General features: G+C 39.3%; 1 protein-coding gene and 1 non-coding gene across 2 annotated transcripts; both read left to right on the top strand.

The window, feature by feature from the left end:
* The first annotated feature begins 13,098 nt into the window (after positions 1-13,098).
* TRNAG-UCC lies at positions 13,099-13,170 on the top strand. The gene has a single exon. It is a non-coding gene; the product is annotated as a tRNA-Gly (tRNA).
* Positions 13,171-23,766: 10,596 nt separating this feature from the next.
* On the top strand, positions 23,767-24,309 carry LOC110902149 (F-box/kelch-repeat protein At3g06240-like). The gene has a single exon (XM_022148876.1). It carries the CDS (start codon positions 23,767-23,769, stop codon positions 24,307-24,309), a length of 543 nt encoding a protein of 180 aa, XP_022004568.1.
* The last annotated feature ends 36,639 nt before the right edge of the window (positions 24,310-60,948 follow it).

Here is a 60,948-nt window from a genome sequence, read left to right as displayed (position 1 = left end):
ATCCTTCGAACAAGTGTTGATCTTTCGAACACTGTTGATCCTTCGAACAAGTGTTAATCCTTCAATCTTAATCTGTTTAGGTTTAACAAGTTTGTGTTTTTCTTGTCTTTCGATAAGGGATCCTTTGGCTGACTGTCATCTTTCGGGATATTCATATAGAATTCATTTTTCTTATCAAACATGAATCCGAGTTGGTGGGGAACTCTGGCTCCAGATAGTGGAAAATACACAAGTACAGGTTCCACTCCCTCATGGTGGGGTACACCGGCTCCAGATAGTGGAAAGTACACAAATACAAGTCTATCTCCTTCATGGGCCGAGTCTCCGGTGTTGACATCTTCGCAAGCAAATGCCATATCGTCAGGTCAATGGGCATTAGTATCAAGTCAAACTCCAAGCATTCAAAGTATTTTATTGAGCGAAAGCGAAACCGGAAGTTTGAATCGACCTCCAAAGTTGATGCACTTAAACGAGTATCCGGGCTGGGTTGATAGATTTCGTACATACGTTCTTGGTCAAAATACCGAAATGTGGATACGTTTCACTACAGATTTCGATCAAGCTATAGAGGTTGCTGCTTCAGATACTGCTACGTTTGCCGATCTTCCTGAAGATCAAAAGAAAACGTATGATCTGGAAAAGAAAGCATACGCCATTCTCACTCAGGCGTTAAGCAAAGATATCTATCACCAGTTTGTCAGTTTCAAGACAACGAAGAAGTTGTGGGACGGGTTGAAAACCAGAGGAGTAGGGAATGAAGCAACACGCCAATTGCGTCATGATCTTCTCAAGAAAGAATTTGACGGTTTAACGTGCATGGATAAGGAGTCTTTGGGAGACATGACAAGCCGGTTTTATCACTTGCTTACAGAGTTGAACAATTTTGGAGTAGCGACAACTACAACAGAGGTGGTGAAGAAGTTTGCTGATGCATTGCCTCCACAATGGAATAGTTTCTTGGAAATCTTGAAGTATAACGGAGTTTTGAGAACTACAAACATCAACGACTTCGTGCAGCTTTTGGAAAACAAGGATCAGGAGGAAACCTTAAAGGCAAAAAGAGTTCCAGTGCCACAAAATCCAGAAATGTATTATGGAACTTCCAATTCTTCGTCTGCAAGAACCGGTCCACATGCTCCACTTCAAACGGCATTTGTCACAAGCACGGATATGTATGGCAATCCAGTACAAGTTCCTGTTAAGCCAGCTCCCACCACAGACATGTATGGAAATCCAATACAACCACCTCCTCCTCCTCCTGCTCAACAACAAGCGTGTTATGGAGGGACATCATCTGCTGGTCAGCAATCAAAACCAAATACAGTACAGCTCGACACTTCAAGCTTCTCAAAGGTCAGTGTAGAAGTAGCAAGGGAACACATGGAGCTGCTTAACACTGTAGTGAGCACGTACTGTGCGTTAGTGGAAGGTCAGATTGGCAACATTAATCTGATACAAGAAGACTATTGGCAGATTGATAAGGAAGAGATGGACTTGATGGATATCAAGTGGTCCTTTGCTAGTGCTGTAAGAAGGGCAAAGGATTTCATGGAAAGTACTTGCAGAACCAGCTTGGAGAGTAAGAAAGACACCAAGTATGGGTTCGATAAACAGGCAGTAAAGTGCTTCAACTGTGGTGAACGGGGTCACTTTAAAAGGGAATGTACAAAGCCAACACAGCACGGGAACCAGAACCCCTTCAGAAACCAAGGCAACCAGCATAACCAGGACAGGAACAATGAGGGTACATTAATACCTGTCAACAACCAGAGTCAAGCTGGAACATCAAATGCCAACAGGGCACTTGTGGTTCAAGTGGATGAAGGTTGTGACTGGTCAATCCAGTTGAGTGGTGATGCTCCAGATGGAACAGCATGTTTTGCTGAAGTGGTTAAGGATTTAGTTCACACCAGTGGTGGAGAATCTTCCGCCAATGGTGGTGAATCTTCTGAGGATGAAGACTCTTCGGGATATAGCAGGAGTTCAGATGAAGAATCCTCAAGTTCAGGCGATGATCATGTGGGTGAGACATCAAATGCATCAATCGATGCAGATATTGATGAACTTTTGGAGGAAGCTGAAGCAGGAACCCGAAGAAGATCTATCTTGGTGGATCAAGCTGCTTATTCTTCGTCTTCTCTCCATTCAGCCTTTATGGCTAATGTCGACAGTTCATCAAGTCAGGTATGTGTCGATGAACCCACTGCTATTAATTGTGATAATTGTGATAGTTTGCATGATAAATGTGCTGATTTAGAGGCAAACATGTCTGAGTTGCAAGGCAAACATGATGCTTTACAAGCTAGTTTGTTTGACTTGCAAGACAAACATGTTTCTTTGAATGCCAAGTGGTGTGAATTGCAAAGCAAACACGAGGCTTTGCAAGAGAAGTATGATGTGACATTCATCCACAATCAAAAGTTGACCGTGGATCTTTCAAAATGCACTGAAGCCAATATGTTTTATGAAAACCATGAAAAGGAGTTTAAATCGGTAATTGAAAAGTTAAAGAAAGATAAAACCGAGCTAACTAAAATGGTTTCCAGAAAACAAACTGACATAAATTTGTATATATCTCGCCTTGAGACTATGCAAAAAGAGATGGCTTGTGTGAAAACCGAAAGTGAGGCGATCCAACTTAAGCTAGACAGTTATTTGAGCTCTAGCTATGTGTTGGATCACATCATTGACGTTCAGAAAGAGAAACGGGATGTCACATGCATAGGTTACAAGAAATGTCCACCACCAGTGAGACACAATTATGATGCAATGCCTGACGAGGAGGATAGAGTGTTCTTTGAACCATTTGTTCCTCTAGATGTAAAAGAGTTTGCTATAGGGCTCGGATACAAGAAAGAAGTATCATCAGATTCAGATGTATCAGCAGATACATGTGTGTCTTCTACTGAACTGAATCAGGATTCTCCAGTCATTACTGAGGATGCTGATTCTTCTGATGATGAATCTGATGATGCTGTCCCAGCAAAGTCTGATGCGGTAGTCAAAAATGAGGACATACCTCTCGAGAATCACATTTTATGTGAGCCTTCTGCTAAACCCGCTAAGACTGTTGCAATCGAGTCCTCGTCTACAAAAGAGTCGGAGAGTGTGAACTTGCTGTACACTCTTGTTGGTGATGATAAAATCTACTCTGACAAAGATTTTCCTATTAAGAATGTTAATCAATCTTTAATAAGTAAAGTCTTTGAAAATTCGACAAGTAAGTTTTTAGGAAAGACAGGACCACATGTTACAGTTACACAGTGTCCTCCTATTCCAAAGGCCGAAATTCGAAAACAATATGGCAATAAGAAACTACCAACAGTGCAAAAACAGCAAAATCACACCAAACCAAAAGGAAAACCAACGACTCAAGCTCAAAAGAAGCCGAATCAAAAGAAGAACAAAAATGTAAACTTTGTGAAATCGACGGGAACGGACAAAATCGAAACGTTTGAAAACAAATCTAACTTAGATTTTGTTAAGAAAGCAACTGTACAGAAAAGAAATGAACCAAGTAGTTCAAAACCTAGTACCTCGGGATCACAAAGTTCATCATCATCGGCAAGACGATCACATGATACTTCGGGGTTTGTTGAACGAAGATCATGTTTTGAGTGTGGAACAATTGGACATATAATTCGAAATTGTCCATATCTTCATAAACAAAAAGGAAAAGTTGATGTTCCCCGTGACCAAACTGACCGTAAGCAAACTGTTTCGGTAAAATAAGATCCCCGCCTTATAAAAGAAAGGGAAAAGAAACAAAAACGCCAACAGGTCAAGAAAATTGAAAAGGCGATTAAAACCGATGTGGTTAACAAAACAGCTGTTTCTGTAAAACCAGACAATTCAAAAACTTCAGACAACCATGAAGTTAAAATTCTAAAGAACAACACTGGTAAAACAAAACAGACCTGGAAACCAAAAACGGTTACTGAATCAGGGGGACCATCACAATTTACCAATCATCAAAGACAAGAAGTTATTGTTATTGATGAAAATGGAAGACCCAAGACCACAATGGCTTGGATCCCCATCTCCAACTAATTGATTGAGTTCATGTGCAGGGTGTTCCAGGAGGAACTATCAGTAGTCATTGGATTGTTGATAGTGGGGCATCCAGGCACATGACAGGCGACATGAAGCTTCTCTACGACGTCAAATCTATTAGAGGAGGTTATGTTGCATTTGCTGGAGATAAGGGTGGTTATATTACGGGTCAAGGAATGATATCCAAAGGGATTGTCAGCTTTGACAAGATCAACTTTGTGCAACAACTTGATCACAATCTTCTTAGTGTTTCTCAAATTTGTGACAAGCAATTCTCAGTACACTTTGATGCTAATGGATGTTATGTGCTGAAACCCGGCTTCAAAATTCCAAAAGAATGGATTCTCTTGTCAGCTCCAAGGATAAATGATTTGTACGTCCTTGATATGAGCCAAGCTATTACTACGTCTGCACAAGCAACTTGTTTCGTTTCCAAAGCCACAGAAAAAGACTCTATCTCTTGGCACAGACGTATGGGTCACATTCACTTACGCAAAATGAATCATTTGGTTTCAAATGAATTGGTGAATGGTGTTCCTCTTAAAAATTTCCATCTTCAAGACGTCTGTGTTTCGTGCCAGAAAGGAAAACAAACGAAGAAACGACATCCTTCTAAGAAGATCAACACGGTGGCAGTTCCTCTTGAACGTTTGCATATGGATTTGTTCGGTCCTGTCAAGCACAAGAGTATTCGGAATGATCAATACTGTCTCGTGATTACTGATGACTATTCAAGATTTTCTTGGGTGGCGTTCATGGCACACAAGAGTGAAACCTTTGGTATTATCAAAAACTTGATCATTCGGATTGAGAATTTGTATACGTTGAAGGTTAGGCGGATACGTAGCGACAATGGTACTGAATTTAAAAATCAAGCCATGGCGGAGTTTTGCACTTCAAAAGGTATTCTTCATGAGTTTAGTGCAGCTTATACTCCTCAACAAAATGGCGTCGTTGAACGTAAGAACCGCACATTGATCGAGACTGCTAGGACAATGTTGGTAGAGTCGCAGTTGCCCATTCCATTCTGGACTGAAGCTGTGGCCTCTGCATGTTACACATTGAACCGAGTCCTTACAGTCAAAAGGCACAACAAGACCTGCTTTGAGCTTCTTCAAAAACGGAAACCAGATTTGTCTTATCTTGAACCGTTTGGAGCTCCATGTACAATCATCGATCCTAATGGAAAGTTTGGGGCTAAAGCAATTGACGGATACTTTCTTGGGTATGCCACCCCTAACTTACGAGTCTGGAATCTATAGATTAAAAGGGTCGAGGAATGGTCTAAGGTCAGAGTACAAAGGCACACTTTGCCAGTCAAATGTCCTGGTCAGCCTTGGATGTTTGAGTACGATGACTTTTTCAATTCGATCAATGTTGAAGCCGTTGAAGAAAGTGCTGCGGCAAGGATGTTTTTCGAGAGTGACAATGCAACAGTTTCACCGGTGGTTCGTCCAATTCTTGTCAATCAAGAACCATCTTCGGTGAACAATAATACTCTCGACAATGAGGATTTTCATGATGCAACCGAATTGAACGAATCTTCAGAGGATGATGAATTTCTAGATGCAGATCAATAAGCTCCAACAACAGCAGTTCATGGTACTTCAGAGGGTACTCCTACAGTGGATGCCCCTAGAACAGCTGAAGCTACTGCATCATCCTCTTCGTCAATTCCGGGCATTGATTTAGTTGTTGATCTCAATTTCAACAATCTGGGTATAAATATTCCAGTTCCAGATAATCCAGAAACAAGGATTCATAATACCCATCCTCAACAAAACATCATCGGAAATGTGCAAAGTGGCATTCAAACAAGAAACATGTTGCGAAACAACAACAATGCAGGCCTGTATGCAGCTATTCGAGAATCCGGACAACAAAACGATTGGTCTTTCGCGTGTTATGTCTCACAGGAAGAGCCAAGAACTTGGAAAGAAGCCATGAAAGATAACTCTTGGGTTGAAGCAATGCAGGAAGAACTGCAACAATTCCAGAAGCTTGGTGTCTGGAAACTCGTAGAGAAACCTGCTGGATACAAGAAGATTGGTACCCGTTGGGTTTTCAAATGCAAAAAGGATGACCGCGGAGTTGTTATCCGGAACAAAGCACGTTTAGTCGTTCAAGGTTTTTGTCAGATAGAAGGAATCGACTACAACGAAGTCTATGCACCTGTTGCACGTCTGGAAGCAATTCGGATCTTTCTGGCTTATGCCTCATTCAAAGGATTCAAAGTTTACCAGATGGACGTCAAAAGTGCATTCTTACATGGTGTGGTTGAAGAAGAGGTGTACGTCGAACAGCCTCCAGGTTTTGAAGACCCTATTCATCCCGATCGGGTTTGGTTGCTCAACAAAGCTCTTTATGGTCTACATCAAGCACCACGAGCTTGGTATGCAACCTTATCTAACTATCTGCTGGAGAACGGTTTTCGAAGAGGTCTTATCGACTGTACTCTTTTCATCAAAGAACAAGATGGAGATCTTCTTCTGGTACAGGTATACGTTGATGATATTATTTTTGGTTCTACTAATGATGTCTTGTGTAGGAATTTCGAGCGCATTATGCAGGATAAATTCGAGATGAGTGCTATGGGGGAAATGACTTTCTTTTTGGGCTTACAAGTGCAACAAACTGAGTCTGGGATATTCATCCATCAGACTAAATATGTTGGTGACATCTTGAGCCGCTTCCAGATCTCTGATGCAACGCCCATTGGTACCCCACTGCCACAAAATCACGGAATTACTCCAGATTTGAAGGATGAAGCGGTTAGCCCCTCATACTATCGCGCAATGATCGGATCTCTTATGTACCTCACAGCATCAAGGCCAGACATAATGTACCCAACGTGCCTGCTTGCCAGATATCAAGTCAACCCGAAGGCCTCACATCTTGCAGCTGTAAAAAGGATTTTTCGTTATTTGAAGGGTTACCCTGACACCGGTCTATGGTACCCTAGGGATAATAACTTTGAACTGGTCGCTTTCAGTGATTCTGATTTTGGCGGATGCAAAATCGACGGCAAATCCACAACGGCTGGATGTCAGTTTTTAGGAAATCGCCTAGTCACATGGCAGTGCAAGAAGCAGACATGCGTCGCTGCATCAACATGCGAAGCTGAATACATTGCTGCCTCAAGTTGTTGCTCCCAAGTTCTTTGGATTTAGCAACAATTACGCGACTACGGTTTTGAATTCCTAACTACTCCTATTTACGTTGATAATTCTGCTGCTTTACAGATCACTAGAAATCCTGTGCAGCACTCAAAGACCAAACACATCGAAATCAAATATCACTTCATACGTGATTGCTTTGAGAAAAGGCTAATCGATGTTGTTAAGGTCCACATCGATGACCAACGTGCCGACCTTTTTACCAAAGCATTTGACAAATCAAGATTTGACTTTTTATTATTGGTAAACGGCATTAAGGTCAAGCAAGAGTAAACCAACATCGGAAAATCATTTTTGTAAATATCTTTGTGTTTTAAATTTATCTTAGTTTATTGATTTTAGGGGGAGTAAATCCAAAATCTGAAAATCCAAAAACATCAAAAAAAATTCAAAAACACAACAACAATAGAAAAACAAAAATGAGTTTCCTGGCGAGCAAAAGAGAAAATGATAGTACATCAGTGGTCTATCCAAACCTCTTTAAACCTTAAATGAAAAACGATAAGCAGCTCTATATAAGATGTATCGGTAGGCTCACAATCATTTTAAAGTGTGCAGGGTGATATAAACTTAAACCGACTGAAGACCAGGTGGGAACCATTCATTGGCATATGGTCTTAGTACCGAAATTTCGTTTGATAGATTGCCGAGGTTCTGAGATATTCGGTCTTTATGCTGCTTATCATCTGGGTATCATGGTTGTATCTTTTACCGAAAAATAACGGGGACGCAAGTCTAGATCTTCCATGATACTATACATACGTGTACATACTGCATACGACCTCAATAAGTGATAAATAATCACATGTCCATATCAAATAAGTGATAAAATATCACATTTATCCGGGAGTCAAGTTCGTCTCTCTGCTGTACGGAAGTACTGACCTGTTCACGGACTTGCTCCTGTGCCCTCATGCATATGAAAATCAAGTTCCTCATAAATAAGTGATTCTATCACATAGGGCTTGTTTTCAAATCAAAATAAGTGAGAATCTCACATCATATACGGTCAAACAGATGATAATCGGTATACTCACCGGTAAGATGAACCCTCGTGCATACCTTGATACGGGAATGCGTCGTGATGTGAATGAACACCGGTCGGTAAGTATAAATCATACCTTAACGTATCCCCTCGCCATGATTACATCTGATAAGTTTGAGCTTAAGTGGACAACAATACCGATAATTGTGCTAGGATGCTTATCTTAATGTTAACTAATTGAACAACAAGAGCGTTTTGGCATGACCGTACACTGATATGATTCTCTTACCCTCGAAACTCACAAAAAGAATGTCTGTATATATTTATTTACTGCTTTCAGTCTTTTCATTTCAAATGTTCAAAAATACCAAAAAGATTTTTAGGTGTGTTTTAATATAAACTTTATAAAAGCCAAAAAGATTTTATTTCTTCTTTATTTTCGATCGTACGATGTTGGATCTCAAGTCTTAGTTACCTGAAACCTGACTGAAAACCGAATTGACTAAATCGTCATAAACGGTCGAAATTTGCAAGTTTTGAAAGTTAGAAACTAAAACTGACAAATTTATTAAACTTTCAAACTGTCGGACGGTGTTTGATTGAAACATGGTCATACGTGTGTCATTTGTTTATGCTAAATGTATTCCAAGCAGTTGTTCTCATTACGCGTTTAGATTTCTTGCATGTGCAGATTCTAAAGGCAAGGAGAACATGGTCGACGACAAGCTTTGGAATGAAGACACGACGTGAAGGCACTCAAATGATGAAGATGATCGAGTTGCCACTGACCATCATCAACATCACAAGGATCTAAAGCATTGAAGATCAAGTCATTCACAAGCATAACTCAAGGGGGAGCTTATGTTAAGGGGGAGTTTGTCAACACACTTCCTACGTGAAGCGGGTAGTTTGTTGATACACTTTCTGCTTTCAAGACGTGAAGACTTTGAAGATCCTCCGACATTGAAGACTTGAAAGGACGTCAAAGACTTGAAGACACAAAGATCGAGACAAAGCTACAGCCAAGGGGGAGTTTATTGGTGCACTTGTGTCTGTACTTTGTCTGTATTTCGTCACGATATAGCGATGTCCTTCGTTAGTCTTGTAAGTTTGACCAAGTCAACCATCCTCCTGGTTTGACTTGGCCAAACAGTCAGAACATGATTGTAACATGTCTGTGTCGAAGGATGACTCATCGAAGGATAGTTTAGATCCTTCGATGAGCTCGAAAGATGAACCTTCGATTGATGTTGATGGACCTCGATAGATCATCCTTCGAGATATATGTAGATCCTTCGACAGATTTCAGATCGATAGATGATCCTTCGATCAATCTAATCTATCTGATCCTTCGACCAGACAATCTGTGACGGGTATATATACCCGTGTAGTGTGTTCACTTCATTTGAGAAGCAAGCAAGTAGAGAGAGCAGAGAACACACACACACTTAGAGAGTTTACAAAACAGATTTGTAGACATTGAGCTTGTAACCGAACCTTTCATACGCATTAATACAAGTGGTGTTAATCGGTGAATATTGTGTGTCTTGTGTTTGTGCTTGTTTCATCTCGGTTTGCACTCTAGCTTGGATTCCGCACTTGCTAGTGTGTTTCACATAACAAGGTTAAGGTTTGACCTCATCCTCCGAGGGACCTACAACTATCCTTTGGTATATCACTCATGAACCATCCTTTGGACTCTATACAAGGTACCATCAATTGGATCCTTCAAGACACAACATACCATCGTTTTATATTTATGTTCTGTTAGTATATATATGCTTGCAAGATCAAATACAAAGTGTGTGAGGATAGAGACGTTTTATATTTAGTATATATATCATACTATCACTTGGAAAATTTATGCTTGAAAGAGCAAATACGAAGTGTGTGAAGATAAAGTGTTAGAGAGCTTTTCTTGTATAAACTTATCGAAATCAATATACGTGCGTTAATTGTTAATATCTTGTGTTATTGATTCACATCCGTGCTCGGTTTGTGGTGTAACTTGGATTCCGCACTTGTTGCACCATTCGAAACAGAAAATCCTTGTGTTCAAGATCTGATTTCAGGACCTACAAGTGGTATAAGAGCTTTAGGCTCAATTTCTTGTTGAAAACCGAGTGATGTGTGAGGTTTTTGAGAGATTTTTGAAGGTTTCTTGGACAAAAACCCAAAACCAAGTTTCTTGGTTGAAAATATGGATTAAAACTCGAAAATATGATATTATTTGATGATTATTTGGGCTAAAACTTGTTAAAACAAGTGGAGATAATAAAAAAATATGAAAATATGTTAGTTTTAAGGTTAAAAATTCAAGTCACAACCAAGAAAAATGTTAAAACATGTGGGGATAATAAAGGCCTTTTTCTCAGCTATGCTTCATATGTTTGCGAAAGCTTGTTACTTTCCAAACAAGAAGAATCCTGGTGGGTTTTTTTCTACATGATCTGGTCATGTGTGGATAATGTAGCAAATACTCGTTAAGAAAATGTAAGAGACCGACAAAACCCTATATATATATATATATATATATATAGGGGATGGATCATGAGAAAACTAGTTTAAATGAGAAAACCAAAAAACTAACTAAAAAAACCTAAAAAAAGCCAAAAAAAATACCAAATTTTTTTTTTTTTTTTTTTACAATTTTTTAATAAAAAATCGCTACTTTATATGTATGGAAAAAAATTTTCAAAAAAAAAAAAAAAAAAAAAATTTTTGTTGTACTGCACATGTGCACTAATACGGAAAGCCTAAACCACTTAACCCACCACCCACCGACACCCCCCAAAAACCTAACCCCCCCCCACCCCCACCCCCCCAAAACCTAAATTCACCCTCCCACCAAAAGCCTAACCCCCCACCCCCCACCCTCACCCCCCAAAAACCTAAACCCCCCCCCCACCCCCCAAAAACCTAAAACTAAACCCTAAACATAAACCCGAAAAAAACCTAAACCCCCCACCCCCCCAAAAAAACCTAAACCCCCCTCCCCCACCCCCCAAAAACCTAAACCCCCCACCCCCACCCCCCAAAAACCTAAACCCCCCCACCCCCCACCCCCCAAAAACCTAAAACTAAACCCTAAACATAAACCCGAAAAAAAAAAACCTAAACCCCCCCCCCCACCCCCAAAAAAAAAACCTAAACCCCCCCTCCCCCCACACCCAAAAACCTAATCCTAAACCTCCAAAAAAACTAACCCTAAAAGCTAAACTAGACTCAAAAAGCTAATTTTAAGCATGTAATGCAATTGTAGTACATGTTACATTGCACATGTGCACTACTATAATAATAGTGGAGAAAACAAGACGACACCATAAATCTTTTTTTATGTCATAAAAAATATGCTCGAATATACTTGAATGAAAGATAAGAAAATTTGTGATCTTATGGTGCCATTTTTGTTTTAAAATGATAACGTATGGAGAAATGGGAAATGTTTGAAAATTTATATATTTTTTGTTCCAATTTTACCCCTCCTTCATTAAAAGTCCCCCCTCCTTCATTAAAAGTCTCCCTCCCTCTCCTTTTTAGTGGATTTTAGTTAGTTTTCTAGTTTTCTCATTTATATCTAGTTTTCTCATGATCCTCTCCCTATATATATATATATATATATATAATTTCTGCATATCCGTACAACCATGCATACCTGTTATGGCCCATTTGGTCGTTTAATTAGAAGGTAGTTTTAACTTACAATCCACCTCCCATTTGACCTGTTTAAATATACATATTACATGGGTCATGTTCGGGTCACAGTTTTATAAGTGTGTACATGGTTATATGGTTTGAGATATCTTTTCCAACATAGTATGTACAAAAGCAGGACATACAAAGTGGACAGGAGATGGAGAGCTTTAGTGCTACTTAACCCTTTAATGCATGATGAGGCCTTCTATCACTAAGTTTATCTAATTCTAATGATGCATATAGGGGTAGCAAGCGTGTTGGGTTGTGGGTTGAACGGCGAACCTAAAAACAACCTGTATATTTATTTGTGTTCAAGAACTCAAATTTACTTAAAATCATCTAACCCTAAATGTGTAACCTATGTATCTAAACTGGTGATATGGAGTTAAGTGGTTGTAAACGGGTTAACAAGTTGTAACTGAGTTCTAATCAAGTCAAGTTGTAAAACGGACTAGCGGGTTAACCACTATATTGTTCAATTTTGATTTTGAATGGGTTTAGGGGTTGATAACTGAACATGACCCATTTGATTAGACGAGTTAAATACCGATCCACCCGTACTTAAATGGGTTAGGAACCCAACATTTGGTTATGCTTGTGTCGTTTTAGGAATTGACCCCGTACCTGCATGCCGACCCAAAAAAAAACTTGATTTTTAACAATTATTCAAGTGTGGTTCGTCACTCATTTTGAACAATAATAATATACTTACCTTTGTATAACTATTTGTCAGAGTGCTTTTATTATGTTTACTTTGTACTATTTATACATACATTGTTTAAAACTCATTAAGTTCTATTACCTAGTTCATTTCCAAGCAATAACAAGTGTTACGACAATTGTTCCATATCAATGGAAAGTTAGAGTTACGAGGGATCCCTACAAATTGTAATGTGCTTCATCTCCAAGCAATTATAATCATCACGAGTACGGACCTGGACCCATTCAAATGGGTATTTCATGTTGCAGCTCTAGGTAAGGCTCGAAAAAAGGCTATACCTAGTCCATATAACTACAAGGCCCGTCCCCAACAATCTAGAAACTACAAACAAGGAGTTTACAAAAACTTGGTTTGATAATTACAGTTACACTACTTATCTATTACTGGTTTTGGTTTTGGAGTAGATTCAATTGCAGTATCACACTAGAAATCTATTTTTGAATCGTTAAAAATAAAATAATAAACGTGCGTTTGTAGTCCAACGGTTAGGATAATTGCCTTCCAAGCAATAGACCCGGGTTCGACTCCCGGCAAACGCATAGTGGTTATTTTTTTTCTCTTTTTATTTTTTACACAGACGTCGAGATTTTTATATTCCTTGGAATTTACATGCTTGATGTTATGTTCATCTAGTGGATCTCTACCCCTTTCATTCCATCCACTCAGGTAAGTTTTTTTTTTGTCTTGAATTGGGTTATATTGTGAGAAAGATTGCGAAAATAGGTAACCGAAACTTGAGTTCCTGCAGTTGAATCCTATTGGTATAGTGGCTGCTGTTGTGAGTGGTTGCTTTCTATTCCTGTTCCACTCTACCTTGTATTTCATGAAAGAAATATGAAAGGTTAAAGTTCATTACAGTTCCTGAAATTAATAGCAAGATTCATCACTATCCAGAGGATTAAAACTACTCTGTTACGCCTCAGTCTTCTAGATTACATTTTCTTTAAAGGTGTGAATTATTCGCGAATGTCGGGAGGTCTAGCATACGTTTTCTTTACCGGGTCCGTACTAGAGAGCCCCCTCGCACAATTAGGGATGAGCAAATCAGACCCGGTACCGGTACCTAACCCCTAAATGAGAAACCCCTATCACCCAGACTCGAACTTGAGACATGGAGGGGAAAACTCACCCAGGCCCACCATAGGTGGAACTTAACTACCCGTGCCACCACTAGAGCACTAGTGATGGTTAGTCTTCTAGTATACATGTCAAGTTAAAAAATAATGGTGTTGTAGCACTGTTAGCCTGTCCCCATGTCAAAGCCAGTACGGGTTCCAGTGCCGGAGATCAATGATGTGGAAGCTGTCAAGTTGTCGATATCATTTTTCCTTGATATATTAAGACTGCTTTCTATAAACCCATCCGTACCCTTGGTTTCCAGTGTTGTGTTTGAAAGTTTTTATTAAAGCTTGTTACATTGTTAGTGCATTATGTTGTGCTTCATGGTATTGGTTTTGGTTTTAATGTTGTGATTTTGTTGGATATTTTTCATCTATTCAGTTTCAACAAATGTTTAGTTCTTGGTGAACTTTGTTAGCCTTATCTATTGCAATTAATGTAACACCCCAACCCGGAAGGGCTGACGTGTCACAATAACGGTAACATAAACAAAAGTCATAATTCCATTTATTTATTTGATAAGGATACAGCCACACGACTATTAAAATTAAGATTAATATACAAGCGGAAACATTCATCTTAATTAATTAACATCTTCAGATTTATTCCTAGGCTTTATTCTTCTCTCTTTTCCCCTCCCAAAGTAACCTGTGGACCTGTATACACAAAAAGTTTACGGAATGAGCCGAATGCTCAGTACGGAATTTTAGGCTCAATTAACAAATAATGCTTCATATGAAATCTTATCCGGATGGAACCTTATGCGAAAATGATACGATGCAAGAACAAAATTTCATAATCATATCTTACGGATGTACCCATGAGCAAACTTAAAACGCGACAATACACAGGTAGCTACTCCTGCATAATTATCATATGAGACGGCGAATTGGCATACCCGTTATCCACCTCCTTATACTTAAATTCTAGGATCGATCCATACGCCTCCTAATAGCCTTATGTACCACACTTGTACTTAAGAGACGCCGTGAACTGATCTCTCCGTCACGGATGGAGCACATGATGTTGATGCCACAACAACATGCTCGTGGGACACTCCACGAGAAGCGATACTCAGGGTATCAGAGTACAAATGGTCGTATTCACATAACTTATAAAACTTATTTTCATAACAAAACGGAACATATATTGGAATATGCGATAATGAGTATAACAACATAATACTATCGCATGACATGAAAGTTAAATCAAATGATTAGGATAGGAATCGAACGGACTGTCAAATGAATCGATAATCAAAGACGTGAGGAGTTTTTAAAAGATATAGTAACTTAGTGGTTTATAACAATTTGAATATGAAGCAATAAAGAGTGGGGTAAGGATCCGTACCTTAATAATTCCAAAGTGAAGCTACCTTGTGCTAATATTTTAGATTTATACGGGCAGAGTTTAGACTACTGATTAATCTTTTAACCTAATTTAAATAACATGCACACAAACTAGGTTAGTAACTTAATACAGCATTTACGTCAATTCACTAGATCAAACACTCACAACTATTATCAAGTGCAATACTTAATAATTCAATCGGATTCACAACGAATAACAGAGCATAGTCCGAATTCGAACAGCACTCAAATATTCAAGTTGAAATCACGACGAATAATCAAAGTACAAGCTCAATTTGAGCAGCACACGAACAATCGTTGGATAGTTATAATCGATCGGACGTTGAATCGTAATAGCGATCGAGTTATTACCCTGATTGCGGCAGCACTTCGTGAATTGTGTGTGTTGTTGGATTGTTTCGACTATAACTCAGAGCATAATAGGAATTTGAGTGTCGAATTAAAGCAGAATGTCAAGTCCCAGACCCGACTATTTATAGCTGGAAAATGGACTCCTTCGCGCCACGCGAAAGAGACATGTGTACCCGTCGCGTGGCGCGACGGGTCTACTTTCTAGCCTAGGTTGCTTCGTGTCTAAGTAGCTTAGCTGAGTTGGTTTCGCAGGAAATTTTAATTCAGACAACGAATTATAAAGATAATCGTCAACTAGGTTTTACCCCCCCTGAGTTTTAGGGGCCCTGATCCTGATTCCGATTGTTTCGAAAATTTTAGGGTTAGTGCAGAATTACTTGGGTATCTTAATTAGGGTTTTCTTAGTGGTTAATGATTTTAAATTTATGGGCATTACAACTATTACCCCCTTAAAAGAAATTTCGTCCTCGAAATTTTCCAAATAAGAATATAACCTATTGCATAAGTAACAGATTCGAAACTTTCCTAGCAGAGTTACTAACTTATATAACCAGAATTTCCTAACCACACATGGGTATCTGAAATTCATAGCTAAGGTCATGACTATACTTGTCAATTACCTTATATATGTGCCCTAATGGTCCTTCTTAATAAGATATCTTATCGTATGAAAAGTTAATAGAGACTTACAGATACTTAGAGTGACTATTAGTACTGGCATTTCCTACATAGATATACTTAGTCATAGCTAAAATATCTTCACATAAGGTAAAGCATAAATGACCGTAAACAGAAACAATTGAACATATATCAAATAGTAAGATTTACCGTTACTCGACTAAAATTCTATTGCGAGAATAGATTAGGGTATAGAGAACGAATTGATTCTTCAGATTCCCATGCTGCTTCGTGTTCAGAGTGATTTTTCCAAAGGACTTTAACAAACGGAATTACTTTCCTACGCAAAACCCTTTCTTGTCGATCTAAGATGGCTTCTGGTTCCTCTTCGTAGGACAAATCTTCGTGAATCGTAAGTAATGGATAATTAATGACGTGGAGTGGATGATAATTATATCCTCTTAAAGAGGATACATGAAAAACGTTATGAACGTGAGAGAGTTGAGGCGGTAAAGCTAGTCGATATGACACTTCCCCAATTCTTTCAAGGATTTCAAACGGACCGATGAAACGGGGACTAAGTTTCCCTTTAATTCCAAATCTACGAACACCACGCCAAGGTGATACCTTTAAGAATACGTGGTCACCAATTTTAAATTCGAGGGGTCGTCTATCTTGATCTGCATAGCTCTTTTGTCTACTCTGAGCTTCTTTCAGTTTTTCTCGGGCCATAGTGACTTTTTCATTTGTAATCTGAACTAATTCTGGCCCTTCAATAATCTTTTCTCCGACTTCATCCCAGCATAATGGTGCGCGACATTTCCGACCGTACAAAAGCTCAAAAGGTGCCATGCCAATACTTGCTTGCCAACTATTGTTGTAAGCGAACTCAACAAGACATAAATATTCATCCCAGTTTCCAGACCATTCAAGTGCGCATGCTCGGAGCATGTCTTCCAAGGTCTGAATCGTACGTTCTGACTGCCCATCTGTTTGTGGATGGAAAGCCGTACTAAACTTTAGTCGTGTCCCCCAAGCTGCCTGAAAACCTTTCCAAAATCGTGAGGTGAAACGTGGGTCTCTATCGGAAACAATGGAAGATGGTGTGCCATGGAGTCGAATAATTTCTTGAAGAAATATTTCGGATAACTTATTAACCGAAAATCCTTGCTGAATTGGTAGAAAATGTGCTGACTTTGATAATCTATCGACAACAACCCATACAACATCATTCTTCTTGAATGTCTTAGGTAGACCAGTAACAAAATCCATTGTGATCTCATCCCACTTCCATATGGGAATATCTAATGGCTACAACAGACCGCTTGCTCGTTTGTGTTCAATTTTCACTTGTTGGCAAGTGAGACATTTACTTACGTATCGAGCAACGTCTTCCTTCATGCCATTCCACTAGATGTTCTGTCTTAAATCTCTATACATCTTGGTAGATCCTGGGTGAATCGAAAATGGTGAGCTGTGAGCTTCGGCTAACAATGACTCACGAAGGGTGGAGTCATCGGGTACACAAAGTCTTTTGCCGCACCAAATCACCCCCTGATGGTCTATACTAAATTCAGATTGCTTACCCACCTCGAGATTTTGCACAATTGCCCAAAGTTCTCCATCTTGCTTTTGTGCATCTTTGATTCGGGATATGAGGTTGGGTTCAATCTGCATTCTAGCTAGATATCCATCAGATTTACTAACCTGAAGCCAAATGTCCATCCTTTCGAGATCCTTCCTAATATGAGGTTGAATTTGTAGGCAAGATATAGTCCCGGAGTTCTTTCGGCTTAATGCGTCAGCTACAACATTGGCTTTGCCTGGATGGTATTGAATATTTGCGTCATAATCTTTTAAAAGTTCTAACCACCTTCTTTGCCTCATATTTAGCTCCTTCTGCGTAAATATATACTTGAGGCTCTTGTGGTCGGTAAAGATGTCACAACTTTCACCATACAGATAATGTCGCCAAATCTTAAGTGCAAAGACGACTGCGGCTAGTTCTAAATTATGTGTAGGATAGTTAACTTCATAAGGCTTCAACTGACGGGAGGCATAAGCGATAACCTTCCCATGTTGCATTAGCACACAACCTAATCCTTTCTTTGAGGCATCACTGTAGACTTGGTAACCTCCTGATCCAGAAGGGAGAGCGAGTATCGGAGAGGATACGAGTCGTTTCTTTAATTCTTCAAAACTTTTCTCTTGTTCCTCGTTCCATGAGTACTTCACCCCTTTCCTTAGGAGTTTTGTGAGTGGTAAAGCAATTACCGAGAATCTTTCAACAAATCTTCGGTAATAGCCAGCAAGACCCAAGAAACTTCGTATTTCGGTAACAGAAGTGGGTCTTGGCCATTTTGTAATAGCTTCAACCTTTGTTGGGTCTACCATAATTCCCTCTGCTGATATGACATGACCTAGAAATGACACTTGGCTAAGCCAAAAGTCACATTTGGAGAACTTCGCGTACAATTTCTCATGCCGCAAGGTTCCAAGTACTTCATGTAGATGTGCTTCATGCTCTTCGCGACTCTTAGAATACACCAGAATGTCATCGATAAAGACAATAACGAATTTGTCTAGGAATTTGTGAAATACGCGATTCATCAAATCCATAAAGACTGCGGGTGCATTAGTTAGCCCAAAGGGCATAACCAAAAATTCGTAATGACCATATTGAGTACGAAAAGCGGTCTTGGGAACATCATCATTCTTGACTTTTAGCTGATGGTACCCAGACCTCAGGTCGATTTTTGAGAAGAACTGAGCCCCCTGAAGTTGATCAAAGAGATCATCAATGCGAGGCAGAGGATACTGATTACGAATAGTAATCTTGTTCAGCTCTCGGTAGTCAATACATAAACGCATACTACCGTCTTTCTTCTTTACAAATAAGACCGGAGCACCCCAAGGTGAAACACTAGGTCTTATGAATCCTAAATCTAACAATTCTTGCAATTGTTCCTTCAACTCCTTCAATTCCATCGGGGCCATACGGTATGGAGCTTTAGAAATAGGTTCGGCACCAGGGATCAAATCGATGGTGAATTCCAACTGACGGTCGGGTGGTAATCCCGGGAGTTCATCCGGAAATACATCAGGATATTCACGAACAACGGAGTGGCTATCGATACTCTTAACACTAGCAAAAGTATCCTTAATCGATGCTAGGAATCTAGCACAGCCGTTTGATATGGATTTTCGAGCCTTAAGTGCAGAGATAATTTTAAGAGATTTATGGGCTTGAGTTCCCTGATATATAATATCAGGATGATGAAGATCACCGAAAATAACTCGGCGAGAATGACAATCTATAGTTACACGATGTCTAGACAACCAATCTATTCCTAGAATAACATCAAAGTCACACATATGTATTGGAAATAGGTCTGCCTTACACACAATAGATTCAATACGGATCGGACAATCTTTATATACGTAAGTGATTTCGGATGAAGTTCCTATGGGAGTGGAAATGGTGAAAGTGTGATCTAAGAGAGTTGGTCTTATCGGAAGATACTTAGTAAACGAGTGGGATACTAAAGAATGGGTCGCTCCTGTATCGAATAACACATAGATACTACGTTCACCAATCTGAAGGGTTCCAGATACAGTACCTGGAATATTAGCAGCGTCAGTAGCAGAAAGTGCGAAAATTCTTCCTCCAACATTGGGTTGATTATTCTTCTTAGTATCTTTCTTAGGACATTCCTTGATCATGTGTCCAGTTTGGCCACATCTAAAGCATGCTCTTGTACTTCGGTGACATACGCCCTGATGTCTCTTACCACAAGTATTACATAGAGGATATGTAATCCGATTCGGATTTACTTGTTGATTCAGTGGTTGAGCTCTAATAGGTTCTGCATACAACTGAATCTGGTTTTGAGCAGGCCTTGGGTTTTGAAGTCTAGGTTGCCATGGACGTGCTTGATATCCAGAGTTTTAATTTCCTTGCACTTTACGATCTTGATGCTATGGTGTAGTGGATGATTGGCCGATTTCTTGCTTAAATTGGCCTTCCCTATTTCTCTTCTTATTATCCCCAGTTCGAGATAGGAATTCTTTCCTTTCGAATTCAAAAGTTTTGATTGCATCAGCAACTTCGGTGATATCCTTAAATTTCATGTACATGATCGATTTCCGAATTCGATCATTAACTGCCCACTTGCATTTTTCTGCCTGGACTTCTGCTGATCCTGCAACATCTCCTACAATACTAGCCAACCTTGAAAATCGAGTAATGAACTCAGAGGCTGGTTCATCACTCCCCTGTCGAATTATTGCATACTCCCTGATATAAGCTTCTTTATCAGCGGTCGAAAAATACTTATCGTAAAAGATATTACGAAAGTCGACCCATGAAAGATTAGCGTCAAAATCATCCCCTCCTTTGACTTGCTTATATCCTTCCCACCAAGTTTGTGCGTCATCTTCCAATTTGTAGGTAGCTAGTCTAACTTTGTATTGCTCCGGAACTCCAAGAACTCCGAAGATCTTTTCAACATGAGCTATCCAGTTTCTTGCTTCGACTGGATTAGTAGCGTGACTAAAGGATTTCGGCTTTTCTTTTTGGAATTTACTAATCCATATGTCTATACTATAAGTAATATTGTTAGTGGTATTCTCACGAGTTTCACCACCAGAGGTTGGATTAGTGTTAGTGTGTTCTGGATGACGAGTTTGTTGAATAACGACCTCGGCTGTTTGGGCAACAAGGTTTGGAAGCAACCCAGCAACAGCCTGGTTGATAGCATTAATTATGTTTGGATCAACTGGAGTCTCATTCGAAGAAGTGTTGTTACGTTCATGGTTAGTACGAGTATTCCTACGTGGCGGACGATGAGGAGGCATCAATAAGAATAGACATAGGAGTTAAACCAAATAAGAGATCAAGTTGAATCCTATAGGTATCTACCCATTCCTCACAGGTCTTAATTACTATCTTCAAGTTTTCTACAGGAAAGAGCCTTTGCTCTGATACCATAGCTGTAACACCCCAACCCGGAAGGGCTGACGTGTCACAATAACGGTAACATAAACAAAAGTCATAATTCCATTTATTTATTTGATAAGGATACAGCCACACGACTATTAAAATTAAGATTAATATACAAGCGGAAACATTCATCTTAATTAATTAACATCTTCAGATTTATTCCTAGGCTTTATTCTTCTCTCTTTTCCCCTCCCAAAGTAACCTGTGGACCTGTATACACAAAAAGTTTACGGAATGAGCCGAATGCTCAGTACGGAATTTTAGGCTCAATTAACAAATAATGCTTCATATGAAATCTTATCCGGATGGAACCTTATGCGAAAATGATACGATGCAAGAACAAAATTTCATAATCATATCTTACGGATGTACCCATGAGCAAACTTAAAACGCGACAATACATAGGTAGCTACTCCTGCATAATTATCATATGAGATGGCGAATTGGCATACCCGTTATCCACCTCCTTATACTTAAATTCTAGGATCGATCCATACGCCTCCTAATAGCCTTATGTACCACACTTGTACTTAAGAGACGCCGTGAACTGATCTCTCCGTCACGGATGGAGCACATGATGTTGATGCCACAACAACATGCTCGTGGGACACTCCACGAGAAGCGATACTCAGGGTATCAGAGTACAAATGGTCTTATTCACATAACTTATAAAACTTATTTTCATAACAAAACGGAACATATATTGGAATATGCGATAATGAGTATAACAACATAATACTATCGCATGACATGAAAGTTAAATCAAATGATTAGGATAGGAATCGAACGGACTGTCAAATGAATCGATAATCAAAGACGTGAGGAGTTTTTAAAAGATATAGTAACTTAGTGGTTTATAACAATTTGAATATGAAGCAATAAAGAGTGGGGTAAGGATCCGTACCTTAATAATTCCAAAGTGAAGCTACCTTGTGCTAATATTTTAGATTTATACGGGCAGAGTTTAGACTACTGATTAATCTTTTAACCTAATTTAAATAACATGCACACAAACTAGGTTAGTAACTTAATACAACATTTACGTCAATTCACGAGATCAAACCCTCACAACTATTATCAAGTGCAATACTTAATAATTCAATCGGATTCACAACGAATAACAGAGCATAGTCCGAATTCGAACAACACTCAAATATTCAAGTTGAAATCACGACGAATAATCAAAGTACAAGCTCAATTTGAGCAGCACTCAAACAATCGTTGGATAGTTATAATCGATCGGACGTTGAATCGTAATAGCGATCGAGTTATTACCCTGATTGCGGCAGCACTTTGTGTGTGTTGTTGGATTGTTTCGACTATAACTCAGAGCATAATAGGAATTTGAGTGTCGAATTAAAGCAGAATGTCAAGTCCCAGACCCGACTATTTATAGCTGGAAAATGGACTCCTTCGCGCCACGCGAAAGAGACATGTGTACCCGTCGCGTGGCGCGACGGGTCTACTTTCTAGCCTAGGTTGCTTCGTGTCTAAGTAGCTTAGCTGAGTTGGTTTCGCAGGAAATTTTAATTCAGACAACGAATTATAAAGATAATCGTCAACTAGGTTTTACCCCCCCTGAGTTTTAGGGGCCCTGATCCTGATTCCGATTGTTTCGAAAATTTTAGGGTTAGTGCAGAATTACTTGGGTATCTTAATTAGGGTTTTCTTAGTGGTTAATGATTTTAAATTTATGGGCATTACAATTAACTACCATATAATGCACATTATCTATCGCACAGACGCTAACAGACTGACAAAACCCCTCTTTCTTAATGATTTCTCAATATGCTTACAACTATGCATACCTGGAATATTCGGTTAAGCTGAGTGGCTGTATAAAATTGTTTAGACTGCAAATAGCCCATTCAAACCTTGCTGATTACACTGTCTGGTTTGTAAGCAATTGTTCTCTTTCTTGCTGTTAAGAAATATTATACAATATATAGATGGTTATTTTAAAATCTCAAATTACTTGTTCAAAATATATATATATATATATATATATATATAGATGGTTATTTTATATTAATTTGGTTAATTAAAGATTTCACCATAATATCTATGCGTATAGATTGAATATGTAAATGCCCACTCTTGGTAAGTATTCAATGTTCGACGGAACCACTAAGCATATGTAGTAAGTTTAACAGTAAAAGATGTATCTCAATGCGTTACAAAACCGCCTCTTTTCTCTTTCAGACACCGGATACATTTTAGCTTTACAATAATCTTATGGAAGGTTGTGATTACTGTTTTTGGCTAACAGTTCAAAGCAAAATGATGATGAAGAAACAGAGTCACTGCAAATATCCTATTCAAACCTTGGTGCTGACACTGCGCGGTTTGTAAGTATTTTTTCATTCATATTGTTGATAAATAGTTGGATAGAAATGATTCATATGGTTTCGCTTATTTATAGATTACATTATTCTTATAGATTGATTTTGTAAATCACTCTTGGTAAGTTTCACGGTAAAATATATATATCTCAATCAGTAACATGACGGTAAAAACTTCATTAACCATGATTTATCTTTATGCTGGTGGCATTTATAATACTCCCTTATAAATCATTCGTCAAAACAAATCTCTCGTTTAACACACCCCCCCCCCCCACACACACACATCCTCTCTTTCCCTTTTTCGGACCCGTTGCCAAACCTAGGGTTTCAATGGCACATCCTTTGTATGAAGTCGAAGAGGAGATACTTATAAGACTAGATGTGGAAGATCTCCTCCGATGCAAGAGTGTCTGCAAGGCATGGTCGACTCTGTTGTCGAGTCCACGTTTCATTAAAGCCCATCTCCATCATCAATATGATAATGACCATGACGATGAAAGATTTAGACATCGAAGAATTACTATAACTAAAGAAGCCGAATACATTTCATCGTGGAACTATGCGATTGACGACAACTTCTTTGGCCTCAATGACCGGCATCTAATTGGTTCGTCAAATGGGTTGGTGTGTGTCTCCCCTTCGCCTGCTAAAATTCTAGTAGTTAATCCTTCGACTAGAGAGGTAAAGAAAGTAACCAAGCACCAAATTCCTGAAACCGATTCTCTGTGTTGGGGCTTCGGTTATGACTCATCAACAGATGATTATAAACTTGTCTTAGGGTTTAAGAAAGATGAAAATCATACATGTTTTCAAGTATTTAGTTTGAGATCCAATGCTTGGAAGGTTACCGGGGAGATTAATTATGTTTTTTAGTAGCAGAGTCGGTATCTTATGCAAAGGGGCCCTTCATTGGTTGGCATATGCATATGATACTTCATCCGAAAAGAAAAATGTAATTCTTTCATTTCATTTCTCCGAGGAGAAGTTTCTAGAAGTCCCTATGCCAGATGATGTGAGATACCACCAGCTATATAATGTTCAACACTCTTCAATGCGTTTGGGGACTATGAATGAGTGTTTATGTTTATACCCAAATGTATTTATGCGTAATGTTTGGGTAATGAATAAGGAGCGGTCTTGGGAAATGTTTGGGTGGGAACGTGCGATCAAGGATGACGCTGTGCACAACATGAAACTACTGAAAAATTACATTCCAAATAAGAGGCCCTTGTGCCATGAAATATGGTCTCATAATCATTGGTTGCGCAAAAGTCGGGTGTTCCTTGGAACACCAATATACGTGGAGAGTCTTGTGTCTCCCCATTTTCACAAGAAGTTGCGGAAAAAAAGACGGGCCACGAATACCCTCAAGGGTCCAAAGGTGAGGTTACAATTGTGATTACTGTTTTTATGACTAATGTACATATCATAAACAAATTTTCATGGTTGTTAAATTCATCTAGTGTCTGCATGTAAGGGTGTGCAAAAAATCGAAGAATTAACCGACAAAACCAGGACCAAATCAAAAGCAGGTGGGTCGGTTGATGGTTTTTTTGAAAACTAAAAGTAGCGGGTCGCTTATGGTTATCAATATTTCCATACTCACCATAACCGAACCGAACCAACATGTTAGTAAAATCTTTCTCGGATCTAGAACGTTTCACCATTTTCCTAATATTTGATGTTTTTGGTTGAACGTTGTTAGTATTTAGGGGTTATTTCATATCGTTTTGGTTGAATGTTTATTTGAATTTATATGAATATATCATATCACTTTTATTAAATATTCGGTAATAATATAGATTATATGTATTTTTAATACTATGTAATATACTAATGTATAGAAAACGTAATAACAATTTATTCTATGTGCAAAAAATTTGAGATGTTTTTAGTTAGGCCTAAATTCAGGATTATCCATCCATAACCGACCCGCTATAACTTACAAAACCGATTAACCAAACCGCCTTGATCAATCGGTTTATGTTATAGTTATCCATTAACTGACATCACGGTTATGGTTATGGTTTTGGTTTTGGGCCAAAACCGACCCATGCACACCCCTGTCTGCATGTTTAATTAATTTAAGTTGCACTTTTTAAATTTTTTTACATGGTTGTTACATGTAGTGGTCTAGAGTGCATGATCTTAGTAACGGCTCACTATTTGGTAGTGGGTAGTTATTTATCTTTGAGTATTTATAATGTTTGTAAGTCATCTGATGTTTTAGAAAAGATATACAAAATAGTCTCAATGTATCTCTCTAAAATTCTTTTTAGTCTCTCTATTTTCTTTGGCCATTCAATTACCGGTTGGAATCACGACACTGTACTCATGTTCAAAATGGACCTAAAGCTACAAATTACAATTAGCACTTAAGTATCTCTCTCTCTCATAAATGGGCTTCCATTCATTTCTTATATTCCTATATTTCACTGCTGTAAACACTATATTCTGTTTGTTTCTACTACCATATGTGGCATGCTCACCTGTTATAATTCTTCAGGTGAAGGCAAATAGGTATGCTGAAGCGTTGCATACCGTTCCCAAAGCTTGTGAGGATGCCAGTACCAGTTCCGGTGCTAGGATCTGACGATGTGGAAGTTGACCGAGCTTTGCCATGTCAGCTTTTGTTGCAGTTTTAAGTATGCCCCTAGAAACCCATACCCTTGGTTTTGGGTGTTTTCGTGTTTGAAAGTTTTCAAACTGTGTTCTGAAGATTGTTACTTTGTTGTAGTCTTTACCTATTGTGCTTGATTGTGTGTTAACCATGCTTTTAAAGATTGTGACTTTTGTTGGATGTTTACTGTTTTGTGCAATGGTATATTTCTTTTGAGTTTATAGTGTGTAATGATGCAAACCTCCAGGGGCGGACTTATGTAGAAAGTACGGGTTCCCGGGAACCCATTCGGTTTTTAATTTTTAGTGTAAATATATATAAGAAACTGAAAAGGAACCCATAAGTAAATTATAAAGGGAACCCATAAACAAAGAGCCCCCAACAAAGATATGATATAACTTATATCATATCTTATTGGTCGAGTGATGACGAAGAAAACCACCAACTTATGAACATAGAGCCCCCAACAAAAATTCAACTTCAACTTGAAAGGTTCGAAACTTTTACGTGAGTGTGAAGCTTACCAAGAGCTTTAAAACTATTAATTAATTATGTAATGTTTAATTTCTGAAATTTCAAATCTTAATGTTAAGTTTTTGTAACTTTTAAATTATGGAGTTTTTAACATATGTATATTTAAATCTGTTGGTGCACTTGTGTCTGTACTTTGTCTGTATTCGGTCATGATGTAAAACGATGTCCTTGATAGTCCTGTAAGTTTGACCAAGTCAACCATCCTCCTGGTTTGACTTGGACAAACAGTTAGATTATGGTTGTATAATGTTTTGTGTCGAAGGATAAGGCATTGAAGGATTGTGTATATCCTTCGATGAGCTCGAAAGATATCATTCGATGGAAACAGATGGACTTCGAAGGATATGCCATCCTTCGAAGTATATGTGGATCCTTCGATGGCTTTGTGATCGACAGATGATCTATCAATCGGTCAGTTTGATCCTTCGACCATACAACCTGTTTTGGGTATATATACCCATGCAGTGTGTTCACTTCAGTTAGACAGAGAACAAGACAGACAGAAAGATACGAGAGATAGAGAGAGTATTCTATCAAGAACACACACACACTTAGAGAGTTTGCAAAACTGATTTGTAAACATTGAGCTTGTAACCGAATCTTTCATACGTATTAATACAAGTGGTGTTAATCGGTGAATATTGTGTGTCTTGTGTTTGTGCTTGTTTCATCTCGGTTTGCACTCTAGCTTGGATTCCACACTTGCTAGTGTGTTTCACATAACAAGGTTAAGGTTTGACCTCATCCTCCGAGGGACCTACAAGTGGTATCAGAGCCGTGGCTCTTTTCCTTGTTAAAACCGGGTTTGTTCAAGACTTTGGAGTGTTTGGACACATGGTTTAGCACCCGTTTTTAGTGTTTTTCTCGCATTTCTTGACATAAAAACGTGTTCTAAACTAACCGGGTGTGTTAAAGAACGGGTTGGGTAACTTAAAACTTGTTTTTAAAAAATTTGGTGATTTCCGGCCAAAATTCCGGTGTGCTCCGGTGACCGGATTTTCTGGATAAGACTTTCCATTTTAGGCAATATTTTATTTGAAAAGTCTGAGTTGGTAGAAAGCATGGTCTGATCATACCCTTCTGCCGAAAGTTGACTACCAACCCATCACCTTTTTCACCAACCTGTCATTTTTCTGTCAGTTGTGTCAGTAGTGATCGAAGGATATCCTTCGAAATCGAAAGATCATCTTTCGATCAAGGGAGTTTCGATAGATAATCATCTTTCGAACAGTCCTTCGAAGTCTGAGACTTATCCTTTGATCCAGGGAATCTATTCGAAGGATATATATTCGAATGATAAGGATCTTTCAATTGTGAATCTTTCGAAATCATTGTTCGAAATTCAACAGTGATCTTTCGAACACTGTTGATCCTTCGAACAAGTGTTGATCCTTCGATTGTGGTCTGTTTAGATTTAACAAGTTTGTGTTTTTCAGATCTTTCGAGCTTGGATCATTCGGCTGGCTGTTATCTTTCGGGATATTCATATAGAATTCATTCTTCTTATCAAACATGAATCCGAGTTGGTGGGGAACTCCAGCTCTAGATAGTGGAAAATATACAAGTACAGGTTCCACTCCCTCATGGTGGGGTACACCGGCTCCAGACAGTGGAAAGTACACGAGTACAAGTTTATCTCCTTCATGGGCCGAGTCTCCAGTGTCGACATCTTCGCAGGCAAATGCCATATCGACAGGTCAATGGGCATTGGTATCAAATCAAACTCCGAGCATTCAAAGTATTTTATTGAGCGAAAGCGAAACCGGAAGTTTGAATCGACGTCCAAAGTTGATGCACTTGAACGAGTATTCGGGCTGGGTTGATAGATTTCGTACATACGTTCTTGGTCAAAATACCGAACTGTGGATACGTTTCACTACAGATTTCGATCAAGCTATAGAGGTTGCTGCTTCAGATACTGCTACGTTTGCCGATCTTCCTGAAGATCAAAAGAAAACGTATGATCTGGAAAAGAAAGCATACGCCATTCTCACTCAGGCGTTAAGCAAAGATATCTACCACCAGTTTGTCAGTTTCAAGACAACGAAGAAGTTGTGGGACGGGTTGAAAACCAGAGGAGTAGGGAATGAAGCAACACGTCAATTGCGTCATGATCTTCTCAAGAAAGAATTTGACTGTTTCACGTGCATGGATAAGGAGTCTTTGGGAGACATGACAAGCCGGTTTTATCACTTGCTTACAGAGTTGAACAAATTTGGAGTAGCGACAACTACAGCAGAGGTGGTGAAGAAGTTTGCTGATGCTTTGCCTCCCCAATGGAGTAGTTTCTTGGAAATCTTGAAGTATAACGGAGTCTTGAGAACTACAAATATCAACGACTTCGTGCAGCTTTTAGAAAACAAGGATCAGGAGGAAACATTAAAGGCAAAAAGAGTTTCATTGCCACAAAATCCAGAAATGTATTATGGAACTTCCAGTTCTTCGTCTGCAAGAACCGGTCCACATGCTCCACTTCAAACGGCGTTTGTCACAAGCACGGATATGTATGGCAATCCAGTGCAAGTTCCTGTTAAGCTAGCTCCCACCACAGATATGTATGGAAATCCAATACAACCACCTCCTCCTTCTCCTGCTCAACAACAACATGCGTGTTATGGAGGAACATCATCTGCTGGTCAGCAATCAAAGCCAAATACAGTACAGCTCGACACTTCAAGCCTCTCTAAGGTCAGTGTAGAAGTAGCAAGGGAACACATGGAGCTGCTTAACACTATAGTGAGCGCGTACTGTGGGTTAGTGGAAGGCCAGATTGGCAACATTAATCTGACACAAGAAGATTATCGGCAGATTGATAAGGAAGAGATGGACTTGATGGATATCAAGTGGGCCTTTGCTAGTGCTGTAAGAAGGGCAAAGGATTTCATGGAAAGTACTGGCAGAACCAGCTTGGAAAGCAAGAAAGACACCAAGTATGGGTTCGATAAACAGGCAGTAAGGTGCTTCAACTGTGGTGAACGGGGTCACTTTAAAAGGGAATGTACAAAGCCAGCACAGCACGGGAACCAGAACCCCTTCAGAAACCAAGGCAACCAGCACAACCAGAACAGGAACAATGAACGTACATTGATACCTGTCAACAACCAGAGTCAAGCTGGAACATCAAATGCAAACCGGGCACTTGTGGTTCAAGTGGATGAAGGTTGTGACTGGTCAATCCAGTTGAGTGGTGATGCTCAGGATGGTACAACTTGTTTTGCTAGAATTGTGAAGGAGGCAGTTCACACCAGTGGTGGAGAATCTTCCGCCAGTGGTGGTGAATCTTCTGAAGATGAAGACTCTTCTGGGTACAGCAGGAGTGTTGATGAAGAATCATCCAGTTCAGGTGATGATCATGTGGGTGAGACAGCAAATGTTTCGGTTGATGCTGACATTGATGAGCTTTTGGAGGAAGCTGCAGCACTAAGTGATAGAAGATCTATTCTGGTGGATCAAGCTGCTTATTCTTCGTCTTCTCTCCATTCAGCCTTTATGGCTAATGTCGACGGTTCATCAAGTCAGGTATGTGTCGATGAACCCACTGTTGTAAATTGTGATGAATGTGATAGGTTGCGCGCTAGATGTGCTGATGTAGAGAAAAGTATGTCTGAGTTGCAAGGCAAACATGATGCTTTACAAGCTAGTTTGTTTGACTTGCAAGACAAACATACTACAGTGAATGAGAATTTGTGTGACTTGCAAAGTAAGCATGAAGCTTTGCAAGAAAAGTATGATGTGACTTTTATTCACAATCAGAAATTGATTGTGGACCTTTCCAAATGTACAGAAGCCAATATGTTTTATGAAAATCATGAAAAGGAGTTTAAATCGGTAATCGAAAAGTTAAAGAAAGATAAAACCGAGTTAACTAAAATGGTTTCCAGAAAACAAACTGACATTAATTTGTATATATCTCGCCTTGAGACAATGCAAAAAGAGATGGCTTGTGTAAAAACGGAAAGTGAGGCAATCCAACTCAAGTTAGATAGTTATTTGAGTTCTAGCTATGTGTTGGATCACATCATTGATGTCCAAAAGGAGAAAAGGGACGTCACGTGCATAGGCTATAAGAATTGTCCACCACCAGTGAGACATAATTATGATGCCATGCCGGATGAGGAGGACAGAGTGGTCTTTGAACCATCTGTGCCTCTAGATGTGAAAGAATTTGCAGCAGGGCTCGGATATACAAAGGAAGTATCATCAGATTCGGATGTATCAGCAGATACATGTGTGTCTTCTGCTGAACTGAATCAGGATCCTCCAGTCATTACTGAGGATGCTGATTCTTCTGATGATGAATCTCATGATGCTGTCCCAGCAAAGTCTGATGCGGTAGTAAAAAATGAGGACATACCTCTCGAGAATCACATTCTATGTGATCCTCCTGCAAAACCCGCTAAGACTGTTGCAATTGAGTCCTCGTCTGCAAAAGAGTCGGAGAGTGTGAACTTGCTGTACACTCTTATTGGTGATGATAAAATCTATTCAGACAAAGACTTTCCCATTAAGAATGTGAATCAATCCTTAATCAGCAAAGTTTTTGAAAACTCGACAAGTAAGTTTTTGGGAAAGACAGGACCACGTGTTACAGTTACACAGTGTCCTCCTATTCCAAAGGCCGAAATACGAAAACAATTTGGCAACAAGAAATTACCAACAGTGCAGAAACAGCAAATCACACCAAGCCAAAAGCAAAATCACCGGCTCAAACTCAAAAGAAGCCGAATCGGAAGAAAAACAAGAATGTAAACTTTGTGAAATCGACGGGAACGGACAAAGTTGAAACGTTTGAAAATAAATCTAACTTAGATTTTGTCAAGAAAGCTACTGTTCTGAAAAGAAATGAACAAACCAGTTCAAAGCCTAGTACCTCGGGTTCACAAAGTTCAACATCATCGGCGAGACGATTACATGATACTTCGGGGTTTGTTGAACGAAGATCATGTTTTGAGTGTGGAACAATTGGACATATAATTCGAAATTGTCCATATCTTCATAAGCAAAAAGGAAAAGTTGATGTTCCCCGTGACCAAACTGAACGCAGGCAAACTGTTTCGGGAAAACAAGATCCCCGCCTTGTAAAAGAAAGGGAAAAGAAACAGAAACGCCAACAGGTCAAGAAAATTGAAAAGGCGATTAAGACCGATGTGGTTAACAAAACAGCTGTTTCTGTAAAACCAGACAATTCAAAAACTTCAGACAACCATGAAGTTAAACTTTTATAGAACAACACTGGTAAAACAAAACAGACCTGGAAACCAAAAACGGTTACTGAATCAGGGGGACCATCACAATTTACCAATCATCAAAGACAAGAAGTTATTGTTATTGATGAAAATGGAAGACCCAAGACCACAATGGCTTGGGTCCCCATCTCCAACTAATCAATTGAGTTCATGTGCAGGGTGTTCCAGGAGGAACTATCAGTAGTCATTGGATTGTTGATAGTGGGGCATCCAGGCACATGACAGGCGACATGAAGCTTCTCTACGACGTCAAATCTATTAGAGGAGGTTATGTTGCTTTTGCTGGAGATAAGGGTGGTTATATTACGGGTGAAGGAATGATATCCAACGGGATTGTCAGCTTTGACACGATCAACTTTGTGCAACAACTTGATCACAATCTTCTTAGTGTTTCTCAAATTTGTGACAAGCAATTCTCAGTACACTTTGATGCTAATGGATGTTATGTGCTGAAACCCGGCTTCAAAATTCCAAAAGAATGGATTCTCTTGTCAGCTCCAAGGATAAATGATTTGTACGTCCTTGATATGAGCCAAGCTATTACTACGTCTGCACAAGCAACTTGTTTCGTTTCCAAAGCCACAGAAAAAGACTCTATCTCTTGGCACAGACGAATGGGTCACATTCACTTACGCAAAATGAATCATTTGGTTTCAAATGAACTGGTGAATGGTGTTCCTCTTAAAAATTTCCATCTTCAAGACGTCTGTGTTTCGTGCCAGAAAGGAAAACAAACGAAGAAACGACATCCTACAAAGAAGATCAACACGGTGGCAGTTCCTCTTGAACGTTTGCACATGGATTTGTTCGGTCCTGTCAAGCACAAGAGTATTCGGAATGATCAATACTGCCTCGTGATTTCAGATGATTATTCAAGATTTTCTTGGGTGGCGTTCATGGCACACAAGAGTGAAACCTTTGGTATTATCAAAAACTTGACCACTCAGATTGAGAATTTGTATAAGTTGAAGGTTAGGCGGATACGTAGCGACAATGGTACTGAATTTAAAAATCATGCCATGGCGGAGTTTTGCACTTCAAAGGGTATTCTTCATGAGTTTAGTGCAGCTTATACTCCTCAACAGAATGGCGTCGCTGAACGTAAGAATCGCACATTGATCGAGACTGCTAGGACAATGTTGGTAGAGTCGCAGTTGCCCATTCCATTCTGGACTGAAGCTGTGGCCTCTGCATGTTACACATTGAACCGAGTCCTTACAGTAAAAAGGCACAATAAGACCTGCTTTGAGCTTCTTCAAAAACGGAAACCAGATTTGTCTTATCTTGAACCGTTTGGAGCTCCATGTACAATCATCGATCCTAATGGAAAGTTTGGGGCAAAAGCAATTGATGGATACTTTCTTGGGTATGCCACCCCTAACTTACGAGTCTGGAATCTAGAGACTAAAAGGGTCGAGGAATGGTCTGAGGTCAGAGTACAAAGGCACACTTTGCCAGTCAAATGTCCTGGTCAGCCTTGGATGTTTGAGTACGATGACTTTTTCAATTCGATCAATGTTGAAGCCGTTGAAGAAAGTGCTGCGGCAAGGATGTTTTTCGAGAGTGACAATGCAACAGTTTCACCGGTGGTTCGTCTGTCACACCCTGGCTTTGCGGAAGCGTCGTTAATTTGGTGTGACTTCTTAATACCATAACTTAGTCATAACAAAGCTAAATGAATTAAAAAAATGCAAGATCATCCATTAAGTTTAGAAAACCAAATACAATACCATTGTTTTAACGGGAATACACCCTAACAACCATAATCTTGTTCAACAATCAAACAAAACATAAACACAGTTTAAGGCTTGTGACTTGTCCAGGAAAGAGTCACATTCCCTAAACCCTGGATGACCTCGGAAACTAGTGCAGCGGGAAAACGTGCCAGATCCTTTAATTCCCTGAAATACATGTAAGTTGAAAAATCAACAATAATGTTGAGCAAGTTCATGTGTTTAGTATGTGCGCGCGAATAAACCTTTATAACCATTGTAAGTGTGAATATTTTGTAAACTCTGGTATGAAAGCAAATAAGGAAACATATCAGTTAATGTGTAACCACATGGTCCAACCTGCGGGCGCATGGGAGGGGATAGGACAAGGTCACCACATGGTCCAACCTGCGGGCGCATGGGTGGTGTTAAGACAGGGTCACCACATGGTCCAACCTGCGGGCGCATGGGTGGTGTTAAGACACGGTCACCACATGGTCCAACCTGCGGGCGCATGGGTGGTGTTACGACAAGGTCACCACATGGTCCAACCTGCGGGCGCATGGGTGGTGTTAAGACAAAGTCACCACATGGTCCAACCTTAGGGCGCATGGGTGGGGTTTGTTATGCTCAAATAGGCCTATCACTTCTATCCCTCGATCGTACTACGAGGACTAATGTTCTTAAGATTTCGCCTACCCAATCACATAACCTAACAGTTCCTTCCGTAGCTGAACATACCATGTAAGAAATATTCGTAATCATAGTAACATGTATTTCACCCCCGCAGTTTAGAAAACTGAAAACAGTTAAGAGAAAAGGGGGACATGAACTCACAGTGGTGCGTCTCTAACAAGAAAAATCTCCTGGTCAATCTGCTGTGCGACGACCTACACGTACTAACTTCTATTAGACGGACGGCCGTGCCTTAGTTTAAGGTTTAAGTTTTTGGGGAAATAGTTAGACAACTATTTCGTGTTTACACTTCGTAATTATTTAGTAAACATCTTCCTTCCCAAGGATGGGGGCTTTAATACATGTGCGTTCGCGAATTATCGTAATATATTATTAAGTCTCACTTAATAAAATATATATTTTATCTCATTAATCAAAATACTTTACTTCCAAAATATAAATATTTTTCCCAAAAATATTATATTTTAATCCTTATAATTTTTCCCAAAATAATACTCTTGTCAAAATACGCGTTCATTAGTATATTTCCGAAAATGCGTAAGTTACGTTTAAAGATCGGGTGGTATTAATAATACCGTTGTAACTTAATATTTATTGTGAAGGCGTTCGTATTATTTTGGAGTCGTTAACATTCGGTAATATCATTTTTACCCTGAAAATAATATTTACGTAGTTCACAAAGTAACCATAAAATCTCACAAGTGTTGTTATGAAAAATATATACTAAATATATATTTATCAAGTTTTATTTTGTGAAAATCCCACCTCCGACTTTTGGAAGTTTTGTAATAAAAATCGTGGCGAAAGTTATTTGGGAAAACAAGTAAAAAATGTATCCATAACACTTGTGATAAAAATATTTACAAGTGTTAGATTTTTGGAAAATTTCGCCAGAGTTTCCCCTGTAACTGGAGGTGGCCACGCTTTCTAGCGTATCATTTTCTTTTAAAGATTCACATCAACAATGTTCCCAGCATTAACAAACAATATTCCATCAACACAACTAGTCAAAATAGATATAAATCGTAAAACACATGAACTTGTGGTTTGTGTAAAATATGTAGTAACTTTCCCCATAATTTTAGTAGATCTTTTTATAGATAAACTCGGTTTCTTGAGAATCTTGTTTTTAAGAAGATACATCTCTACAACTTCTTGTCAAATCTTACAAAAAAACAAAAAAAAATTTTTTTGTTAAAACTTTTTGTTACACAAGTGTATATACACTTGTGTGCTCATAAAAATCACCTTTGTTTAGGAAAGATCCGGCTTTGAAAATATGATTTTACCTTACACTTGGTACTTCGAAAATACCACTTGTAGATCCTTAGATCTACTAGTGTAGAACACTATTTCATAAGAAAAATTGTTTTTACACAAGTTCATGTTTATGTTCGAAAGGGTTCGTCATCTAAAAACTTTACGACTAAACATAAGGCTAGTTCATGTTTTGTGAACAAGCTCTAGCGTGGTTCGGTGACGATCCATTCCCATACTAGCAATCAACAACAATAAATAATCATATTAAAACTAGATTTATAAGTTTTACACTATTATTTACTTATTAACCATTTTGTTTTTTTTTTTTGACTTTAAACTTGATCTCTAGTGTTCATAATTTTCAACCGACAAAATTCTTATTAACCACTTTAGAATAGATCAAAAAGACGTTTAGAGTCACTTACTACTAGCTCGAGGCTAGGGAAGAAACTAGTCGAAAAACGAGTGGATAAAAGCAATGTAGTGAGGTCCTTGGCAATCCGTAAGCACCAAGCCTCCTTATACGTGATCCCTCACCCTTGTGTGTATGTGGAATAACTTGATCAAAATGGAAAAAAAATGGATGTGGGTGTATGTGTGCTCTCGGCCGATCTTCAAAGAGGGAAAAGAGAGTAGTGGGATTTTGTGAAGTGAAGGTTTATCCATAAGGCTTTCTTATAAATCCTCATAAAAAAAAAACCAATGGATACTATGTTGGTTAGATATTAAGCATTAAGATTAAATATTCAAAAAGTTGTGGAAAGGTGTCCCCCCATGGGGAACCGATCGTTCACAAGGGGGTGGGCAATTAGTTCAATTTCAACTAATTGGTTAAATGCCTAGTTAGTTAATTTAGGAACTTAAATTAAGTTATTAGTATGTTATAAAATATAACGGGTGTTAGGGTATTCGGGGACCCTAACTGGCCCAGAAAAAAGAAAACAATGTCAATGACAATATGTTTATGTTCCGGGTTAAGTCCAGTAGTACGGTTGGATATTGATCCGTTGGAGTGCTTAATAAGCGTTTAAAGTGTCGTTAATATTATTTTTAGTGACCCAATAAATTCCCGACACTTTGGAAAGTGTCTAGTAATATTTTTTTCTCATGTTTTGGCACTTTATTAGTTAGCTAAATGCTGAATTGTTATTTAAAGTGCTGAATTTTGTACATAAAGTACGTTTTAGGCACATCCGGTCACTGTAATTATCACCTAGTGACGCAGTTCTACAACCCTCTTATCCCTACACTCTCTACTAGTGTAGTAAACTGTCTCTGGCTCATACAGGCCTTAGAGGCAGTGTCTGCCTGGTGCTGGCTATGTTAGCACGTTTAATAGGTTATCCGTTCATTGTGCTACTGTGCTTTTGTGCATCAAGGTTGTCACTAGAGTTCTGTATGTAAATAATGGAGTGACACCAAGTAAAGTATGATGCAAGTAAGTACATGTATCAGTATTCAGGTAGCAGTTTATCCACAATTTCAATCAAGCACAGTAATTAAGCAGTTATTAAATATTAATTAAGTCGTACGGATACCTGGTTTGGTGAGGGTTGTCACATTCTCCCCCCGTTAGAAAAATTTCGTCCCGAAATTTTAAGTTCTGCTTCTAGATGCAGGGTTCTTGGGAAATAAGTGGGGGTATTTCTCTTTCATTCGGTCCTCACGCTCCCCGGTGTATTCAGGACCATGTCTGGCATTCCAACGAACCTTGACGAGTTTGACACTGCTCCGGCGGGTCTTGTTCACCTTCCAATCCGTAACCTCAACAGGTTCTTCCACGAAGTGGAGCGTGTCGTCAACGTGAATTTCGTCGGTAGGAATGACAACGGTATCTTGAGTTGGACTCTTCCTCAAATTTGATACGTGGAAAATGTATCGTGAACACTATTCAGTTCGGCAGGTAGATCCAACTTGTATGCTACGGACCCAATTCTTTCCAAGATTTTGAACGGACCAATATACCAATATACCGCGGATTCAACTTCCCACGCTTCCCAAAGCGTGCCACACCCTTCCAGGGTGATACCTTCAACAAAACCATATCTCCTTCCTCAAATTCTAGAGGTTTCCTTTTCCGATCCGCGTGGGCTTTCTGCCGGTCACGAGCCGCACTGATGCGATCTCGAATTTGTGCAATCTTATCTGTGGTTTCCTGGACCACATCAGGACCAACCAACTGTCTATCACCTGCGCCAGACCAACAAAGCGGTGATCTGCACTTGCGGCCATATAAAGCTTCGAATGGCGCAACACCAATACTGGTGTGGTAGCTGTTGTTGTATGAAAATTCGACCAAAGGCAAATGCTTATCCCAGCTACCGCCCAAATCCATAACACATGCTCTTAGCATGTCTTCCAAAGTCTGTATCGTCCGTTCGATTTGCTCGTCGGTCTGCGGGTGAAACACGGTGCTCATATTCAATTGCGAGCCAAAAGCTTCTTGGAAGGATTGCCAAATCCTTGATACGAACCTTCCGTCTCTATCAGAAATGATTGAGAGAGGCACTCCATGGCGCGTAACGATTTCTCTCATGTAAATTTCAGCCAACTTGCTCGTATTATCCTTCTCTCTGATAGGTAAGAAGTGCGCTGACTTCGTTAATCGACCCACTATTACCCAAATAGTGTCATGGCCTTTTGGCGTTCTTGGCAGCTTTGTAATAAAATCCATGGAGATTTGTTCCCATTTTCACTTGGGAATCTCTGGTTGTTGCAGAAGTCCTGAAGGCTTCTGGTATTCTGCTTTCACCTTAGCGCAAGTTAAACACTTGCTCACATAGACAGCAACATCGCCTTTCATCCTAGGCCACCAATAGTAATCTTTAAGGTCCTGGTACATCTTATCCGCTCCTGGGTGGATAGAGTACCGCGATTTGTGAGCTTCATCGAAAATAACCTTCCTTAAACCTCCAAACAAAGGAACCCAAATCCTTTTCTCAAAACATAACGTTCCTTCCTTGTTTGGTACCAATAGCTTCTCCATCCCACGGAGATATTCTTCTTCAAGGTTCTCTTCCTTGAGAGCTTCTTTCTGCGCGGCACGAATGCGCAAGGAAAGATCTGTCTGAATTATCATTTCTAAAGCCTTAACCCTTATGGGCTTGATCCTCTCTTTTCGACTTAGGGCATCGGCGACCACATTCGCCTTCCCTGGATGATACTTTATTTCGCAATCGTAGTCATTCAACAATTCAACCCATCGTCTTTGCCTCATATTCACTCCTTCTGGTTGAATATATGCTGTAGGCACTTATGATCTGTGAAGATCGTACATCTCGTACCATAAAGGTAGTGTCTCCAGATCTTTAAAGCAAATATCACTGCGCCTAGTTCCAAATCATGAGTGGTATAGTTCTTTTCATGCACTTTCAGCTGACGCGATGCGTAAGCTATAACTTTCTGGCGTTGCATCAACACGCAACCCAATCCTTGGCGTGAAGCGTCACAATATACCACAAAATCATCTGTACCTTCCGGTAGTGCTAAGATTGGCGCATTGCAAAGCTTATCCTTCAATAACTGGAACGCTTCTTCCTGTTTGATTCCCCAATCAAACTACTTATCTTTCTGGGTGAGGAGCGTCAATGGTTGAGCGATCTTTGAAAAATTCTCAATGAATCTTCGGTAATAGCCAGCCAAACCCAAGAATTGCCGAATCTCGGTTGGCGTCTTTGGCGTTTCCCAATCCTTGATCGCCTCGATCTTGATTGGATCCACGTGGATTCCATCTCCATTTACCACGTGCCCAAGAATTTGCACTTCTCGTAGCCAAAACTCGCACTTAGAGAACTTGGCATACAACTGTTCCTTCTTTAGCAGCTCCAGAATGGCTCTTAAATGCTGCTCGTGCTCAGCCTTCGTCTTTGAATAAATCAAAATATCATCGATGAATACAATCACGAACTTATCCAAGTACGGCTTACAAACTCGATTCATCAAATCTATGAACACTGCAGGTGCGTTTGTCAAACCAAACGGCATAACCAAAAACTCGTAGTGCCCATAACGAGTTCTGAAGGCTGTCTTTGGGATACTCTCCTCCTGTATCCTTAACTGGTGGTAACCAGATCGCAAATCGATCTTCGAATAGAAGCTTGAACCTTGCCGTTGATCAAACAGATCATCAATTCTTGGCAGAGGGTATCTATTCTTGATCGTCAGCTTGTTCAGCTCCCGGTAGATGATGTTTATTTGAAAATCATCATCCTTCTTTTTGACGAGTGGTAATGGGGTTACCTCAAAAGGGAATTTTGGTCTGTTATCTTCCTTCTCTATCCATTGCTAAAACTTCTCTGTCAATCCTTGCATCTCCGAAAATGTAAGTCGCTACGATGCATTGACTACGGGTGCAGTGCCTGGAATTAAATTGACGCGGGATTCGACTAGTCGTTGAGGAGACGATTCCGGCAAGTCTTCGAGGAAGACTTCGGGGTATTCTCCAATCACAGGGATATCTTCGGGTTTTGGTTCTTCGGCTTCTTTTTCCACGATACGAGCCAAGAATGCAACACATCCTTTGTGCGAATATTTTTGTGTCTACTTTGCCTGATAATCCATAGGGGCGTATCCTGCTCCATGAATCACAATCATTTCTCCGTTCGTCGTCGGGGTGCGGATGACAATCTCCGCTGGGTTGTTCGACAACCAATCCATCCCAATTATCACATCGAAGCTTCCTTTGGGCTTGTTCTATCGAGAACTAGGTATCTAGGTTACTTACTACTAAAACAACTATATTTTCTGAGGCTAAAATTTGACAATACTGTCAAATAGAGCGTAACATTGACTATTATGAGACGTACCGATATCCACGCTTGGATTCTATCCCCGCTGTTGAGCTTTCATCCACGTGCCTGAGTGTTCTTAGGGCAATACTTCCTGAAATGCCCCACATCACCGCAATTAAAACATGCTTGGCCACAGCCTTGATCGTCACCATCCCTGCCTTGATAGTTGTTGTCGTTGTTATTTCCTCCGCGATTTCCGTTACCATCTTGACCTCTATTTCCATGTTCAGTACCTTGCTGACATGTTTCCTTGACATGTCCCACCTTGCCACAGTTACCACATTTTCCATATCTACACCGCCCGTTATGGGGACGTCGTCAGTTGTCGCACTCTGGTAGAATACCCGTGTACTCTTTTCTCTTTTTAGCCTTGTCGTCGCTACTCGACTGGGTACCCTGTTTGAAATTCGCCAACTTCCTCTTGTTGTTCCCAGATGACTCTACATGAGTCTCCTTCTTCTCCTTAGAGGCTGAAAATTTGTTCATCCTGATTGCCTCTTCCGTCAGGGCTACACTTAGATTGATGGCCTCAGAGATTGTGGCAGGCTTTGATGCCGTTACCATGCTCATGATTTGGGGTGCCAATCCCCAAATGAAACGCTCAATCCTTTTAAACTCGGGATCTACCATGTAAGGAACGATACGCGATAGAACTTGGAACTTCTCCAAATACTCAGCTATTTTTGGACCTTCCATCTTCAAGTTCCAGAACTCAGTTTCTACCTTCTGGCTTTCTGTTCTCGAACAGCACTTTTTATGCATTATCTCTTTCAGCTCGTTCCACGAGAGAGCATACGCAGCAGCCTCGCCCATTGTCTGAACCTGAAGTTTCCACCATGACAGAGCCCCATCTCGGAACAGCCCGGAAATGTACGTGACCTGATCTCTTGGGGCGCATTTGCTCGCACGCAAAACAGTGTCCGTCTTCTCAATCCAGCGTACGAAGGCTACGGCACCCCAGTGCCATCGAAATGTAGGGGCTGGCAGCCTAAGAACTGCTTGTAGGTGCAGCCGTTGGGTGGGTTATTTCCTGAGGTACCTCCGTTGCGCTCGGAGTGATGGGCCTCGTATTGTGCGATGACTGCAGTAATGATTCCCTGAAGTTCCGCCTCATTGGTGGCTATGCGTACATCCCGTCTTAGAGGCATCTTCCTATGATGATCGTACGGGTCAGGTCATAGTAAGTAAAATGTGCGTAAGTATACAACAATATCAACACATAACATCTCATGTTATAAATAAATCAATCGCATAACATCTCATGTTATAGACATAAAGAATAGATCACTTCAATTGCATTGCCACAAATCGAGACCAGAATGTAAGGTTTACAGGTACCCAACTGTATCATACAACATCAATGACTTAGTAGGTAACGACCCTAGGCAAGTCGTGCGATCGCTGGACATGTTCAGGAATCTCCGGTTCGTCCATTTTCAAATTCCAGGACTCCATCTCAAGCTTCTGTTATTCCAGTCTTAGAACCATATTTCTCCTTAATCATTTCCTTGAGCTCGTCCCAGCTCAGTGCATAGGCAGCATCTGTACCAAGGGTCTGAATCTGAAGATCCTATCATGAGAGTGTGCCATCTAGAAATAACCCCGAGATATAGGTAACACTCTGTTGGGGCGAACAGTTACTCATTCTTAGAATGGAGTCGGTCTTTTCGGACCAACGAACAAATGCCACGACGCCTCCTGTTTCGTCAAGGTTCAAAGACTTGCAGTTCAGGGACTGCTTATAGGTGCAGCCAGTGGGGGGGGGTGTTCCTAGTGGTGCCATTGCTGTGCAAAAAGAGAAGAGCTTCATGTCGTGCAATTGCCTGTGAGTTGCGTTTTTGCAGCTCGGCTTCTATCCTTGGCAACATACTGGTGTTTGTGTCACGCCTGGGTGGCATTCTCTTCTGCCGAAATGGCATGAAGTGGGTTAGACAACTTTCCAATTGTCTATGAGATACATAGCACCATAAGCCATCATGTACTCACCTAATTTTACACGTAAATATACTCAACGTATGGGTGGGGAAATAAATTACTGAGCCTTCACATAGGCTTGCCAATTTGGCTTGTTGCTAGAAATAGAATGAACTCGACGCTTCATCGCCTTGGTCATTCGTGTTTGAGTTATTCCCTGCTACATTGGTTTTCATTAGCTTGACCCGCAGAGTCCACCAGGATTTCTGTGCACTACAAGTCGTTATTACGTGGGCCCCCGTAATAATAAATTGTCTTGCACAGTTACCCCAAATTTTCTCTCGTCCAAGCAGATGATCAATCAAGGAGCAACAGCAGGTGCATCGGCATAAACAGGGTCATGCTCTAATGCGGTGTTAGGAGCAACGCCTGGCTCAGGGGCCACGGCTGGCTCCGGATCAACAAACTCCATCTCAAAATCAGGTGGATCAACCATCACAGGGGGTTACAGGATCCTCCAAGGGCTTGTCTAAGTGTATGAACTCAAGGTCATGGTCTGGATCAAAACCAGATGGAAGAACAGGATCACCCTCAATACTGTGATCAAACTCAAAGCTGTGTGCGGGAACCGGTGCAGCCGATGATGTCGTATCAGGGTCGGCGTTGTGTGAATGGTGCTGCACTCCCTGTATATGCGAAAATGCGGATGTCAGAAATTCAAATGAGTCTAGGACAGGGGAATGGGCATGAGTTTCCCCTGCAGGAGCGTCCGCAAGCAGTAGGCTAATACCAGCAGCAATAGGGCCTCGCCCTCGAATGGGTCCTCCTCTAGTAGATCGTTATCGTCGTCAGAGGCCACGTCGGGGGGGGGGGCATATCAACAACAGGATAAGCGGCAAGGGGCACAGGAGCAGGGATCACCGTGAGTGGCAAATTCTCAACAAGATGGCCATCAGTAGGCTCTGCTACGATGTCAGGCAGCGCAAAAGGGCTGAAAGTCTTCATTGTCTATGCCGGTACTATCAGAAATGTACACCACGTGCTCCGATGAAACTATGTCGTCTGATACTATGGCCATGGGATTCGTAGTGTCCATCTTTCTAGTACATGATGAAAGCGTGACGTCTGTAACACAAACACATATACGTATAACAATCAATCATATAATCATATAAACATGTTAGTCAACAATAAACAATCAAATAATTCTCCTAGTCCCACTAGCCTCTCAGTCTCCTAGACTGACATTCCTAGTCCCACTAGCCAAATTCTCCCAGCCTCTAAGACTGCTCTATCATCTACCTCGATCTCTTAGATCGAGCCTCGGCCTCCAAGACTGAGCCTACTCTTCCTAGTCTTACTAGCCATCTACCTCGATCTCTTAGATCGAGCCTCGATCTCCAAGACTGAGCCTCAGCCTCCAAGACTGAGCCTAAAAATAATAAATAAAATGTGCTCAACACTTGTTTGTAAAAACGTTTTGGCTCTGGACTTAAGTGGTATGCAGTAAAAATGTTTTCGTGAGAGCCCTAGTGATCATAGTCTAGACTCGAGAAGGAATCCTAGTTCGCTATGATCAGAGCTCTGATACCAAGCTGTCACACCCTGGCTTTGCGGAAGCGTGGTTAATTTGGTGTGACTTCTTAATACCATAGCTTAGTCATAACAAAGCTAAATGAATTAAAAAAATGCAAGATCATCCATTAAGTTTTGAAAACCAAATACAATACCATTGTTTTAACGGGAATACACCCTAACAACCATAATCTTGTTCAACAATCAAACAAAACATAAACACAGTTTAAGGCTTGTGACTTGTCCAGGAAAGAGTCACATTCCCTAAACCCTGGATGACCTCGGAAACTAGTGCAGCGGGAAAACGTGCCAGATCCTTTAATTCCCTGAAATACATGTAAGTTGAAAAATCAACAATAATGTTGAGCAAGTTCATGTGTTTAGTATGTGCGCGCGAATAAACCTTTATAACCATTGTAAGTGTGAATATTTTGTAAACTCTGGTATGAAAGCAAATAAGGAAACATATCAGTTAATGTGTAACCACATGGTCCAACCTGCGGGCGCATGGGAGGGGATAGGACAAGGTCACCACATGGTCCAACCTGCGGGCGCATGGGTGGTGTTAAGACAGGGTCACCACATGGTCCAACCTGCGGGCGCATGGGTGGTGTTAAGACACGGTCACCACATGGTCCAACCTGCGGGCGCATGGGTGGTGTTACGACAAGGTCACCACATGGTCCAACCTGCGGGCGCATGGGTGGTGTTAAGACAAAGTCACCACATGGTCCAATCTTAGGGCGCATGGGTGGGGTTTGTTATGCTCAAATAGGCCTATCACTTCTATCCCTCGATCGTACTACGAGGACTAATGTTCTTAAGATTTCGCCTACCCAATCACATAACCTAACAGTTCCTTCCGTAGCTGAACATACCATGTAAGAAATATTCGTAATCATAGTAACATGTATTTCACCCCCGCAGTTTAGAAAACTGAAAACAGTTAAGAGAAAAGGGGGACATGAACTCACAGTGGTGCGTCTCTAACAAGAAAAATCTCCTGGTCAATCTGCTGTGCGACGACCTACACGTACTAACTTCTATTAGACGGACGGCCGTGCCTTAGTTTAAGGTTTAAGTTTTTGGGGAAATAGTTAGACAACTATTTCGTGTTTACACTTCGTAATTATTTAGTAAACATCTTCCTTCCCAAGGATGGGGGCTTTAATACATGTGCGTTCGCGAATTATCGTAATATATTATTAAGTCTCACTTAATAAAATATATTTTATCTCATTAATCAAAATACTTTACTTCCAAAATATAAATATTTTTCCCAAAAATATTATATTTTAATCCTTATAATTTTTCCCAAAATAATACTCTTGTCAAAATACGCGTTCATTAGTATATTTCCGAAAATGCGTAAGTTACGTTTAAAGATCGGGTGGTATTAATAATACCGTTGTAACTTAATATTTATTGTGAAGGCGTTCGTATTATTTTGGAGTCGTTAACATTCGGTAATATCATTTTTACCCTGAAAATAATATTTACGTAGTTCACAAAGTAACCATAAAATCTCACAAGTGTTGTTATGAAAAATATATACTAAATATATATTTATCAAGTTTTATTTTGTGAAAATCCCACCTCCGACTTTTGGAAGTTTTGTAATAAAAATCGTGGCGAAAGTTATTTGGGAAAACAAGTAAAAAATGTATCCATAACACTTGTGATAAAAATATTTACAAGTGTTAGATTTTTGGAAAATTTCGCCAGAGTTTCCCCTGTAACTGGAGGTGGCCACGCTTTCTAGCGTATCATTTTCTTTTAAAGATTCACATCAACAATGTTCCCAGCATTAACAAACAATATTCCATCAACACAACTAGTCAAAATAGATATAAATCGTAAAACACATGAACTTGTGGTTTGTGTAAAATATGTAGTAACTTTCCCCATAATTTTAGTAGATCTTTTTATAGATAAACTCGGTTTCTTGAGAATCTTGTTTTTAAGAAGATACATCTCTACAACTTCTTGTCAAATCTTACAAAAAAACAAAAAAAAACTTTTTTGTTAAAACTTTTTGTTACACAAGTGTATATACACTTGTGTGTTCATAAAAATCACCTTTGTTTAGGAAAGATCCGGCTTTGAAAATATGATTTTACCTTACACTTGGTACTTCGAAAATACCACTTGTAGATCCTTAGATCTACTAGTGTAGAACACTATTTCATAAGAAAAATTGTTTTTACACAAGTTCATGTTTATGTTCGAAAGGGTTCGTCATCTAAAAACTTTACGACTAAACATAAGGCTAGTTCATGTTTTGTGAACAAGCTCTAGCGTGGTTCGGTGACGATCCATTCCCATACTAGCAATCAACAACAATAAATAATCATATTAAAACTAGATTTATAAGTTTTACACTATTATTTACTTATTAACCATTTTGTTTTTTTTTTTTTTTGACTTTAAACTTGATCTCTAGTGTTCATAATTTTCAACCGACAAAATTCTTATTAACCACTTTAGAATAGATCAAAAAGACGTTTAGAGTCACTTACTACTAGCTCGAGGCTAGGGAAGAAACTAGTCGAAAAACGAGTGCATAAAAGCAATGTAGTGAGGTCCTTGGCAATCCGTAAGCACCAAGCCTCCTTATACGTGATCCCTCACCCTTGTGTGTATGTGGAATAACTTGATCAAAATGGAAAAAAAAATGGATGTGGGTGTATGTGTGCTCTCGGCCGATCTTCAAAGAGGGAAAAGAGAGTAGTGGGATTTTGTGAAGTGAAGGTTTATCCATAAGGCTTTCTTATAAATCCTCATAAAAAAAAACCAATGGATACTATGTTGGTTAGATATTAAGCATTAAGATTAAATATTCAAAAAGTTGTGGAAAGGTGTCCCCCCATGGGGAACCGATCGTTCACAAGGGGGTGGGCAATTAGTTCAATTTCAACTAATTGGTTAAATGCCTAGTTAGTTAATTTAGGAACTTAAATTAAGTTATTAGTATGTTATAAAATATAACGGGTGTTAGGGTATTCGGGGACCCTAACTGGCTCAGAAAAAAGAAAACAATGTCAATGACAATATGTTTATGTTCCGGGTTAAGTCCAGTAGTACGGTTGGATATTGATCCGTTGGAGTGCTTAATAAGCGTTTAAAGTGTCGTTAATATTATTTTTAGTGACCCAATAAATTCCCGACACTTTGGAAAGTGTCTAGTAATATTTTTTTCTCATGTTTTGGCACTTTATTAGTTAGCTAAATGCTGAATTTTTATTTAAAGTGCTGAATTTTGTACATAAAGTACGTTTTAGGCACATCCGGTCACTGTAATTATCACCTAGTGACGCAGTTCTACAACCCTCTTATCCCTACACTCTCTACTAGTGTAGTAAACTGTCTCTGGCTCATACAGGCCTTAGAGGCAGTGTCTGCCTAGTGCTGGCTATGTTAGCACGTTTAATAGGTTATCCGTTCATTGTGCTACTGTGCTTTTGTGCATCAAGGTTGTCACTAGAGTTCTGTATGTAAATAATGGAGTGACAGCAAGTAAAGTATGATGCAAGTAAGTACATGTATCAGTATTCAGGTAGCAGTTTATCCACAATTTCAATCAAGCACAGTAATTAAGCAGTTATTAAATATTAATTAAGTCGTACGGATACCTGGTTTGGTGAGGGTTGTCACATCGTCCAATTCTTGTCAATCAAGAACCACCTTCGGTGAACAATAATACTCTCGACAATGAGGATTTTCATGATGCAACCGAATTGAACGAATCTTCAGAGGATTATGAATTTCTAGATGCAGATCAAGAAGCTCCAACAACAGCAGTTCATGGTACTTCAGAGGGTACTCCTCCAGTGGATGCCCATAGAACAGCTGAAGCTACTGCATCATCCTCTTCGTCAATTCCGGGCATTGATTTAGTTGTTGATCTCAATCTCAACAACCTGGGTATAAATATTCCAGTTCCAGATAATCCAGAAACAAGGATTCATAATACCCATCCTCAACAAAACATCATCGGAAATGTGCAAAGTGGCATTCAAACAAGAAACATGTTGCGAAACAACAACAATGCAGGCCTATATGCAGCTATTCGAGAATCCGGGCAACAAAACGATTGGTCTTTCGCGTGTTATGTTTCACAGGAAGAACCAAGAACTTGGAAAGAAGCCATGAAAGATAACTCTTGGGTTGAAGCAATGCAGGAAGAACTGCAACAATTCCAGAAGCTTGGTGTCTGGAAACTCGTAGAGAAACCTGCTGGTTACAAGAAGATTGGTACCCGTTGGGTTTTTAAATGCAAAAAGGATGACCGCGGAGTTGTTATCCGGAACAAAGCACGTTTAGTCGTTCAAGGTTTTCGTCAGATAGAAGGAATCGACTACAACGAAGTGTATGCACCTGTTGCACGTCTGGAGGCAATTCAGATCTTTCTGGCTTATGCCTCATTCAAAGGATTCAAAGTTTACCAGATGGACGTCAAAAGTGCATTCTTACATGGTGTGGTTGAAGAAGAGGTGTACGTCGAACAGCCTCCAGGTTTTGAAGATCCTATCCATCCCGATCGGGTTTGGTTGCTCAACAAAGCTCTCTATGGTCTACATCAAGCACCGCGAGCTTGGTATGCAACCTTATCAAACTATCTGCTGGAGAATGGTTTTCGAAGAGGTCTTATCGACTGTATTCTTTTCATCAAAGAACAAGATGGAGATCTTCTTCTGGTACAGGTATATGTTGATGATATTATTTTTGGTTCTACTAATGATGTCTTGTGTAGGAATTTCGAGCGCATAATGCAGGATAAATTCGAGATGAGTGCTATGGGGGAAATGACCTTCTTCTTGGGCCTACAAGTACAACAAACTGAGTCTGGGATATTCATCCATCAGACTAAATATGTTGGTGACATCTTGAGCCGGTTCCAGATGTCTGATGCAACGCCCATTGGTACCCCACTGCCACAAAATCACGGAATTACCCCAGACTGCTGTTAGCCCCTCATACTACCGCGCAATGATTGGATCTCTTATGTACCTCACAGCATCAAGGCCAGACATAATGTATCCAACGTGCCTGCTTGCCAGATATCAAGTCAACCCGAAGGCCTCACATCTTGCAGCTGTAAAAAGGATTTTTCGTTATTTGAAGGGTTACCCTGACACCGGTCTATGGTACCCTAGGGATAATAACTTTGAATTGGTCGCCTTCAGTGATTCTGATTTTGGCGGATGCAAAATCGACGGCAAATCCACAACGGCTGGATGTCAGTTTTTAGGAAATCGCCTAGTCACATGGCAGTGCAAGAAGCAGACATGCGTCGCTACATCAACATGCGAAGCTGAATACATTGCTGCCTCAAGTTGTTGCTCCCAAGTTCTGTGGATCCAACAACAATTGCGGAACTACGGTTTTGAATTCCTAACTACTCCTATTTACGTTGATAATTCTGCTGCATTACAGATCACTAGAAATCCTGTGCAGCATTCAAAGACCAAACACATCGAAATCAAATATCACTTCATACGTGATTGCTTTGAGAAAAGGCTAATCGATGTTGTTAAGGTCCACACCGATGACCAACGTGCCGACCTTTTTACCAAAGCATTTGACAAATCAAGATTTGACTTTTTATTATTGGTAAACGGCATTAAGGTCAAGCAAGAGTAAAACCAACATCGGAAAATCATTTTTGTAAATACCTTTGTGTTTTAAATTTTATCTTAGTTTATTGATTTTAGGGGGAGTAAATCCAAAATCTGAAAATCCAAAAACATCGAAAAATCTCAAAAACACAAAAACAATAGAAAAACAAAAATGAGTTTCCTGGCGAGCAAAAGAGAAAATGATAGTACATCAGTGGTCTATCCAAACCTCTTTAAACTTAAACTGAAAAACGATAAGCAGCCCTATATAAGATGTATCGGTAGGCTCACAATCATTTTAAAGTGTGCAGGGTGATATAAATCTTAAATCGACTGAAGACCAGGTGGGAACCATTCATTGGCATATGGTCTTAGTACCGAAATTTCGTTTGATAGATTGCCGAGGTTCTGAGATATTCGGTCTTTATGCTGCTTATCATCTGGGTATCATGGTTGTATCTTTTACCGAAAAATAACGGGGACGCAAGTCTAGATCTTCCATGATACTATACATACGTGTACATATCTCAATAAGTGATAAACAATCACATGTCCAAACAAATAGGTGATAAAATATCACATTTATCCGGGAGTCAAGTTCGTCTCTCTGCTGTACGGAAGTACTGACCTGTTCACGGACTTGCTCCTGTGCCCTCATGCATCTGAAAATCAAGTTCCTCATCAATAAGTGATTCTATCACATAGGGCTTGTTTTCAAATCAAAATAAGTGAGAATCTCACATCATATACGGTCAAAACAGATGATAATCGGTATACTCACCGGTAAGATGAACCCTCGTGCATACCTTGATACGGGAATGTGTCGTGATGTGGATGAACACCGGTCGGTAAGTATAAATCATACCTTAACGTATCCTCTCGCCATGATTACATCTGATAAGTTGAGCTTAAGTGGACAACAATACCGATAATTGTTATAGGATGCTTATCTTAATGTTAACTAACTGGACAACAAGAGCGTTTTGGCATGACCGTACACTGATATGATTCTCTTACCCTCGAAACTCGCAAAAAGAATGTCTGTATATATTTATTTACTGCTTTCAGTCTTTACATTTGAAAAATTCAAAAATTCCAAAAAGATTTTAGGTGTGTTTTAATATAAACTTTCTAAAAGCCAAAAAGATTTTATTTCTATTTTATTTTCGATCGTACGATGTTGGACCTCGAGTCTTCGTTGCCTGAAACCTGAACGAAAACCAAATTGACTAAATCTTCATAAACGGTCGGAGTTTGCAAGTTTTGAAAGTTAATAATCTAAATTGAAAAATCTGTTAAACTTTCAAACTGTCGGACGGTGTTTGATTGAAACATGGTCATACGTGTGTCTATTGTTTATGGTAACTATATTCCAAGTAGTTGTTCTCATTACGCGTTTAGATTTCTTGCATGTGCAGATTCTAAAGGCAAGGAGAACATAGTCGATGACAAGCTTCGGAATGAAGACACGACGTGAAGGCACTCAAATGATGAAGATGATCGAGTTGCCGCTGACCATCATCAACACCACAAGGATCTCAAGCATTGAAGATCAAGTCTTTCACGAGCATAACTCAAGGGGGAGCTTATGTTAAGGGGGAGTTTGTCAACACACTTCCTACATGATACGGGTAGTTTGTTGATACACTTTCTGCTTTCAAGACGTGAAGACTTTGAAGATCCTCCGACATTGAAGACTTGAAAGGACATCAGAGTCTTGAAGACACGAAGATCAAAGATGATCAAGATCGAGACAAAGCTACAGCCAAGGGGGAGTTTGTTGGTGCACTTGTGTCTGTACTTTGTCTGTATTCGGTCATGATGTAAAACGATGTCCTTGATAGTCCTGTAAGTTTGACCAAGTCAACCATCCTCCTGGTTTGACTTGGACAAACAGTTAGATTATGGTTGTATAATGTTTTGCGTCGAAGGATAAGGCATCGAAGGATTGTGTATATCCTTCGATGAGCTCGAAAGATATCATTCGATGGATACAGATGGACTTCGAAGGATATGCCATCCTTCGAAGTATATGTGGATCCTTCGATGGCTTTGTGATCGACAGATGATCTATCGATCGGTCAGTTTGATCCTTCGACCATACAACCTGTTTTGGGTATATATACCCATGCAGTGTGTTCACTTCAGTTAGACAGAGAACAAGACAGACAGAAAGATACGAGAGATAGAGAGAGTATTCTGTCAAGAACACACACACACACTTAGAGAGTTTGCAAAACTGATTTGTAAACATTGAGCTTGTAACCGAATCTTTCATACGTATTAATACAAGTGGTGTTAATCGGTGAATATTGTGTGTCTTGTGTTTGTGCTTGTTTCATCTCGGTTTGCACTCTAGCTTGGATTCCGCACTTGCTAGTGTGTTTCACATAACAAGGTTAAGGTTTGACCTCATCCTCCGAGGGACCAACAAAATCTAAAACATATGTTAATTGTAATTTCTTATTTTTGATAATACGAAATAAAAATAATTAGTCAGGGATAAAAATAAAAACAATCCGACTATGAAAACAAATGTAAAATATGATAATTATGTGAAAGTATGAGGATTTCTATGATATATGGTTGCAATGAAAATGAGTATTTTTGAAGAATGAGTGAAAACTATCATGTGTTAATTAACTAACGTCTTTTAGGCCATTAGGTGAGGGATGGTGTGATTATGTAAAATATTATCTTGCATGTGTATTGGAGATGCTAAAAGCTAGAAACGAAAAAGCATTTGTTGAGTGGCTCTCCAAAGATCGACACATGCTAAGAACAAATCTTTTTTTAAAAAGTTAACTGTATAATTGTTCCATGTTTAGCCTAAATTACACCTTAAGAACCTAAATTTCAAAAGGTATCATATTGAAATAAAAGTCAAATATTCAGTTTAAAGGACTGAATTAAAAGTTAAAAATTCATTCCAGTTTATTTAAAGTTACAACTGAAAGATAATTTTTAACATAAGAGCTACAAATGTTTTAAAAGAATAATAAGCGTCTGTAGTCCAACGGTTAGGATAATTGCCTTCCAAGCAATAGACCCGGGTTCATTTATTTTCATTTTTTTTCTTATTTTTTTCTTCGACTTTTAGACCTAAAATTCTTAATGGATCATATTATGTGGGTCAAAGAAAGAGATGCAGACTTCTGACCCGGAAGCTATTTCGTTGCTTAGATGAGTAATTTTGAACATTTATGCTTACTTCAACATTAAAATTACATACTTTATTATATGTAGATGTAGTTGATCTCTGTTAATCGACTGCAGGATAGGTGTTTGATGAAAATCTGTAGTTCATAGGCTAAACCTTTGAATACACAAATAATCAAATATGCATTTTGTTTGATGGACAGTCTTCCCTTTTGGTCTTTCAGTTCAGGTATGTTCAAAATTTGAGTTAAATTCTATTGGCTGCTGTTGTGAGTGTCTAATTTATATTCTTTTTCCACCTTATCTTATATTTCCAGATAGAAAGTATAGCAGGTTCCATCAGTATTGAATGCTTTAAGAAGACCTATGTGATGGATAATGATCCTTTATTTTAGGATTTTGACTTTCATATTTGGGAGCTGTGTAGAAATATATAGCTTGATTTAGGTTTCATCAAGCTTTAAGTGTTGTGATGCAATTGCTGCAATTACATCATGGTCGTCTCTGGGTTTGATCAGTAGCTATATGTAGCCTAATTATCTCTTTAACAAGAAGATCCCGGATGGATTATTCTTTGTCAAGCCTAAGTAGACGACATATTTAGCTCACATACGCATCTCTCTTCACTTTAATAGTTTAATGAAGTTGTTGTCGTCAATCCTTTGACTAGAGAGGTTATGAAAGTATAAACTCCCTAAATTCAAGAAACCGAGTCTTTATGTTGGGGTTTTGGTTGTGATTCCATAAAGGATAATTACAAGATCGTTTTAGTTCGAGATCTAAAGTTTGGAATGTTTATGGAGAGGTTCATTACACCCTTATGACTACTAGAACAACGCCTATACTAATCATCTGTATATTATAATTATATCTACTGCTTGCTTCTGCTTTATTCTCAGTTATTGTTATAATTTTCTCAGTAGAATGCACATTTGAGACAGAAAGGAGTTTTTCTCAGTACAAGCTAATTACCCTCTAAACAAGAAGAATCCAGGTGGGTCCTCTGACTTTCTACATTCTCTGGTTATTTACCGGACTTTGGAAAATGTAATAGACTGACAGAACCCCAGTTTCTTTATGATTTCTCAATATGCTTACAACTATGCATACCTGGAGTATTTGATTATGCTGAGTGGCTGTTTATATATGTTTAGACTGAAATATGTGTAACACCTGAAAACTTAAAATCATATTAATGTTGCCAGTAATACAGCCTGTTTTACTATGTAATCGGACACTCACTTTTACAGGTTTCAAGTTATGACAACTACTGTGATTTAGAAATATAGTAAGTTATTAAAATTCATGATGACGGCACCTGCAAGAAGTGTGGAAACTGGGGGAGGAGGAGCAGAGGCAGACAAAACTGAGGTGGCACCGTGGCACGCATTTCGAATAAGAGCAGGGAGGGAGATTGAGATGGTTTGGACATGTGCGGAGGAGACAGATGGAGAACACCAACTAGAACCATGGTATCACATAGTGCGGGGTAGGAACTGTTTTGTTTTTGTTCTTATTATATATACTTAATGTTATTTGTACTTTCATGATGATCTTAAATCGACTAATAATCTTACTCATGGTTTAGAATTTAGATTACTTGTTTTTTGTTCAATATTTTGTTCAGAGCAGAGCATGTTGATGATGGAGACACTTCAGATTTGGAATCATTGCTGTAAGTATATGTTCTCTGTCGCAACGGATATTATACCCATATCTCTCACATAATCACTCGAATCAGATTGCATATTCATGTTTGTATATGATAATAGTGTTGGTTCAGGCCCTCAAGATCACTCACAAACTTATGAATGAAACAATAAATAAAGAATACGGAATAATAATATGCTGCTGGGAAAATTGTGTTTATTTCATTCAACTTGCTCAACTTTAAATAACCCTCATGCACACGTGAGAAATAAGAAAATGTAAACTAACTACTCACCCTAAAATCTCCTATTCAACAGGAAGACCAAGACTACTTGCACGACTCAAATAAGATAAAAAAAACATGTGCTAAAATAAAGCTCCTAATGACCCATACAAAGAAAACCCGGTTCAGATCCATAACTCGAACCCGTTTGACACGTAACCCAGTCACCCGATCAAGATTATACCCAACATTCACCCCCCTAATCTTGATGTCGGTTCTTGGTACTCGATCCTTTCTCGCTTGCATTCGTGCTTTCTTTACTTGCTATAACCGGAACCGGTTTTCTTGCTAAACTGTTGCATTTTGGCTTGATTCGAATTCGTTCTTACTTGCTTCGAATCATCTTTCTTGCTAACTTGCTACTCAAACCACAAAGGTTCGGTCTTGCTCTTGCTATACGAACCACACGGGTCCGGTCTCTTGCTAACTTTCGGTTTTCTTTCTTTCTTCGGGCTGTCGATTTCGTTCTTTCTTTCTAATCGACGCCTATTCTTTCTTCTTTCTTACCGATGCTTGCACTTTCTTTCTTACCGCACCGGTATCTTTCTTACTTTCTTGCGAGGACTTTCTTTCTTGCTAAGCGACGCCTGCCTCTTTCCCACTTTCTTCTTTCTTGTGGCGCCTCTTCTTTCTCGTACTCGGTCGTTATACACAACCGAAACAAAACTTTCTTGCTACCTGCGATTAACAAAAATACTTGCTGTGCATTTTTCTTACTGTAACGACACACACATGAATTGTGTGTTGCTGCTTCCTTTCTTTCTTTCTTGCAACACCGCCGGTCACGGTTGTCTCCTTCTATCTCGGTCTGATGTGAACACTTCGGTCTCGGTCTTCGGTTCACAGTTTCGGTTTATCGCTCAGTCTTTCGGTCTAAGCTTTCTTCAAGAAAAGCTTTATTCGGTCTACCATCTTTCTCTTCCAGCAAAAAACATGGTCTCGGTCTTTCATTCCGGCAAGAAGAACTGCTTCGGTCTTGGTCGTTCGGCCTGTTACGGCTTTCGTTCTTCTTCTCAGGAAATGGTCTCTCTTTCTTCGGTCTTCTTGCTGATTTCAATCAGCCCTTTTCTTTTCAGTCCTCTGCTACTGCTGCCTCTTCAACCCTGCAGCAGAAGGGCTGCTCTCTTTCTCGATACCGACTCTCAAAACAGCCTTCGTTTCTCACCCGCTCTGATACCAAATGTTGGTTCAGGCCCTCAAGATCACTCACAAACTTATGAATGAAACAATAATAAAGAATACGGAATAATAATATGCTGCTGGGAAAATTGTGTTTGTTTCATTCAACTTGCTCAACTTTAAATAACCCTCATGCACACGTGAGAAATAAGAAAATGTAAACTAACTACTCACCCTAAAATCTCCTATTCAACAGGAAGACCAAGACTACTTGCACGACTCAAATAAGATAAAAAAAAAACATGTGCTAAAATAAAGCTCCTAATGACCCATACAAAGAAAACCCGGTTCAGATCCATAACTCGAACCCGTTTGACACGTAACCCAGTCACCCGATCAAGATTATACCCAACAAATAGAACAAAGTATGCAAAAACCATAAGAAAAAGTGGACAATTCATAAGAATGATAATTGTCTTGGTGCCAACAGAAGTTGTCGGTCATTACATATATATATGCAGAAAGTTTGGCGGTTATAGATGGAGGGAACAACTGTCATTTGAACGGTTGTGTTCCCTCAACCATTGCATACTAAACTATATAGTAATTATACATATATTAACATAATTAAGATTATATATATTGTAGGAAATAATAATTCCTTGATTGATTTCATTCATCATAAAGTCTCTATATAAAGTTACAGGGCAATCTCCTATTTATGGAGATAATTGATACTCATTAATACAAATGACACCCTAATTACAAGACTATAGATAACGTGTCTATTACACCCCCGCAGTCGAAGCGGGAGGCGATCGTATGCTTAGACTGGAGCGAAAATCATCGAAGAGAACCCGAGGAAGACCCTTGGTGAAGATATCGGCAATCTGAAAGCGAGAAGGCATGTGAAGAATACGAACCAGGCCTTTTTGAACATGTTCCCGGACGAAATGAATGTCAAGCTCGATATGCTTGGTTCGTTGGTGCCGAACCGGATTTCCTAATAAGAAGATAGCACTGACGTTGTCACAATAGACAAGAGAAGCTTTGTGCAAGGGACGATGAAGCTCTAGAAGTAAATTACGCAGCCAACAGATCTCCGCAACAACGTTAGCAACCCCTCGGTATTCAGCTTCGGCACTAGAACGGGAAATAGTAGATTGCCTCTTAGAGGACCATGAGATTAGGTTATCACCGAGGTAGACACAGTACCCGGATGTGGACGGGCGAGTGTCAGGACAACCGGCCCAGTCAGCATCGGTATAGGCACGAATGTAGAGCGTCGCCGAAGAGTGAAGATGAAGACCATAGTCAGCAGTGCCCTGTAAATACCTAATAATACGCTTAAGAGCATTCCAGTGGGCCACACAAGGAGAGTGCATGTGCATACATATTTGCTGAACAGCGTAGGCGATGTCGAGTCTAGTGAAGGTGAGATACTATAATGCACCTGCAAGGCTTCGATAGGTGGTAGGATCTTCAAAGAAAGACTGAGTCCGGCTCACTACCCAATTTTGGCTGAGTGTCAACCGGAGTGGCGGTAGGTTTACATGAATCCATACCCGCACGATGAATTATGTCTTTGGCATAGGCATGCTGAGATAAGAAAAGCGTGTTCCCTGTTCTAGTGACCGAGACGCCCAAAAAATAAGATAATGGTCCTAAATCTTTCATAGCAAATTCACCTGCAAGAATGGTTATGAGCTGTTGACGTAGTTGGTCAGAAGAGGTGGCGAGAATAATATCATCCACATATATGAGAAGATAGGCAACATCACGATCATGGTGATAAATAAATAAAGAATTATCTGTCATGCACTGCACTGAGAAAATCCATGCTGGAAAACAAAATCAGTGAAACGTTGATACCAAGCCCGTGGTGCCTGTTTGAGACCGTAGAGAGATTTCTTTAGACGACACACAAGTTCTTTTAATCTATTATTGATACGACGAATCAAGTTCACTAGTTTTACTACGACGAAACTGATTTGTTTCTTTTGAACTCAATTTTTTTACGAAACCAAAGCCCAATCCTAGTTTGACAAAACAAAGACCTGTTGGGCTTTCTGTTCAACGAAACAGGCCTTTTGTTACTTTGGGCCGACGAAACAACTCAATATTCTGGCCCAAAAAGAGTCAACGAAACTGAAGTGCAAGATTGGTTGACGAAACAGTTTTTTTTTTAATTAGCAATTTACGAAACAAATGGGTTTTTATGGGCTTACCAACATCGGCGAAACTAAAGCCCAAAACAATATTGACGAAATGGAATTATTATTTGGGCCTTTTGATTTGACGAAACAAAGTTCAAAGCCCAATATGTGTTTCGTCAATTGTGTTTGATGAAACGAATTTTGAGTTTCGTCGTTTGTCTTTTTGGCGAAACAGAATTGTTTCGTCAAATGCCGTCAAATGCCTGTTATGTCGAAAAAGATGTCAGGGGTTAGTAGACTTTTCAAATTGACCTTATCTTCTGACACACACAGACATGCTTTCGGCTTGTTTCACCAAACAAGTATGGTTTTGATTATTTTAATCTTATCACTCTTACCAACACACAAACAAGTTTCACCAACAATTTTTCAAAGATCAAAAAGTGAATACTTGAAGAACACTTTGAATATGGCAAGAACACTATGAGTTTTCCGGTGAACTTTAAACTTCCGAACACAATATTTTGCTTAAAACTTCACTAAAAACCACCTTTTAATATGTGAAAATGAAAAACTACAAGGTTTTTATAAGAACTTTTAGCAAAACAACAAGATATTTGAAGATTTGACAAGATTTTTCAAGAAAAATAAAAGCTTCAAACACCCGGAAAAACACCCGAAAAACACTAGGTTTTAACAAGGAGAAGAGCCAAGAGAGCCAAGGCTCTGATACCATTTGTAGGTCCGGCTAGGAGGATCTAGTCACCTAATCCTTGTGTACAAACCAACCCGGTTGTGCGGAATCCAACCGGAAAGGCAAACCGAGATAGAACACGAAAATACACGACACACAATATTCACCCATTAACACCTCTGTATTAATACGTATGAAAGGTTCGGTTACAAGCTCAATGTTTACAGATATATTCTATAAACTCTCTAAAACTCTCGTGTGTGTGCTCTCTGTTCTTTCCTTATCTTATCCAGAGACTGACTGACTATTTATAGTCACAGCACCACGAAACGGAACTAATCTTGGCGAAACAAAATCACAGTCGACGAATCACAAGAATGGATGACGAAACAGAAATATAGTCGACGAAACTAACCTGTTTCGTCGACCCACCTTTGTTTCGCCATCTTTGGGCTTTGGCCCAGTCTTGAGGCCCATTCTCTTGTTTCGCCGAAGGCTTAAGCCCATGTGCTTGTGTTTCGCCGTTCACTTTTCAGCCCAAAGAACTATGGTTCAAGACTTTTGTTCCTTAGCCCGCTTGAAATCTCGAATCATACGACATGCGTCAAGTCGAGTCGCGTCCACAAACATGCATCAACAACATGTTTTACCATTTATAATAACACGTATTTTTAAACTTTGAAGGCGCCAAAAAATGGTAAAACTGTCCCTCGATTTTTTAACTTGGCTCCATAAAAATAGGGTAGTGGGTCATATATTATCATATATATAAAGAGACATAAGGGGTAAAAAAAAAAACATTACCCCTGCTGTCTAAATAGAAGATCATCATAAAAAAAACACAAATCAGTCGTCCAAGGTACTTTCTTTCCATCATATTACACTTTCAGCTTTGAAACTGTAACAACAAATTAAAACTTTTGTTATTTGATGTAAAAAGGACAAGAAGATGATGGTGAGTCATGGTGAACCGAAGGTATGTTCATGTATTTTCTTTCATTCAGTGTACAGGTGCTTAGTTTACAATTAAATCTGTATTTAAAAAGTTCAAATTTTCTGCTTTTATGTAAACAGAATGAGAAGAGACAACGAAGCATGATGAACCAAAGGTGAACTCTAGTCATGTATTTTCTTTCATTCAGTTTACAATATCATAAATATCATACTTAACACTGGAATTCGAAGTTCTAACTTTTTGATTTTGATGTAAACAAGATTAGAAGATGATGTCGAAGCAAGATGAACCAAAGGCAAACTCAAGTTACATACTTTCTTTCTTTCAATTTACAATCTCATCTTTAAAGGTGTAATATAAAGATTTAATTTTCTGTTCTTGATTTAAACAAGATTAGAAGACGGTGCCGAACATGATAACTTGAAGGTGAACTCAAGTCATGTACTTTTTTCAGTTTACAATTTGATCTTTAAGACGTAACTAAATATTTATATACTTATATTCTATTTTTTTATTTAAACAGGATCAGAAGATGATGTCAAAGCATGTGACTCTGGTAATTTCGCTTTTTAGATATTTACACTGGTTATATATTGTTTTTTTAGAAAATGGTAATTTGTTTTTTAGTTGTTTTCAAAAAATATAATGCCTTTTTTATATTTTTACACAAGTTTCATATTGTTTTGTTTATAAAAGGGGCAATTTGTTTTTTAATGACTTTAATATAAAGGATAGTTTGTCTTTTATACATTTTTATACAAGTTTTTCTTCCTATTATTTAGTTCATTAAGTTAGTGGGTATAATACTTTCCACTTAACTCTTAATTTGTGTTATGTAAATAAGTTGTTTCAATTCAGCAAAAAAGGTAACTTTTATCATTATTTTCCTGTTTCTTATTTTGTAAGATCTCTTTTCAAGTTGTGTAAATGAAATTATTTAACAAGACAATAGGATTAACACATGAAAAACTTGAAAGTATTAATAACAAGATAAAGTGTTTGATAGGTGCTACTGTTGATGCACTTGTGTCTGTACTTTGTCTGTATTCGGTCTATATGTAAAACGATGTCCTTGTCAGTCCTGTAAGTTGACCAAGTCAACCGTCCTCCTGGTTTGACTTGGCCAACAGTTAGAAATGTTTGTGAATGTTCTGTGTCGAAGGATAGCACATCGAAGGATAATGTAGATCCTTCGATGGCCTCGAAAGATATGTTACGAAGGATAATGTTGGACTTCGAAGGATATGCAATCCCTCGAAGTATATGTAGATCTTTCGAACACTTTGTCATCGATAGATGATCCTTCGATCATCTATCGGATCCTTCGGACAGGACATGTGGAGCTGGGTATATAAATACCCATGCAGTGTATGTGTTAGACAGACTTGAGAGACTTGTTAGATAGATGCACACATAGAGAGAGTTTGAGAGCATTCTGTCAAAACACACACTCACACACTAGAGAGTTTGCAAGTTAGATTTGTAAACATTGTGCTTGTAACCGGAACCTTCATTCGTATTAATACAGTGG

Source organism: Helianthus annuus, chromosome 7 (assembly GCF_002127325.2).
Source record: "Helianthus annuus cultivar XRQ/B chromosome 7, HanXRQr2.0-SUNRISE, whole genome shotgun sequence".
Taxonomy (NCBI): Eukaryota; Viridiplantae; Streptophyta; class Magnoliopsida; order Asterales; family Asteraceae; genus Helianthus; species Helianthus annuus.
The sequence above is the reverse complement of the archived record's forward strand: the minus strand, read 5'-3'. Positions and strand labels throughout refer to the sequence as shown.

Bases quoted from the DNA above. Each gene is read 5' to 3' on its own strand.
- LOC110902149 (XM_022148876.1), top strand. From the start codon at position 23,767: ATGGCACATCCTTTGTATGAAGTCGAAGAGGAGATACTTATAAGACTA.